Genomic DNA, 72089 nt, shown 5'->3' with positions numbered 1-72089 from the left:
AAAATCCCATGTTAATCCCCCCCGCCCCCACCACCATAATCCAGAGCTGAAGAGTGATCTGGTTGAAAAAATAATGATAATAAGTAAATAAATAAAGTTCTACATAATTGATTTTTATTATTTCTCATCTCCTATCTTACTCACTAATAAATAAATAAAATCTATAAAAAAAAAAAAAAGAGGAGGAGCTGGATGGTAGCTCAGCTGGTTAAGCACACGTGGCACAAAGCGCAAGGACCGGCATAAAGATCCCAGTTCTAGCCCCCGGTTCCGCATCTGCAGGACAGTCACTTCACAGGCGGTAAAGCAGGTCTGCTCCCTCCCCCTCTCTGTCTTTCCCTCCTCTTTCCATTTCTCTCTATCCTATCCAACACCAACAACATCAATAACTAACAATAATAACTACAACAATAAAATAAGAAGGGCAACAAAAGGAATAAAGAGATAAATATAACAAAGAGGAATAGGAGAAAGAAAGGAAGAAAAGAAAGAAGAAATGAAAAGTGAGGGAGAGAGACACCTGCAACACTGCTTCATCTCTTGCAAAGCAGGTAGGGACTGGGTGCTGGAGCCAGGTCCTTTCTCACAGTCCTTGCATATTGTAGCATGTGGCCCACCTCCCAGCCCCCGAGCATAATCTGCTTTCAGATCCTTTCTTAGAGAAATCTCCTGAATTACCTCATGTAGAATGACTCAAAGTTCAGCAGTCAAATTTATCCACTCTGCATCCTTTTTACTATACTTTCCCCTCCTCGCCCCTACACACATTTTAATAATTGCTTATTGTGGAACTAGAGATTCATGGGAGTTTGTTTGTTATGAAGGTACATTATTACATTTCCCTAATATGTGGTTTTATGTGTGGAAGTCAGTAGTCCTTCTGTGGTCTGAATGCCCATAGAGAGTGACAAGACAAAGGGAAAGTGTAGATTTCTTGGCCCCACAATATATTCAAAAGGAATGTGTGTTCTTTTTTCTTAATGGGGGTTAATTGAGAAACATAGACACCTGAAGACCTATTTTGCCACTTATGAAGTGTCTCCCCTGCAGGTGAGGAGAGAGGGTTGGCTTGAACCCTGGTCCTTGCATTTAGTATTAAGTGTGCTTAGCTGGGTGCACTACTACCCAGACCCCTGTTTTCTTGTCCTTCTTATTATATATAGTATCTTGAATTTCTTTTTTAGTATTCTATTTAATTATTAAGTTATTTATTTTTGAGAGGGTTGGGGGGGGGAGAGAAAGTACCAGACATCACTCTGGTACATGAGCTGCCCGGTATGGAACTCAAGGCCTCATGCTTGAGAGAACAACACTTTATCCACTGCACCACCTCCCAGATCACTGGAATTTCTTTAACTTGGTATTTATCCCTGAAGTTGTTTTGTCTGTGCTTTGTGTTCCTTTCCAAATAAATTGAGATTTATTTTTTATTTATAAAATAAAAATGTCAACAAGACCATAGGATAAGAGGGGTACAATTCCCACCACCAGCGTTCTGTAGCCCATCCCCCCACCTCCACTGAAAGTTTTCCTATTCTCTATCCCTCTGGTAGTATGGACCCAGGATCACCATGGAATGCACTGCTCCTGGGGCCATATTCTCTCTCTTTAACATTTTTAAAAGTATCTAATTTTTTTATATTTATTTATCCCTTCTGTTGTTCTTGTTGTTTTGTTGTTGTTTCATTGCTGTTGTTGTTATTGATGTCATCATTGTTGAATAGAAAAAAAAAAAAAAAATATATATATATATGCTGGGAGAGCCTGAGGGTGCTTCTTCCTGAGCAAGTGCTCTCTGTGTTGGAAAGAACTCAACTGGAGCCATCCTAGGCTGCTTTCTTGGGAGAGGGATCAGGAACTCATGCTGAGCAAGCATCAAGCTAGCATCTCAGGAGATAGACTCTGGAACTCTGGGAGCCGGAAGGCAATCCCAAGTGTCTTAAAACAGAAGAGCTCGCCAAATAGGGTGGAAACAGCATATGACGTATAGAGGGTGGAGCGAAAAGAGACTGGTGGAAATCAGGGTGACTAGCAGAGGGAGCAGAGCAAAAAGACATCAGGAACCAGTGGGGATTAAACCAGGGCGGTTCCTAGGTAACTGGTTATGTAAATAGACCTCAGGGATAAGAAGGAGGAAGCTGGTGTACTGCCCAACATATATATACAAATTATCTTTATCCTTTAGAATAACTCAACATCTATATACATTATAGAGATTCTGGGGGTTTTTAAGAAGTTCGTTGTATACAATAATTAATAGTCATGTGTGTGCAGCAAAAATAAAACATTTAACTTCAGAAGAAATGTTCAAGGAATGACTCTAACAACAAATTTGTACTAAATCAGAAATACTAAAGAAAAATAAATAAATAAATAAAAATACTTAGTTAAGACATTTTATCTTGCCCATGAAATGATTCATTTGGTCACTGCTCTGCTTTGCAGGACAACACAACACTATCTATGGGGTGGGATGAAACCCACAGATGCAGCAATGCAAACCCTGTGCTCTACTGTTGGGTCTGTCAGCCTCTGGCACTGGAAACTCAGGAACATATTAAAATCGTCAAAGTCACCTTGCCGGATATTTCATTGAAAAATGAAGAAGAGATCTGGTGTGCTTGGCAGGAGTCCCCTAGATTCCGCCTCCGCTGTAATAGAATATCTCCCAGGCCTCCTTCTTCAGATGGGCTACACTTGGAGTTTTCACACACAGAGCTACCCCTCTTGAGTTGTAACCCTCAGAGCGGTGACACTTAGAGCCACAGATATATTTTCTTCGTAGCAATAAGTATGTAGAATGTGGTGAATCCAAACTGCCCAGGAGATGGTACAGTGGATGGCTCACTGGACTCTTCAAGCATGAGGTCTAGAAGGACTGTTCCTGGCATTGCAGGCGCTGCAGGGTTGCTCTGGTTCTCCCTCTACATATCCCTCTCTTTCTGCCTTGAAAAAAATAAATATTGGGGGCCCAGTGGTGGTGCTCCATCCAGGTTGAGCGCACATGTTGCTGTGAACAAGGACAAGGATCCAAGACCCCGGTCCCCACCTACAGGAGAATGCTTTCCAAGTGGTGAAGCAGTGCTGCCAGGGTCTCTCTGTCTCTCTCTCTCTCTAGCACCCCTTTCCTCTAAATGTCTGACTGTCTCTATCCAACAAATAAATAAATATAATAAAAAATGAAAATAAATAAGTAAATAAATATTATTCCCTCAGATCATCCAAAATAAAAAAATTTAAAAAAATGGGAGTCGGGCTGTAGCGCAGCGGGTTAAGCGCAGGTGGCGCAAAGCACAAGGACTGGCATAAGGATCCCGGTTCGAACCCCGGCTCCCCACCTGCAGGGGAGTCGCTTCACAGGCGGTAAAGCAGGTCTGCAGGTGTCTATCTTTCTCTCCTCCTCTCTTTCTTCCCCTCCTCTCTCCATTTCTCTCTGTCCTATCCAACAACGACAACAACAATAATAACTACAACAATAAAACAACAAGGGCAACAAAAGGGAATAAATAAATAAAATAAATATTAAAAAAAAAATTTTTTTAAATGAGGAAGAACCGGAGTCTGAGCATTTAGAGGGAAGGCGTGCATACAATTTGATTGTGGTGCTATGCCGCCCTCTAGTGGGTTTATCACAGAAAGCACCTCACATGAATAGCCTTCAGGACATCTCTATATAACTTCCGAAGAATATTAAATATGCAAGCCAATTATTGACAAGAAACCAGGGTCATTGGGGTCATGTGGTGGCACATCTAGTTAAAACACACATAAGAGTACACAGGGACCTGTGTTCAAGACCCTGTTCTTCACCTGCAGTGGGAAAGCTTCAGGAGTGCTGAAGCAGTTCTGCAGGTGTCTCTCTGTCTTTCCCTCTGTACCCACCCCCTTAAGTTCTCTCAGTCTCTATCCAACAATAAATAAATCAAAGACTAAAGGAAAGAAACCAGCAGTGTTGAATTTAAAGAATGCTCTTCACCAGTCATGTCTATGTTGGGAGAGGGGGTCCTGGTGTTTGTACTTGGAACTCACAGCATCCCACATGAGAGTTGCTGGCATGCCCACCACGTAGTGCTCCTGACCCCGCAGGGCCTCACTTAAGGAGCAAAGTAGGTGTAGAAGACCGTGGTCCCCATTTGTAATGAGTGAGCAGCTTGAATTGAAGAGAGTTCATGGAACCTTAACAACTGGCCTGATCTGGTAGCTTAATTTGTCAAAGGCGCTTATGAACTGCTTGGATATGAGCACTCTGCCAATATTCTGTGTCATCTTCCTCTTCCTTGTTGGAACATGGACATAATTATCACATAACTTAGTTTCGCCTGAGGAGCAGAGGACAGACTTATGAAAAACCACAAGGAATTGTGGGTATAGAGGAAGGTATTTCAATAGAGGTCTGGAAGATGGCACAGTGGATAAAGCACTGGACACTCAAGCATGAGGTCCAGAGTTCAATGCCCAGCAGCACATGTACCTGAGTGATGTATTCTTTCTTTCTTTCTTTCTTTCTTTCTTTCTTTCTCTCTCTTTCTCTCCTGTTCTGTTTATCATTAATTAATAAATAAAACATTTAAAAGGAGCCTGTTTAAATTAGTGATTTAAATAGATCTCTTTTTATAAATACGGATTTTTTAATATATTTTATTTTTTTGGATTGAGACAGCAATAAGTTGAGAGGGCAGGGGGCAACAGAGAGAAAGAGAGACACCTGCAGCACTGTTTCACTACTTTCAAAGCTATCCCCCACACGTGGGGGACAGGGGTTGACCTAGTCTCTGACCATTGTCATATGTGCACTTAGCCAGATGCACCCTCACTGGCCCCTGAAATAGCTCTCTGCTCCTGCTGTTTCTCCTGTGCTACACCTTTTCCCGCCATGCTGCTCCCCCCTGAAACATGAACATGTACATGTATCTGAACACTGCTCACTGAGCTTAAAGGCTCCTGGCTCCACGCCACTAGGCTTGCTGTCATTTCCCTTTTCTTGTCTTGCTGCAATGTTTTTTTTTATATTTATTTATTTTCTTATTTATTCCTTTTTGTTGCCCTTTTTGTTTTCTTGTTGTAGTAATTATTACTGTTGTTATTGATGTAGTCGTTGTTGGATAGGACAGAAAGAAATGGAGAGAGGAGGGGAAGAGAAAGACAGACAACTGCAGACATGCTTCACCACTTGTGAAGAGACTCCCCTGCAGGTGGGGAGCTGGAGGCTCAAACCGGCATTCTTAGGCTGGTCCTTACTGTGAGGGCCACTGATACTCCATATTGTCTAAGGCAGCCATCTGGACCTTAACTCTGGGTTTCCAAGAAAAACCTCATAATCCAACAGCTGCAGTGCAGCTGCATTTTATCCTTGAAAAAACAGTCTCAATGTTTTACTTATCAGCAGTTGTTGTTTAGGCGGAGGTCATGATAGCCCCCAAACCCACAATTTTCTTAACCAAGAAAAACTGCAGGACTGGTCAGGGACTGTGGTCAAAAGTTCCCTGACAAACAGGTCTGAACCTTAAGTGACACCCCCCCCCAAGTTCCCCCTCCTGATGTGTATAAAAAGAATCTGTTCATGTCTCTTCGGGGTTCACAAGCCAGTATTGAGAAAGTGCTTGTAGCCCACACTAAAGCTTGTTTCAATAAAGGCTCTTGTTTTTCCATGTGACTCTGGCCTCCTCTCTGTGGGAACAGGACCAAAAATCCAGGCATAACAATAATCACAGTGAGGATTATAAAAGTATTGGGTAGACTCAGGAAGCACAAATGTGTGTTGTCTCACTTGATTACTGATAAATGGTTTACCTGAGGGGAAATAAAACTTGTCTCTAGGGCTTCCATTGTTTCAAAGCTTTTCAAGCAGAGAAATGGTTCCTGGCATCTCATCCCTTCGCTATAATTTAACTTGAGGCAGGAAATCGGGGGTGAGGGGCGGAGACCTTAACAGCAGGTTTGGTGGGCATAACCAGAGGGGCGAAGTATTGACCCGATTCCTCCCGTGGGGTGAGTGCAAAACCAATCTTCCCGCATCTTATAAGGCTCTCAGTGTCTTTTTGGGGAGGGGATGGAGAGCCACAGTATCCACGGAAACAATTTTTGTTGTTGACACCAACCTCCATGCAAATCAGGTTTGCTTCACGGGGCACTCAGAGGCGGACTATAAGGTCCTCCCCCTGCAGTGCTTTGCCTTGCACCCCTTACTGGTGTCCTTGCCCTGCCAAGGTTGGATGTCTTGATGCATAATTCTGAGTTTTATGCCATCCGAAAAGGAGGTCTGTCACCCTCAGGTTCAGCCAGGCCTCTGTCAGCCAAATCAACTCTGCGATAATGTATTTGCAAAGGTTTTGATGCCAAAAAGTCAATCTGCCACTTTATAAAATCAGTAATCTTATTAAAAATAAAGGGTCCTAAGGTAATCATTAACAAAAGACTGTTGTTTTCACCAGGCTATGTTGTTTTCGCCAGGCTGGCTTCACAGGCGGGTAACAGACGACCAGGGACTCATGGTTGAGCTGTAGGCAGTATCTCTTTATTCATGCAGGACGCAGCACAATCTAAGCTGAGCTAAGCTAAACTAACAACTACAAACAACAATCTTGTCCTTATAAATATACTAGCCCAGTAGGGTGGGAACAGGATGCGACACAGAGAGGGTGGAGAGAAAAGTGACTGGTGAGAATCAGTGTGAGACAAGGAGAGGGGGCGGAGCAAAAACATATCATGAACCAGTGGGGATTGAACCAATGCCCTGTAGTGGTTATGTAAATAGAATACAGTGGTTATGTAAATAGAATACAGTGTTAAGCAGGGGTTATTAAACCAATGAAACAGAAGGGGTCTCATGCATACCAACAAAAGACTAATAAGGGTCCCATAAGGGGCTCTGTAGTGACTCAAGACTATTTGTGTTGGAGTCTATAACCTGTTGTAATTTGTCAGAAAATTCATGGGAGGAATATATAGAGTGTCCTGACGTGCCACCACCAAGTCTAAGGGAAGCAGTCAGTGGATGTTATGTCCAGGGGAAGAAACACAGCACATCTGGTCCTCTGGTGGTGAAAATTTTCTTCTTCATAGAGGGTCAGCTGTGGAACAAGCAAAACTAGGAGGCAAGGACCAGGTAGAGAAGAATTGACATGAAAATATAGGATGGTGTTGTACCACAACACAGAGGAGGTGCATACACATTAGGTGAGGTTCCTTGAACATGAGGAATATTTTGAGAAAAGTGAGCAGTCAATAAACATGCAAAGATGAAGTCATCAGTGGTAGGTCAGCAAAAAGAGAAGACTTGGATAGGCTGGTGCAGTTAGCTGGAGTATATACTGCCATGGCGTCCTTTGTGGTAAGGACTTGCCAACAGGGACTCTGTGGATTTTGTAAGAGCAATAATGTCATCCACCATAATAAAAGGAAAACAAACATGGACATCCAGTGTTGAAAAAGAGAAAAAGAATATGTCTCTGTGACTGGAAAAGTGGGTGGCTTTGTCAATGAGATATAATAAATGGACAATTCGAATTTTTGTAAATATTAAGAAGGTTTAGTATAGTTACTTCATTGACACTTTAGCCAACTGAATACTGCGGGGGTGCATTCTCCTTTTTTTTTTTTTATTAATTGACCTTAAGAGTTTTAGTTTTTCTTGTTTGAGCTGTAGCCCACATAAATTTGGAAAAAATATCAACTGAGAAAAAAAATGTTTTTGTTTACTAAACATGGGCAGGTGAATTACATCAATCTGCCAGAGAGCATTGGCCTTTATCAATGGAGATTAATCTTAAAAGTCTGAATAGCAGGATCTTAATTAAACAATGTAGGAGCCAGTAAAGTGCTCTCACTATGGCAGGTCAAGCATTACAATTTTAAGAGACTTGTAAAAAAATGAGAGAAATTTTAGGATATGAGTGACTTTAGGAGTCATCACACACCCATAAATAAAAAAATTAAAAATGTTTAGTTTTAAATCTTACCATATGAGCAGTCAGTTCTTCATGTGCAGATGTACCTATAATTATTTACTTAGGGAGAGAACTTGTACCAACTTAACTGATGATCTAATGGTTAGAATTGGCTTGAGGTTTTTTATATGATTTTAGAAGGCTCTTTATTAGAATATACCAATATGTTATAGAAAGTCAATACCTAATGTGTTGACATGGTAAAATGTTTACCATTTTTTAGCATTATTTTAAACTGATTAGACAGTTTAAGCATACTATAATACCTTTAGTTTACTAAGATCTTTACTCATCACAAGGCTATCATGAGTAAGCATAGATATAAAACTCTTAATAGATTTTGCTCTTTAGAACTCTAATATGGCAACTTAAAAGGCTAAAATAAAACTTCATAGTTTAAATGTTCAAAATAATAATTTTGTTAAATCAGGATTTGCCAAAACAAATCTTCTATCAGACCAAAACACCATTTGCCAAGAATAAATCTCTGACAACATCTTAAAAAAAACAGATAATTTTTAAAAGCAGAAAGATATAAAGAGGAAAACCAGAGCAAAAGCCTCTGGCATGTAAATAATTAACATAACCATTGTGTTATCTTTTACTAACCCAAGTCAGTCTTAAACAATTTTAAGTAAAATGTTAAACTTTGTTTGTTAGGATCTTTGTTTATCACAAAGCTATCACACCCTTAGGGCAGCTATGAACAAGGGTGGGTACACAACTTAATTGATATTTCACTTTGATTTGGATAGGTAACTTAAAAAGCTAAAATAAACCTTATAGCTGAAATGTTTAAAATAAATTTTTACTGTTAATATTTCTTTTAGATGATCATTTTACACTAAATAATTTTGTTGAATCACATCTGTTGAGTAAAAACTTTTTATCAGGCCAGGAGTATCATGTTTAACCCTTTTTTTCTTGGCAAGGCCACTGCTCTACACTGACTGGGTTATTAGAAAGCCAGTTCAAACATGGAATTAACAAATTAACAAACAGTGGCAGTTGGTATTGGGGTGCTGGTAATATTTAGAATTTTTACAAGAGTGAAAGAGACTGGAGAGGCATTTTACCATGCCTAGATATCTCAGAAAATCTTTTAACTAATGAATTGATGCTGATATTAGCTATCAGAAGGACGAAACTGCCCTATAGTTTACTCTGGTAAAGGTGTGCCAACTCTATGAGTCGGGATCTTTAAAATCACATTTAGCTTAACTAAATCTTATTTAAAACTTAAAACAACCTTTAGTTACTTAGGGGTTAACACACATTAATGAAAACAAGGTTAGCATAGACTTAAAATATACATTCTTGGTGAAAAGAAAAATTTTCCCTTTGAAAAGCAGCTTTTAGATTTCTAACTCACAGCCTCCCAGGAGGGGCGTTTGTGGCTAAGAATGATTGACTGAAGTGTTTGCCAATCTGTGGAGCAGGGGCTCTGTGCCGTGATTGGCTGTGCGGGTGGGACAGGTGGGCTTAGTTTACCACCACGCACGGAGAAGAGCGGAGAAAAATCTTTGAAAGTTCTTTTTCTAGGCTAAGGTACATTTTACAGTTTTAAAGAAACAAATCATTAAATTTTTATCAAAAGTGTGTACTGGTTCTCTAATTAATAGCTTTTAAGTTAAAGACAATGTCTTGTTTGATTGATTTCATTCTTTCTCTAAATAGCTTGCTAGCCAGATAAGATCTCCCTCAGAACTCTCTTTCTGAGAGCTCTGGGGGAAGCCAGAGGGAAAAACCTGGATTTTTTTTTTTTTTTTTGGCTTGCTAGTTTTAAGATAATGCCAAATCAAGAGCCCACAGTTCTTTAATTAATTGTAAATGCTCTCGTTTTTTGTTTTTTTTATTATTAATTTTATAAGGGAAGCTGTTTTTTGTGCTAGTTGCAGGGGGTTTTCAGGGTTTTCTATTTCTATAGAAGCTTCATGTGCAGGGTCAGTTTGAGTCTGGACACCCTGCACTGGACACACACCAGCTGCAGGTCCTGCTCACAGAACAGGCTGAGCACCTGCTGGTGCTGCTCACATAGGGGCTGCTCGACTAAAAACTAAAAATAAAATAGTCAATAAATCTTATTATCTTTATTTTTATTAATTTATCCTGTGGAGTTATTGCTATGGCCTAGTGCCTGCACTATGAATGCACTGCACCTAGGGGTCATTTTTTCCATTTCGTTCCCCTTTTGTTGTTGGGAAGAACAGAGAAAAATTATCCAGAGAGGACAAGCAGAGAAAGAGAGACACCTGCAGACATGCTTCACAGCCTGTGAAGTCACCCCCTGCAGGTACAAAGCCAGATAATCCAATCAGGATCCTTCTGCTGGTCCTTTCCACTTCGCACCATTTATACTAAAGCTTGTGCAGTACCATCGGGCCCATGTGTCTTTTATTTGATTTCACAGGACAGGGAGAAATTGAGAGGTCAAGGGAGATAGAGAGGGTTGGAGAAAGACAGATACCTGCACAACTGTGTCACCTCTTAGGTTATCTACCCCCACCCAAGATTACTCTTAATTGTAGTTTGAATCACCATCATTTTCCCACACAGGAAATAAGAGATGAAACTTTGTTTCTTGTCTCCAAAGGAAACTCTCTGGCAGCTATGCTACATTCTAATAGGTATTCTCACATTTGGAGTTCTTCTTATCATCAGATGTTAACGTTCCCATGAAATTCTGTTGTAGATATTTTTGTTTGTTTGTTTGGCCAGAGCCTCTTGTCCTTATTACAGTGTGGAGTCTCTTCATGAACAAAACAGTCATTTACTGTGAAAAGTATCAGAAATCTCACCCATACCAAGAAAAGTCACTTTATTTTCTATCTATCTTCCTTTTTTCTTTCTCAATTTCTTTATTTCTCTCACTCTTCTATTTAGTTTTTTTAAAGATTGTCTAAAATTTATTTATTCATGATAAATATTTGGGGAGAGAGAGAAAGAACCAGACATTACTCTGGTGCATGCGCTGCCGGGGATTGAACTCAAAACCTCATGGTAAGAATCCAATGCTTCATCCACTGCACCACCTCCCAGACCACCCATTTCTCTCTTTTCCTTTTTTATTTATTTTTTATTTTTACAAAGACTTTCTGTGGCCCTCCGCTCAGCTATGGCTATTGGTGGTGCAGGTTATTGAACCTAGGACTTTCTTACCACTTTCTCCCTTCTCTTTCATTCTTTCTTTCTTTTTTTTTTTTTTTTTTTTTTTTGCTTAAAAAGATAAAAGAAATTGTAAAAGTGTCTGGAAAAAAAAGGTCATTAATATATATATGATCTATTTATTTTCCCATATTGTTTTCTTTAAGGAAGATCACATAGAAAGTTGCCTCTCCAGTCATTGGGATACACTGAGAAGGAAGAAGAACAACAGGAATTGTTGCTGCTGCAGAGACCAAAAAAGGAGCAGAACCAGCCTCTGAAGATCCCAAGAACTTCCTGGAGCTTCTCAGGCCAGAGTGAAGCCTGAGAGTCCCTGCTCCCTGTCCCTGCTCCTGAACACCAGCCTAGCTCAGGAATTTTCCTGGGATTGAGCCCCCCTGCACTATGGCCCAGGAAGACCTCCTGGAAGAGCTGAGGGCAGAGTTCAGCTGCCCTGTGTGCCTGGACTGGCTGACAGACCCGGTGACCCTGGACTGTGGGTGCCACTACTGTGCCTCCTGCTTCCAGCAGTGCTGGCAGGACCTGCTGGACACCCTCCCCTGTCCTGTCTGCCAGCACCACTGTGCCCACAGGGAGCTGCAGAAGAACAGCCAGCTGAGCGCCCTGGCTGACATGGTGAAGCAGCTGCCCAGCTCAGGGAGCAAGAGGAAGCAGCAGCAGGAGCAGGAGCAGCCCCTGTGTGAGCAGCACCAGCAGGTGCTCAGCCTGTTCTGTGAGCAGGACCTGCAGCTGGTGTGTGTCCAGTGCAGGGTGTCCTGTGAGCAGCAGGGTCACCCTGTCACTCCCACTGAGGAGGCTGCTGCTCAGCACAGGAAGAAACTCAGATTCCACCTGCAGACCCTGAAGAAGCAACAAGAATATATTCAGAAGGAGTTGCATATGGTAGACAAAGAAAAACGTGAATTGAGAGAGAGGGTCAAAAGTCAAAGAACTCTAATACAACGGGAGTTCAAGAATTATAAAAGATTCCTGAGAGAGAATAAGCAAGCCCTTGAGAGTTCACTACTAGGAGAAATAAGAAGTGTTACCCAAAAGATCACTGAGAACAGAGATCAGCTGTCAGCGGTAGGCTCCTCAGTGAAGACTCTGCTGAGGGATCTCAAAGACACGTCTGTGCAGACAGACCTGGACTTCCTGATGAGGCTCAGAGGACTCCAGCAACAACTGATAAAGTATAAAGAGCAGGAGGTCCCAGATATCTTATACTGCACGTGCAAGGAGGAGATCCCCAAGTTGCCCTCACATTACCTTGGTCTGCATGATGTCAGCAAGTTTCAGGTGGATTTGACACTAGACCCCGAGACTGCTAGCACAATCTCATCATCAGTGAAGATAGGAAGAAGATTCTGTTTGGTGGTGTTTTAATGGTCTCCACCCCTGCTCCCAGCCCCAGGGCATTTACTTCTCACCCAGTGTTGGTATGCATGAGACCCCTTCTGTTTCATTTGGTTTAAATCCCCCCTGCTTAACACTATTCTATTTACATAACCACTTCATTCTATTTACATAACCGCTGTTAACAAGCACCTCCCTCCAGGGCATTGGTTCAATCCCCACTGTTTCATGATATGTTTTTGCTCCACCCCCCCTCCTTGTCACACCCTGATCCCTTCTTTATCACACCCTGATTTTCACCAGTCACTTTTCTCTCCACCCTCTCTATGTCACATCCTGTTTCCACCCTACTTGGGACGTATATATAAAGACAACATTGTGAGTTTTAGAGTACTGTACCTTGAGTTTAGCTTAGCTCGTCTTAGATTGTGCTGCGTCCTGCATGAATAAAGAGATACTGCCTACAACCCAGCCATGAGTCACTGGTCGTCTGTTACCCGCCTGTGCCCGTGAAGCCAGCCCAGCGAAAACAACCTAACCCATCGAAAACAACAACCCAGCTGTCCTGAGCTCTGAGGGCTTTGAAGCTGGCAGGCATTTCTGGGTGGTAGAAATCACAGGCACAGGCAGGTTCTCCTTAGGTGTCTGCAACGAGACTTTCTCCAAGCAGGTGCTGATGCCACAGACCCCAACCAATGGCTGCTGGCAAATCCAGCAGCCCATTGGGACTCATGTCAACTCAGTCTCAAGGAGAGAGACCATTGGCATTTTCCTCGACTATGAACTTGGAGAGATTTGGTTTTATGATATCACTGAGATATCACCAATCTGGCTACTCACTGACACCTTTACAGAGAAACTGATTCCCTATTTTGCTGTGGACCTTTCTTCCTCAGCAGTGGAAATGACTATGAGATAAACCCAGAGCCTCTTCTAGACACTCACCAGCTGCTTGGTTCTCTGTCTAAGAGAAAGCCTAGTCATAAAGCCTTTGAGTTCACTTTTTTATTTTTGGAGAAGTGTGATTTCTTGATTCTCCCCTTCAGGTTTTTACCTTCTTATGCTCCATTCTGATTCACCTGTAGGGAAACTTGCTGGCCGAGGTGTCTTTGCACTTTTATCCTATAAACAATGAGTATATGGTTCTCCCCATCCAGGGCCTCTTCATTATTAAACATCTATAAATATCCATTTCCCCTTCTCATGAGTTTTCTACCTGAGGTGTCCCATTTGACATATACTGAGTCATCTTGGTCTCCAGGATTAGTCCCACCCTTTGTTCCATACATAATACTTTGATCTATACACGTAATATAATAGTATACTTTGGTATATTGCACCAAAGTAAATGACTCTGGGCTGGAGGGGAGGGTTCTGGTCCTTGAAGATAGAGGAGGAAAAACTGAGAAATCATACACATGTACAAACTATTGTATTTTTTGACTGTTAACTGTAACCACTAATTTCCCAATAAAGAAATTAAAAAAAGAAATCAAAACTGTAGAACTGTTTTTTTACTGAGAAAATTTGCACAAAGATTTTCCTATTGAAGCGTGATTAACTAAAGCTGAGGGACCAGTAGAAAGAGCCGACCCCTCCAGGTCTGATGGGGCCTTGATCTGACTGTGTTTGTGACTTTGAGCCTCAGTCAGATAAAGGTGATCACTGAGGAGATTAAGGAAATGAGGGGCAGGACTAGATAGGAGGGATGGGTATGCAGGGAAAGGCCCCACCCTGCAGCCCTGATTCACACACCACTCACAAAGCCTTCCTCCTAATGTGGGGACTAGAAGTTTGAACCTAGGTCCTTGCATATTGTAACTTAAAAAAATTATTATTATCTTTATTTATTAGGTAGATATAGCCAGAAATGGAGTTGGAAGGGGGCTGGGCACAGATAGGGAGAGGGTAAATAACACAATGGTTATCCAAAGAGACTCTCATGCCAGAGGCTCTGAAGTCCCAGATTCAATCCCCTGCACAACCATTAGGCTGAGGTAAGCAGTGTTCTGGGAAAAGAAGGAGGAGGAGGAAGACATGGGAATCTCAAGCATGAGGTCTTGAGTTCAATCACTGGCAGCACATGTTCCAGAGTGATGTCTGGTTCTTTCTCTCTCTCCTCCTATCTTTCTCACTAATAAATAAATAAAATCTTTAAAAGGAAAAAAAAAGAGGAATAGGAGAAAGAAATAAATAGAGAAAGAAAGAAAGAATAGAAAAGGGAGGGAGAGAGACACTTGCAACACTGCTTCATCATTGCAAAGTAGGTGGGGACTGGGTGCTGGAGCCTGGGTCCTTTCTCACAGTTCTTGCATATTTTAATGTGTGCAGTCCACCAGGTGCTCACCTCATGGCCCCCAACTCTAATCTACTTTCAGATCCCATCTTAGAGAAATTGCCTAAATTACCTTATGTAGATTGACTCAAAGTTCAGCAGTCAAATTTCTTCCATCTTGCATCCTTTTTACTATACTTCCCCATCCTCTCTGCCCCATATTCGTTAATACTTACTTATTGTGGAACTAGAGATTTATGGCATTTTGCTTGTTATGAGGGTACATTTTTACATTTCCGTAGTAAGTGGTTTTATGTGTGGCAGTCAGTAGACCTTCTGTGGTCTGAATTCCCATAGAGACAGAAAAGAAAAAGCAAAAGTGTAGATTTCTTGGTCCCATAATATATTCAAATGGAAATATATTTTTTTTCTTAATGGGGATTAACTGAGAAGCATAGACACCTGCAGAACTATTTTGTCACTTATGAGGCATCTCCCCTGCAGTTGAGGAGAGGGGGTGGGTTGAACCCTGGTCCTTGAAGTTAGTATTAAGTGTGCTGTTTCTCTTGTCCTTCTTTTTACATATATAATATATTAGATTTCTTTTTTAATATTTTATTTAATTATTAAGTTATTTATTTTTGAGAGTAATAGGAGGAGAGAGAGAAGGTACCAGACATCACTCTGGTCCATGTGCTGCCAGGTATGGAACTCAAGGCCTCATGCTTGAGAGAACAACACTTTATCCACTGCACCACCTCCCAGATCACTCCAATTTCTTTAACTTGCTATTTATCCCTGAAGTTGTTTTGTCTGTGCTTTGTGTTCCTTTCCAAATAAATTGAGATTTATTTTTTTATTTATACAATAAAAATGTCAACAAGACCATAGGATAAGAGGGGTACAATTCCCACCACCAGCATTCTGTTTCCCAACCCCTCACCTCCATTGAAGTTTTCCTATTCTTTATCCCTCTGGTATATGGACCCAGGATCACCATGGAATCCAATGCTCCTGGGGCCATTCTCTCTCTTACTCTTTCTCTTTCTCTCTCTCTGTGTGTGTCTCTTTCTGTCTCTCTCTCTCTTTAACATTTTTTAAACTATTTTATTTATTTTATTTTTAAAGAGATGCAGAGAGATAAAGAAACAGAGAGAAACACCAGAGCACTGCAGAGCTCTGGCTAATTGTGGTGCGGGGGATTGAACCTGGGAATTTGGAGCCTCAGACATGAAAGTCTCTTTGCATAACCATTATGCTGTCTACACACGCCCATTTTCCTCTCTTTTTCTATCTCCCTTTCCTCTATCAATTTGTCTATTTCCTATCCAATCTAATGGGGAGAGGGAGATGACCTCCATTGGATTTGTTGTATTGGCAATGAACCCCATCGATGACCCTGGAGGAAAAACGAAAAAAAAAAGAAGATTAAAGGATACTTTAATTTGTGGAATTTAAATGTGAAATTAGAGAACTGACCCAGATGCATATTCAAAAAACACACTAGCAGACAAAACAGTATTTTGTCTTCCTCCATGGGTTTTGAACGTGTGGAGCTCTGGCTTGTTAAGCCTAATCTCTCCATGTGGGCTATCACTGTGGCTGACTCGCTGGTTGGCCACAGGTTAGTTTTTGTTGTTTTTTTCCCCCACAAGTTTCTTCTTCTTCCTCTTCTTCTTCTTCTTCTTCTTCTTCTTCTTCTTCTTCTTCTTCTTCTTCTTCTTCTTCTTCTTTTTAATTTATTTATTTTCCTTTTGTGGCCCTTATTGTTTTTATTGTTGTTTTATTGTTATTGCTGTTGTTGTCCTTAGATAGGACAGAGAGAAATGGAGAGAGGAGGGGAAGGCAGGGGGGATAGACACCTGCAGACTTGCTTCACCTCCTGTGAAGCGACTCCCCTGCAGGTGAAGAGCTAGGGGTTTGAACCGGGATCCTTACACTGCCATGTGCGCTTAACCCTTTTCTTCTCCCTCCCCTTTCCATTCCTCTCCTTCTCCTTCTTCTCCTTCTTCTCCTCCTTCTCCTTCTCCTTCTCCTTCTCCTTCTCCTTCTCCTTCTCCTTCTCCTTCTCCTTCTCCTTCTCCTTCTCCTTCTTCTTCTTCTTCTTCTTCTTCTTCTTCTTCTGGCAGATGAAATAAATCAGTGAAGGTATCTTGTGCTGACCAGGGCCATGCTACCACTCAACTACATCCCTGGTGTAACTTGTGAGTGATTCTTCTATACTTGTAATGAAATTTACAAAATAGAGAAATCTGAGAATTTGTGTTTAAAAACAAAAAAAACTGGAGGAAATGACTGTTTCTAAAAGTTGTACCATTTTGTCTCACTTTATGTCCTGCCACCTTCCAGTTACCAAATTGCAGATGCTGCGATAATTCCATCCTGACTTCTCTGAGCAAATGGCCTCACCAATATGTCCTGGAGCCTCACCTCTCCAGAGCACTACCCCACTAGGGAAAGATAGAAACAGGCTGGGGGTATGGATGGTCCTGCCGATGCCCTTACCCAGTATGAAGCAATTACAGAAGTCAGAACTCCTACCTTCTGCACCCCAAAAACAATCTTGATCTATACTGCCAGTGGGGGAGAAGTGATAACAGGAAGAGGGTAAGAGGGCTCTGAACTCATGCTCCACCAGGATCCACAGAGAGAGGAAGAAAAGGGAGGAACATGTGGGTATAGTCATAGGGCCATCAGTGGCTTGGAGGCAAAGAGAGGACTGGACATGGAAAAAAATGGGGAAACTAGAAAATGTAAAAATCTAGACAGATAGTTGTAGAGATGATAGTTAATCCATGCTTGCAGTCTTGGGTGGACTGTGGTAGTTTGCAAAGGAGGGATTGGGATTCAGAACTCTGGTGTTGGGAACACCATGCAATTAACTGTTGGTAACTCTTGACATGTAATTTTGTAAGTAAATACTAAATAAATAATTTGAAAAAGAGTTTGGAAAGGATATATGTATATGAAGAATGGGGGAAAGAATAGAGGAAGTGTAAGGATAAACCTTTATATGCCGTTTTATTTATTGTTAAAGATTTATCTTTGCACCAAAGTAAAAAGACTCTGGGGTGGTCTTGGGAGGTGGAGAATACAAGTCCAAAAATGGTGACAGAGGACCTAGTGGGAATTGTACTCTTATATGGAAAACTGAGATGCTATGCATGTTCAAACTATTGTATTTACTGTAGAATGTAAAACGTTAATACTCCAAGAAAGAAATTTAAAAGAAAAAAGATTTCTCTATTTATTAATGTTAGACAGAAATAGAATATCAACTCTAACATATGCAGCACCAGGAGGCACACTCATAACCTCATAATTGCATGTCCCAGTACAACTTTGGAGCCAACAGCCAGGTTGAAGCAGATTTTTTTTTTCTAAAGATGCAAAGGGAAGGAAACCGACCAGTTCTATGCAGGCATAGACTGTGTTTATAGTATTTCACAATAGTGGCTCTTTATTGGGAGTGAGAGGAAACAGGATATTTTGGAGTTGAGTTTGGGTCAACCAAGAAGAATCAAGAGGCTGTTGAAACTCAAGAGGTGACCAACCTGTGTACACACAGCCACCTCTGGGAAGGACCTGAAATTAAACAGGCAGAACACAGACAACTCAAGACCGCAACTCCACCATTGCTGCTCAGCTCACCTTTCACTTGACTTGCATATCGTTGAGCCCACTGGGACTTAGCTGATTCCTAGCATAATCAGTGTAGTTTATCACCAAGTAACTTGGAAACTAAGATCCCGTGCAGAGGCACCAAGAGTTAATAGCCCACCTGTACACTCACATTTGGCTTTAACCCAGTCAATTCTTTTTTAAATATTTATTTATTTATTTATGCCCTTTTGTTGCCCTTGTCATTTTATTGTTGTAGTTATTATTGTTGTTATTATTGTTGTCATACTTGCTGGATCGGACAAAGAGGAGGGGAAGACAGAGGGGGGAGAGAAAGACAAACACCTGCACCCTGCTTCACTGCTTGTGAAGCAACACCCCTACACGTGGGGAGCCTGGGGCTTGAACCGGGATCCTTAGGCTGGTACTTGCACTTTGAGCCAGGTGCACATAATCTGCTGTGCTGACACCGGACTCCCAACCTGGTCACCTCTTTTCTAGGAAGACACATTCTAAAACAAGGGAGGGTATGTGCTGACATAGATAATAGTATTGGCAATTGTTGATAGATAGGTTTTACCCATTTAAAGACACACAAATGGGGGTCAAGTGGTGGGGCACCTGGTTAAACACTCACATTACAGTGCTCAAGAACCCAGGTTCAAGCTCCTGGTCCCCACCTGCAGAAGGAGAGCTTCATGAGTGGTGAAGCAGGGCTGCAGGTGTCTCTCTGTTTCTCTCAATTTCTCTCTCTCTATCCATTAATGAATAGGTAAATCTAATTTAAAAAGAGACATACAAAGGAAAGTTGTAGTTCCATCTCAAAAATTCTCATAAATATTTGCTTTTATGTGCATAGATTACTGAGGAAGTTACATCAAAAAGTCATTGAGCCCCAGTGGTCATCTTGGAGGCAAAAAAAAAAAAATACATTGAAGATAATTGTAAGCCATTGAGTGGGATTCTGCCAGAAAGATGAATCAGTGAAAGGAAGTCACTGCACAACCAATGCACTCTGGAGAGGAGTTTCTTTAATATTTTAGGAGAGCACATTCAGCCACCCCAGAATTATGACATTAAGACAACAGATGAGTGGCTGAGCAAGTTGTGGTATATATACACAATGGAATACTACTCAGCCAAAAAAATGATGACTTCACCATTTTCAGCCTATCTTGAATGGACCTTGAAAAAAATCATGTTGAGTGAAATAAGTCAGAAAGAGAAGGATGAGTTTGGGATGATCGCACTCTCAGGAAGAAGTTGAAAAACAAGATTAGAAAAGAAAGCACCAGTAGACTCTGAACTGGAATTGGAGTATTATACCAAAATAGAAGACTCTGAGGTGGGTGGATGGGGAGAATACAGATCCAAGAAGGATGACAGAGTACCTAATGGGGGTTGTATTGTTATATGGAAAACTGGGAAATGTTATACATGTACAAACAATTGTATTTACTGTCGAATGTAAAACATTAATTCCCCAAAAAAGAAATTTAAAAAAATGGTGACTTCACTATTTTCAGTTGGTCTTGAATGGACCTTGAAAAATTCATGTTAAGTGACATAAGTCAGAAACAGAAGGATGAATATGGAATGACCTCACTCTCAGGCACAAGTTGAAAAACAAGATCAGAAGAGAAAACACAAGTAGAACCTGAACTGGAATTGGCATATTGCACCAAAGTAAAAGACTCTGGGATGGGTTAGGGGAGAGAATACAGGTCCAAGAAGGATGAGAGGACCTAGTGGGGGTGTATTGTTGTATGGAAAACTGGGAAATGTTATGCATGTACAAACTACTGTATTTCCTGTTGAATGTAAAACATTAATGCCCCAGTAGAGAATAAATAAATAAATATAAAATAAAATAAAAATAAATGACTAATAGATACTAATGGCCAATTCAGGTATCCACTGGGGGATCTTACAATGTATCCTCCAAAGTTAATAGGTTAGGGAGCTACTGTAGGTGAAGGCCCTGCATGTTTTGAGGCTTCTAGTAAGTGCTGCCTACCTGTTCACTGTCCTTTTTAAAAGTATATTTTTGTTTTATTTTAAATGAGATATAAGATTATTCCTAGGTTTTAATTAATCTTTTTTCAATTGAAAAATACTTGTGAAAATGTTATCTATTAAAAAGTTCTGTAGTCTTAATTCATTTGTAATTTCTTTATTGGGAAATTAATGGTTACAGTTAACAAGTAAAAAATACAATAGTTTGTACATGTGTATCATTTTTTCAGTTTTCCGGATAACAATCCAAATTCCACTAGGTCCTCCTCTTTCTTCCAGGACTGGAAGCCCTCCCCTCCACCCATACATACATATAGACTCTTTTTTTGCATAATACAAAGATGTGTCTTCCCCACACTTATGGACATCTAATCTTTGACAAAGGGGCCCAGACTATTAAATGAGGAAAGCAGAGTCTCTTCAACAAATGGTGTTGGAAACAATGGGTTGAAACATGAAGAAGAATGAAACTGAACCACTGTATTTCACCAAATACAAAAGTAAATTTCAAGTGGATCAAGGACTTGGATGTTAGACCACAAACTATCAGATACTTAGAGGAAAATATTGGAAGAACTCTTTCCACATAAATTTTAAAGACATTTTCAATGAAACGAATCCAATTAGAAAGAAGACTAAGGCAAGTATAAACCTATGGGACTACATCAAATTAAAAAGCTTCTGCACAGCAAAAGAAACTACTACCCAAACCAAGAGACCCCTCACAGAATGGGAGAAGATCTTTACATGCCATACATCAGACAAGAGGCTAATAACCAAAATAGATAAAGAGCTTGCCAAACTCAACAACAAGAAAACAAATAACCCCACCCCAAAATGGGGGAGGACATGGACAGAATATTCACCACAGAAGAGATCCAAAAGGCCGAGAAACACATGAAAAAATGCTCCAAGTCTCTGATTGTCAGAGAAATGCAAATAAAGACAACAACAAGATACCACTTCACTCCTGTGAGAATGTCATACATCAGAAAAGGTAACAGCAGAAAATTCTGGAGAGGGAGTGGTGTCAAAGGAACCCTCCTACACTGCTGGTGGGAATGTCAATTGGTCCAACCTCTGTGGAGAATAGTCTCGAGAACTCTCAGAAGGCTAGACATGGACTTACCCTATGATCCTGCAATTCCTCTCCTGGGGATATATCCTAAGGAACCCAACATATCCATCCAAAAAGATCTGTGTACACATATGTTCTTGGCAGCACAATTTATAATAGCCAAAACCTGGAAGCAACAACCCAGGTGTTCAACAACAGATGAGTGGCTGAGCAAGTTGTGGTATATATACACATTGGAATACTACTCAGCTGTTAAAAATGGTGACTTCACCATTTTCACCCTATCTTGGATGGACCTTGAAAAATTCATGTTGAGTGAAATAAGTCAGAAATAGAAGGATGAATATGGGATGATATCACTCTCAGGCAGAATGGAATTGGCATATCACACCAAAGTAAAAGACTCTGGGGTGTTGGATGGGGAGAATACAGGTCCAAGAAGGATTCAGAGGACCTTGTGGGGGTTGTATTGTTATATGGGAAACTGGGGAATGTTATGCATGTACAAACTATTTAACTTACTGTTGAATGTAAAACATTAATTCCCCAATTGAAAAAAAAATAAGTAAAAGTGTAACAAACAACCAAAAACCAAAGATGTGTCTGTATGCACATTGCTTTGGAACCAATCATATTTGAACAGTCCCAAAGTAGGGATGATGAAGTGCCATCCTCCTTTCATAAGGAGCGCTGTGAGTCACAGAAATTCAAAATGCAGATGAAGGAACTTATGGCAAAAAGAAAGCTACTCATCTCAGTCAGTAGTGCAAGTAGTGGATCTCAACAATAAACCTGGATGCAAAGAAAACAAAAACCTCAAAACAAAGACAAAAAGTATAAACAGGAAAGTCACATGATGTAACTTCTGGACTATGTCTTCACTTTAAACACTCCAATCATCCCAGAATTACTGATATCTAAAATTAAAGCCAATATTCAACGATCTATTAAAATCGAAGAGCTACAGATAAACACTCCGTTCACACAGATTTTACTGAGGGTTTGTGGAAAGCCAGTAAAAAAACTAAAAAATGACAAGGTTCATTTTGGCAGGCACAGTGAAGGAAATGCAAAGGCCCTTCGCTCATATGTCTGTGGGGATCCAAGGATTCTCTGCCTAGTGCCCTAGACAACAGGGTGACTTCATTCTCTGAGATGTCTGCTTGACTTGAAATGAACCAGCATGTTTGGCTATACTGATCTTTCATCACTGAGACAGATTCTGGGAATAGTTATCACACTGTAGGGATTTCATAAGTATTATTGGATAACAGTATATGTTGAGGCAATACTCCTGATGTTTTAGATATACAGTGGTTAAAAGAAAATAAGATTGGATTTTTATGTAGTCTTGACTACATAAAAATATAATTGTATCAAAAATATAATTGTCCAGCTCCAATACTCTGGTGAGCTCTTTCCTAGCTTACAGGACTCCTTAGGTCTATGCAGACTGGTGCACTTCCTAACAAAGTTACGGAACCTAGATATAGACCAGGGCCCATGAGATAGGACACATAAGTACACGTATCCATAAGTTAGACGAAAATATATACATTAAAGTAAAAGTGTGCAATAGTCTACAGTGACTCAGTAAGTGCAGCAAGCAAGTAGAAAGAATTAAAAAAGAAAAAGGGAAAAAAGCCATAAAATATTGAATCAAATAGTTTCTACTTAGACCTACATACCCTTCTCAGCTACTTCCTACTTTATTTCCCACAATCACTCTAAGTCCAACTGTGTAGATAAAGTAAGGACTACAAAAGCTGGATAAGAGCAAGAGATTGACACACTTATATGACGGATCTTTTGGCCACTCCATTATCTAGGGCTCTAGTTAGGGAATCCTGGGATTCCCATGTAGACATGATGGGCCTAGACCTCTAGCAGATCCCTCTCTCCACTGTCACTGTCCATCTCTATCAGGAACAGCATAGTGGATCCCTTGTGGGCCTCTACAGGACCTTGTCCTCAATTTAGAACAACAAAAGGGACTGCCTCACTATCTGAAGGGAGGCTGGATCAACATACTCTGCTACTGGAGGAAGACTAGTCCTACAATGAGTGCAGCCTAGAACATTTCTAGCTATGACCATGGGATATGAGCCCAGACCAACAGGGATGCAGAGGTTACACAGGCTCCTGTGCTAAATATGGATAGACATGGGCCCTAGGTCAGATTGATGGTGTTTATAGTTAATGATATTTATATATCATATAAATTTATATTTATAAATCTCATATATGGGAGCTTCTGTCTGCCCTGAGCCAGCGTTCTAGTCCTATGTTCAAATCTGACACCATCTTCCCAGATAATACTTTTAGCCCACCTGCATGTTAGGTGTTGGGGATTCAGGCAAAAATCAGTAAAGTCATGGGCCTCTTAGAATATATCTAAAATAGCCTTCCAAGTTTCTTTTAACATGAAGACCCCAAAATCTCATCTGCTATATTTTGCCTTTAGGTTCTTAATTATTAAATAATTTGTTCTGCTTTATATCTTAATGCCTTTTTGGCCATTAAGTTGCAGATGTTACCATGATGCCAACCTCACTTCCCTGGGCAGATGACCTCACCAACGTGTCCTAGAACCCAACCTCCACAGAGCCCTACCCCACTAGGGAAATATAGAGACAGGCTAGGAGTATTTTCTGAATCTTGTTTTTTAAAATTTCTTTACTGGGGAATTAATGTTTTACCTTTGACAGTAAATATAATATTTTGTACATGCATAACATTTCCCAGTTTTCCATATAACAATACAACCCCCCACTAGGTCCTCTGTCATCCTTCTTGCACCTGTATTCTCTCCCCACCCCCACCCCAGAGTCTTTTACTTTGGTGCAATACACCAATTCCAGTTCAAGTTCTCATTGTGTTTTCTTATTCTGATCTTGTTTTTCACCTTCTAAGGCTAGGGGTATTGATCGACCTGTCAATGCCCAGGTCCAGTGGAGAAGAAATTACAGAAGTCAGACCTCTCAACTTCTGCACCCCATAAAGATCTTTGGTCCATACTCCCAGAGGGATAAAGAATAGGGAAGCTTCCAGTGGAGGGTATGGAATACACAGCTCTAGTGGTGGGAATTGTATGGAATTGCACTCCTCTTAACCCACAATCTTGTCTATCATTATTAAAGCACTAATTTAAAAAATGAAGAAAAAAAGAAAGATATTCCTCCAAGATCTTAAAAATATATAAGGGATAAGTCCTTTATCTATTTATTTAAAGAGAATTTTACTTGCTTCTTCATATTTCACTGGGCTATATATTTATTTATTTATATTTATTTTTCCCTTTTTGTTGCCCTTGTTTTTTATTTATTTTTTATTTAAGAAAGGAGACATTAACAAAACCATAGGATAGGAGGGGTACAACTCCACACAATTCCCACCACCCAATCTCCATACCCTATCCCCTCCCCCATAGCTTTCCCATTCTCTATCCCTCTGGGAGTATGGACCCAGGGTCATTGTGGGTTGCAGAGGGTGGAAGGTCTGGCTTCTGTAATTGCTTCCCCGCTGAACATGGGCATTGACTGGTCGATCCATACTCCCAGTCTGCCTCCCTCTTTCCCTAGTAGGGTGGGTCTCTGGGGAAGCAGTGCTCCAGGACACATTGGTGGGGTCTTCAGTCCAGGGGAGCCTGGCCGGCAGCCTGATGGCATCTGGAACCTGGTGGCTGGAAAGAGAGTTAACATCCAAAGCCAAACAAATTGTTGAAGAATCATGGACCCAAAGGTTGGAATAGTGGAGAGGAAGTGTTGGGGGGTACTCACTGCAAACTCTAGTGTACTTCTGCTTTCAGGTATATATTTGCCCTAGTTTATGGACACATGTGAACATATGCTCTATCTCATGGAACCTGGTCTACATCTAAGTTTTGGGACTGTTAGGAAGTGAACCACCTGGGATGGAATTAGGGAATACTATGAAAGGAAAGGTCTCACCAGAGTAATGAAGCTGAAGGGTTGTCTTTCCACACCAGAAGTCTCTGGCACAGTCTGAGCTGAAGCAAGCTGGGGTGGCACTCGTTGTGTTGATTAGGTTGCGATTGGCAGATGCAATATTATTTGATATGAACTGGGAGAGGCATGTGGAAAAGTGGGCCCTACCCTAAGGTTCCAGGACTGGGGGAAATATAGGCTCTATAGTGGAAATGTGAGGTTCTTGCTGTCTTAGGGTTCAAGAAACCCTTGTTTTTTTATTGCTCTTGTAGTTATTGTTGTTGTTGATGATGTTGTCATTGTGAGACAGGACAGAGAGAAATGGAGAGAGGAGGGGAAGACAGAGAGGGGGAGAGAAAGACACCTGCAGAACTGCTACACAGCCTGTGAAACGACTCCCCTGCAGGTGGGGAGCCGGGGGTTCAAACTGGGATCCTTATGCCAGTGCTTGAGCTTTGTGCCACGTGTGCGCTTAACCTGCTGCGCTACCACCAGACTCCCTGGACTATTTATTTTTAATGAAATAGAGATACAAAGAGAGACATGCATCAGCACTGCTCATCTCTGGCTTTTGATGGTGGTAGGATTAAGCTTGGACTTGGAACCTCAGGTACAAAGTCTTTGGCATAACCATTTTGCAGTCTTCTCAGCCCACAAGGCAGATGAAATGCTGTTTAACCAAATGCTTGTCAAGCAAAGATGGAAAAGGTGGCTCAGGAAGTGGAGCAATGGATAAAACATTGGGTTCACAAGCATGGCATGGCATGATGACAAGGCTGCCTTTCTCTCTTTCTATATAATAAAAAAATATATATCTATAAGTAAATACAACAGACCAACACCTATAGGACATAAGCAAACCGAAATTCTTCATTAAACTGAAGTCATTTACATTTAAAAATGCTGGGAAAGTGTGTTACCCACATCCTTATACTGAAGTTGGGGCTACTAAATGGTCAGGCCTGGAGCATTGGAAGGAGCTTGCAAGAGGTGGGAGAGGCCAAAAGTGGTGGCATCTGAGCTCCTTCAGGATGGGAGCTTTGTAAAGGGAGGAGGAGAGCAGGGCTGAGACTTAGCAGGGTAGGAACAGCAGAGGACAGTCACCTGGGTGACTTATTTTACATTAGGACACCTGGAGATGGAATTTAAATAATACGCCTCTTGCTCCTGATATCTGCGAGTTTCTGGGTAATTCTGATCCTCCACCACAGACTTGATTTCTCACATCTACATATTAATATATAAAACTCACACCTTGTTTCCAACCTGAAATCCCAAGTAGACACCACTGGGCATTCTGTACTGCTTTCTGGAAGTCTTTTATTTACGAGGTGTTTACTTCATCAGAAGACAGGAAAAAGGGCAGGATTCCAGCACAATAACGCAAAGTACTGTGCTCTACCAGTTAAGTTACCTGGCCTGCCAAACCCTGGCACTTGAAGTTAAGGAAACTTTTTAAAAATGTGAGTTAAAAAAATGTTACATCTGCTTGACTGGATACTTTATAGAGAAAGGAACTAGTGGGGCCAGGCAGTGGAGCATCTGGTAGAGTGTAGATAACACAGTGTGCAAGGACCCTTCAAGTCCCTGGCTTCTTCCTGCAGAGGTGAAACAGTGTGCCAGGCTCTCTCTTCTTTCTCTACCTCTTCCTTCCCTCTCAATTTCATTCGCCATCTATCCTAAAAATAAATATAAAAAATAAAATGTGAAAAAATAACTTTAAAAGTTAGGGAAAATGAACTAGACAGCAAGAATGTGAGCTGGGTATTTGGAGGGAATGATTGCCAACAGGCTGCATGATGGTGTTTTGTCACCCTCTGTTGGATGCACAGGAGAGAACAACTCAGGAGACATTCCTCCATATCTAAATGTCATCTTCAGAGAGTTTCTAATAACAAGTCAATTTCCTGACAACAAATTGGGTAGCCAGGCAGCTGGGTCTGTAGCAAGTGCAGACTTGCTTGTGTGAGGTTCCAGGTTTCACCCACGGACTTCTGTGCCTCACTGCTGCTGTGGCCTCTCTCAATGTCCTTTGCTCAATAGAAAAATGCATTTTAGAGAATAAGCACGGGGGGCCGGGTGGTGGTGCACCTGGTTGAGCACACGTTACAAACACGTTACAATGCTCTAGGACCCAGGTTCAAGCCCCCAGTCCCCACCTGCAGAGGGTAAGCTTCACAAGTGGTGAAGCAGTGCTGCAGGTGTCTCTCTGTCTCTCACCCTCTCTATCCCTCCCTTCCCTTTAATTTCTGACTGTCTCTATCCAATAAATAAACACACATAATTAAAAAAATTAAAAAGCAAGCAAGAAAAAATGAGCACAGGCAGGACCGGGTGGTGGCATACCTGGCTGAGTCACATGTTATAAAGCACAAGGACCTGGGTTTGAGCCCCAGCCCCCATCTACAGGCAGAAAGCTTCACGAGTGGTGAGGCAGGGCTGCAGGTGTCTCTCTGTCTCTCCCCCCTCTATTACTACCTTCCTCTCAATTTCTGGCTGTCTCTATCCAATAAAGAAATAATTTTTTTTATTTTTTAAAGAATGAGAACAGGCTTAATATGGAAAATGTAGTCTCCTAAGGAATGGAGTATGTGAAACCAAGCAACTTCACTTTTCCAAGAGTTTTAGATTCAGAGTTGCTGGGCAGTGTGATGCTGAGTCCAGAAACCTGAAGCACTTATGTTTCCGAGAGACTTCCTGCCATTCATGGAGGAACTTGGTCTGCCCTGCAAAGGCCACCTCTGAGCCCTATGTAGCATTATAAAGGCAGGTTTTTAGCAATATCAGACTTTCCTTTTTAATTAACATTTGTAAAATATTTTATTTTATTTTATTATATTATTGGATAGAGACAGAGAGAAATTGAGGGGAAAGGAGATAGAGAGGGAAAGACACAGAGAGACACCTGCAGCCTGTTTCACCACTCATGAAGCTTTTCCCCTGCAGGTGGGAACCAGGGGCTCAAGCCTGGGCCCTTGCACACACTGTCGTGTGTATGCTTAGGAAGGTGTGCCACCCCCTGGCCCTCAGACTTTTTTTAATGGAAGCAGTTCTCAGTTCTGAATTCAGGTGTTTGTGGTGGTAGAGTTGGATGGTTGAGGAATAAACCTGGGAGCTCAGAGCCTCAGGCATGAAAGTTATTTGCATACTCATTTTACCATCTCTCTGAACTTGCTGTGTCATGCTTAAATGAGCATCTGGGTTTTTTTTCCTTAATTTTAAATAACACCTGTTTTTTAAAATTCATTTTATTTTATTTCATTCTAATGTTATACAAACATATAGCTAGATAGATGAGAGAATTCAGAGCACTGCTAAACTCTGGTTGACGGCAGAGCTCTAGATGGAAGCTGGGAACTTGGACACTGGCAGCAAAGTCTTTTGCACACCATGATTATGTCCTAAAGACTGTTGGAAAGATTCTGAGACTAACCTACTTTTTCTTTTTTATCTCAAATAAGCAACTTTTACTTCTCAGGGCTCCTGAGCCTGAAAAGTCAAAATCAAATAAAGGCCAGGCAGTGATGCACCTGGTTAATTAAGTGCACACACTACAGTGTTCAAGGGTCCAAGTTCAAATCCCTGATCCCCACCTGCAGGGGAAAGCTTCATGAATGGTGAATCAGGGCTGCAGGTGTCTCTCTGTCTCTATTCTGTAATGAGGCAGACTCCTCTCTCAATTTCTCTGCCTCTATCCAATAATAAAGAAAGAAAATATTTTTAAACCTCTAAATCAAATACTCCATGATTTGATGTCTAAGAAGACTTTGCCTCTTCCCCAAAGGGCTGTCTCCCTGTCTGCCTTAACCTGGACAAAAGGGTCAGGTATTTGTTTCTTTGGAAACTATGCATGAAACGGTTATTCTAGAGCATTATGGATCTGTGGAAATCTCCTTGAAATTTATATCTTTTTATTTTTTTTAACCAGAGTACTACTCAGCTCTGATGGTGGTGTGGGGGATTGAACTTGGGACCTCAGAGCCTCAGTTATAAGAGTCTCTTTGCATAACCATTATGCTATCTACCCACCGCCCAAATTTATATCTGTTTATTTTTATTTTTTTTATTTAGATTTTGTTTATGAGAAAATCAGGGAGGAGAGAGAGAAAGAACCAGACATCATTCTGGCACATGTGTTGCTGGGGATTGAACTTGTAACCTCATGCTTGAGAGTCCTGCGCTTTATCCACTGCACCACCTCCTATACCACTATGCGTTTATTTATTTTCTAGGTTATGGTGTTGCAGAAAAACAAGGAGGAACTAACTACAACCCTTTGTTTGAAAAATCCAACTGCCACTCAGAGCTTGTAGGAGAGAAAGTTAGGTTTATTCAGGCCTAGGCAGAACTTGTGCTCCAGAGTTCTGCACACCCTACTCCCTAAGGCATGGTGCAGCTTTTTATAGGGGGCTACAGGCTGAGAGCAAAAGCACCATCACAGAAGCTGAACAGCAAAGATGGGGGGCTAGGGGGAAGAGTCTTCTTTTCCAGCATAGTTCAAAGACAGAGCTGGTTACTTGGTTAGAAGGCTTATAGTTTAATCCTGAAGGTTAGCTTCATGATTGAAAGGGACAGGACTTTAAGGAGGCTGCGGTTCTAGAAGCAATCAGTGGCTTTTTTTTAAATTGATAATGTTCTTTCTCAACAGCACAAAATGTTTTTCTTAATAGTAATGTGAACTTGCTCTCAAGAATTCTTTAAAAGTCACTGCTTTAGAATGAACACAGAGATAAAGATTTAAAGTCCTAGGTGCTGCAGGAAGCAGGTAGAGAGCGCCCCCCTCCCCCCGCAGAAAAAAAAAAACAACGAACTTAGATCAGCTCGGGCACTGAGCACTTTATCTGGGTCTTCAGAACTGCAGTCTGAGAAACAGAAAGGAGAAGCACCTGAGCTGTGTGATGGAGCTCCCTACATGAGCAGCACTTGCATGCACTCAGATACCCTTATGTAGGTGATGTGAGCCAGTGCACTGCTGATGGGGAATTTAAGGCAGGGACTAAAGTGAACTGAAATATAAGCAACACATCTCACCTGGAGAGGGCCCCTGCTTTGCTATGCATAAGGACCAAGTTCAAGCCCAGATGCCACCAGACTGGAGGAAACTTCAATTTTCTGGTGTTAGTATCTTTGCCCCTTTTCCTCTGTCTTTAATTCTCTCTTTCAATATGGGGAAAAAATCAGGGCTGGGTGGTGGCACACCTGGTTGAACACACTTGTTACAATGCGCGAGGACCCAGGTTCAAGCCCCTGGTCCCCACCTGCAGGGGGAAAGCTTTGCAAGTAGTGAAGCAAGGCTGCAGTTATCTCTTTGTCTTTCTCCCTCTCTATCTCCCCCTTCCCACTTGATTTCTGGCTTTCTCTATCCAATAAATAAATAAATATAATAAAAAATAAATAAAATCAGTTTAGAGAGGTGAGTGCTGAGCTAGCCTGAAGGTGTTTCTTCCCGGGCACATGCTCTCTGGGTTGGAGAGAACTCTGCTGGAGCCAACCTAGGTTGCTGCTTACTCAGGAACTCTTGTGGCTGAGCGGGAATGCAATGGAATGCTTTTTGGATCAGAAAAGAATCTGCCTTTATACCTCCTGAGATGGAAGTGGCAGGTCAGAAAAAAGGAAATGACTAGGAGAGGGGGTGGAGCAGAAAAAGAGCAAATCTTTCATCTAACCAGTGGGGATTAAACGAGTGCCCTGCAGGGCGGGTCTCCTGCTGTTGTAAAGGTTCTAACCAGTGGGGATTAATCCAATGCCCTGCAGGCAGGGCAGGTTTCAGACAAAACAATGATTATGTAAATAGACCACAGCTAAGCAATGCAGGGGGCCTGGCATAATAACCAACAGGTGAGGTTCCAGTGATGACAACCACAACAGAAAAGTAAAAGGTGGTCACTGGGTTGGAACTTAATCCATTATGTCTATCCTTATGCAAAGAGTTTAGGATCATGAGGTAGTACAGTGGCTAGAGGATTAGACTCTCAGTTATAAAGTCCTCAGTTGCCATTTCTAATATCACATGTACCAGACTACTAATATCTTTCTTTCTCTTCCTATCTCCTTAATATATACATAAATGAATTTTTTAAAGAAAGAAGTTATATATGAATATACATGGACCCTGGGTCAGACTGATGTGGTAAACAATTATCTGTATATATATATATTTTTTTTTTCATCAAGTTTGGGAGCTACTCTCTGCCCTAATCCAGTTTTTTTTTTTAATTCTCAATTCTGACGACATATTCACAAACAATATTTTCAGTCCACCTCCATGTTAACTATCAAGCTCAAACGAAAATTACTAAAGTCATAGGCTCTTAGGAACATACCTACAACAGACTTCTTAGCTTCTTATGACCCTAAAAGTCTCTATTCTTACCTGCTCTATTTTTTTTTAATTTTTATTTTTATTTAAGAAAGGATTAATTAACAAAACCATAGGGTAGGAGGGGTACAACTCCACACAATTCCCACCGCCCAATCTCCATATCCCACCCCCTCCCCCGATAGCTTTCCCATTCTCTATCCCTCTGGGAGCATGGACCTGCTCTATTTTTATTTTGTTTCCTGTTTATTAAAAATGTTGTCCTGCCTCATCTCTTACTGCCTTTCAGAAACCAAGTTGGATCTTAAAGAAAATTTTGGTCCATACTCCCAGAGGGAAAGAAATGTTAGGGGAAGATGACTAGAGGGCTTTGAAACCCAATTCCATCAGGACTCAGACAGAAGAAGTAAAAAGGAAAGGCATTAGGGAGTTGGGCAGTAGCACAGCAGGTTAAACTCAGGTGGCGCAAAGCTCGAGGACCTACAGAAGGATCCCAGTTTGAGTCCCCCAACTCCCCACCTGCAGGGGAGTCACTTCACAATCAGTGTAGCAGGTCTGCAGGTGTCTATCTTTCTCTCCTCCTCTCTGTCTTCCTCTCATCTCTCCATTTCTCTCTGTCCTATCCAACAACGACTACAACAATAATAACTGCAACAATAAAGCAACAAGGGCAACAAAAGGGAATAAATAAATATTTTTAAAAAGGAAAGGCATTCAGATGTAATAGTAAAATTGTTTACCCCATCCACCTGACTAAGGGCCCATACATATTTTATTTAGCACAGCAGCCTGTGTAACCTCTGAGTCCCTGTTGGTCTGAGCACAAAGTTCATGACCACTGCTGGGAATGTTGCAGACTGCACTCATTTCAGGACCAGTCTTCCTTGAGTGGCAGGGTAGGATGACCCAGCCTCCCTTTAGATGCTGTTTTATGGTAAGGGCAAAGTCCTGAAAAGACCCTCAAGATTCCTGTTTTAAGTGACCAGTGGTGGTGGAGAGAGGGATCTATTAGACGTCTAGACCCATCATATCTTTGTGGGAATCCAAGGATTCTCTTTTTAAAGCCCCAGTTGATGGGGTGGTCTGGTATTGACCAAAAAGGCCAGCATCAAGTGATAGCTCAAATCTTTATTATAAAAATGTTTCATTACAATAGCAGTAAATGAGAGAATATTTACAAGAACATCAGCATTCATCTTTTATCATTCTCATGACAGATGATGAGGAAGAAGGCTCAACAGAGAAATAGGGCATCAGCCTGTCTGTGAAGGTATCAGTGATTGTATGTAAGTGGCACTTCTGATTCATATTGTAAAATGAAAGTTCTCCCAACTCATAGTCCAGAAAAATGCCAACACGAATTTTTATTCTCTGTGAGCCAGGCTGTATGCATGTGGGCTGCTGATATTGCCAACAGCCATTGCTTGGAGACAGTGGAAGCTGGGCATCTCTGGGGAAAGACTCTTTGCACACGCCTAGGGACCACACACTTACACCTTTGAGTTTGATTTGCCAAAAATGCCTGCCTGCATCAAAGCCCTCACAACTCAGGACAGCTATGAGAGAAATAAATGCTCTGGGTTTGGGATTTCTTCTTTCATGAGAAAATGTGGCTTTTTTCCCTCCTTTACGTACAGTGAGAAAGGGGTGGGCAGTCTCCGGGTCGAATGTCAAATCCTCTTGAAACTTGATCATGTTATGCAGACCAAAATAATGTGGCAGGAGACTGGGAACAACCTCATCAGATTGGTATGAGAAGGTGGCCGGGACCTGTAGCTGTTTAAACTTAAAAATCTGGAGGTTCAATTTTCTAGTATTCATCAGTAGATCCAGGTCTGTCTGCAAACAGAACATGATGAATTCTCTCAGCAGACTCTTCAGTGCAGAGCCATAAAGTGACACCTGGGATTTGATTTCGGTGATTTTCTTGAAAGCCTGTCTTTCCTTACTTTGCAGCTTTTTATCAATTTTCTTTTGACTGATTCTCAAAGATTGCTTAAATTGTTGAAATTCCCGGTGCAATTCATACTCTTGCTTTGCCACCTCCTTGAGGAAGTCCGTTATTTCTTTGCTTTGCATTTCTTGTCCCCTTTTAGCATCTTTTAGCTGCTTCTTCAGGGTCTGCAGGTGGGATTTGAACTTCCTCCTGTGCTGAGCAGCAGCTTCTTTAACAGGGGTGAGGGGGTGACCCTGCTGCTCACAGGACACCCTGCACTGGACACACACCAGCTGCAGGTCCTGCTCACAGAACAGGCTGAGCACCTGCTGGTGCTGCTCACACAGGAGCTGCTCCTGCTCCTGCTGCTGCTCCCTGCTCCTTGTACTGGGCAGCTGCTTCAACATGTCAACCAGGGCACTCAGCTGCCTGTTTTTGTGCAGTTTTCTGTGGGCACAGTGGTGCTGGCAGACTGGACAGGGAAAGATGTCCAGCAGGTCCTGCCAGCGCTGCTGGAGGCAGGAGGCACAGCAGTGGTGCCCACATTCCAGGGTCACTGGGTCTGTCATCAAGTCCAGGCACACAGGGCAGCTGAGCTCTGCTGTCTGCTCTTCCAGAAGGCATTCCTGAGCCATGGTGCAGGGGGCTCTGTCCCAGGACACCTCTTGAGCAATGCTGGTGTCCAGGAGCAGGGGGACTCTCAGCCTTCTCTATACTCCTGAGAAGCTCTAGGATGCTCCTTGGATCTGCAAGAGTTGTAGACACTGAGACTGACCCAGCTCCTTCCTTTCCCTCTGCAGTAACAGCTGTTGAATCAGACCCCAATCTCTGTTCTTGTCTCTTTGCCAGCCTTTTCACAATAATCACAAGAGAAAGGCTCTAGAGCTTCCTGCAAGTGGGCATACAAGAAAGTCAGACAATGGGCATATGGAACAACATCAGCTTCTTTCATGAAAGTAGACATGAGTTATAAAGTATATGCATGCTAATGAATTAAGAACACAGAAATCTTTGCCACTGCCAGGTTTCTCTTCCAGAATCAAGTGCACAAATACCCAAACAGAAAGGATTATTGTATTTCAGTTGCTATGACTATACATCTGATGACTCTTTTAAAGGTTAATGCTTGATTTTATGAGTGAAAAGAGCAAGTTTAATTGAAAGAGAGACACAACATTGGGTATGTTCACAAACCACATGATAGGAAGGAGCTTTTGTGTCACAAAGAGGGTAGGGATAATGAGGCCTTACTCTCAGGATGTGCTGATGGCATGTCAGTAGCCTGACTTCTATTCAATAATACATGATAAAAATATACAATAATAATTAGCAATTCACTTTGACAGATATCCAATAAGAGTAAAATATTGTCAATTATTATAAATGACACCAGTACAAGACATTTTCATTTATATGAAAAATGTCACATTCTCCAACTTTTTTTTCTTTAAATCAGAGCAGTGCACAGCTTTGGTTTATGGTGGTATGAGTTATTGAACCTGGAACTTCAGAGCCCAGGGATGAAAGTTTCTTTGCATAATCATAATGCTATCTACCCACACCTCCCCCAACATTTTCTACTACATTTGTAAATGCCCAGTGAAATCTTCAAATCAGCAACAAAATTACCACACAATGTAATGTTCTGACTGATGGGGATCATTCTACTCCTCCCTTCAACTGTCTATAAGTCAATTCATCTGCCTCACAGTCGGCCTAATTCTGTCTACAATCTCTTTTTCCCTCCCTCCCCCTACCCTTTACCCACAGACATTCCCAGGCAGAAAGGAAGAAAGAAGAGGAGCAGGAAGGTTGCATCTGCTTGGTATGTAGAGTTGGATTCCAGGATGATCGCGGATCCTGGCCTCTTGAGTATATGTATCCTTGATACCCTTCCACCCCTTGCTACCTATTCCCACCTGTTCAGAAATTCCTGGAACAGAGCTTATGTCCTTCATTTTCCCTGATAAAACTCTACATTTTCCTCCTTTGAGGTTGCTTCAATGTAGATTTGCTGGTTCTTTAGAACACTGGTCACCAAACTACAATACATGCAAATTTTGCTCCAAGAACCCTTGAAACCTTGTTTGCAACACTAAAAAACCAACCAACCAAACCAGCAAAAAAACCCAAAAAAAACAAAACTACACTGTGGATGAGATAAAAGGGGAAGTGAATGGATTTACGCATACCTGAAAGGGTTAGCATATCTTTAAGCTGCCATTAGAAGTCAGTATCTACAATGTCTTCAATTTTTAAAAAATATTTATTTATTCCCTTTAGTTGCCCTTGTTGTTTTATTGTTGTAGTTATTATTGTCATTGGTGTTGGATAGGACAGAGAGAAATGGAGAGAAGAAGGGAATACAGAGAGGGGAAGAGAAAGACAGACACCTGCAGACCTGCTTCACTGCCTGTGAAGTGACTCCCCTGCAGATGGGGAGCCGGGGGCTCGAACCAGGATCCTTGTACTGGTCCTTGCACTTTGTGTCACCTGCGCTTAACCTACTGTGTTACCACCTGACTCCCTTCAAGTTTTGTTTTTTTGTTTTTTAAACCAGAGCACTGCTTAGTTCTGGCTTATGATAGTGGTTTGGGGGATTATACCTGGGGTTTTTGAGACTCAACCAAGAGAATCTTTTTTCATAACCACTATGCTATCTTCCCCCATCATGTCTTTAAAATCTTGACCAGGGAGTTCATAGTTAGAGAGGAAAAAAGATCAGTTGATGAACTGGGTCTGCATCACATTAGCGACTCAAGCAAGACCCAGTTCTCCACTTCCTCAGGTGGAATCCCCTCACATATAGTTATCTCACACCCCTCACTGCATGATCCTGTGAAGCTACTCCTTCATCCTCTCTGCCGACCAGAAAGTCTCTTCCATTGTATCCATGACACCTCTTCTCCTTCTAACGCATCCCAGACTTTCATCCATCCACAGCACAATTACTGTCTTCCCCATTCCCTCATGGACCTTTCCAGAGTCCTCAACATCTGTTCCAAGATGTCCTGTGGTGCTGGAATCATGTCTGGGCTCTGTGTTGAAGGTTCTGGGGACTCCTCTGGGAAAGCAGTTCAGTCTCCTGAGAGATCCTGGGCAGAGGATGGGAGACAACCCTGGCCCCTTCCTGATTGTTCTGGCCTACTGAACCTGTTCAGATTTTATACCCCTGTAGGGTGTGATCTCACCTTTTTCCCATTGGTGAAATTCCATAAACCAATGAATCCTAGTAGTTTGCTATCTGGGTAAATGATTAACTCCTGATGAAATTCCGATCATCTTCTCTGACTCCACCTTTTATTCAAGGTGGAATCTTTTCTCCTTATGTCCCACTCATTTTAATCCTGCACTTAACCCCATCTCTAACCTCACTTGTCATATGACTTGTGAGTCCACTGAAAATTATGAGACTCTCCACGCTTTCTTTCTCAGTAAGACAGTGGAATACTCGTTCCTGCTCTTTATTTAAGTGCTGTATGAGTTGGGTTCAGTACAAATTTGCATTATCAGTCTTGTGTCAGTTTCTGGACTCACATCCAGCCTGCATTTCCCAACCTCCACACGTGCCCGGGCAGCAGGCTGGCACTGAGGAGATACATCTGTCCTTGTGATCAGCCAGAAGGGACACTTTGTAGTGGGTACAGTGAGGGCTGAGAGACCTGGCAGGGCAGGACCAACAGAGGACAGTTCACTTGGGAGACAGCTTTTCCCTTTGAAGGGAAGGGGCATGGAATTTAGTTTCAGTAAACCTATCTCATGCTTCTGCTTGTGTAACTTTTAGGATACACTGGAATCCCCACCTCCACTACTTTCCTCAGCATACAACCCCCACATGGCACCTCATTACTCACATCCACCTGTGGAGCCTCATCATGGACCTTCCAGCAGCCTGGACACCAAGATCCCAGTTGCTTCACCACCTGATGGCACAGGACAGAAAGACAGAAAGATGGGCCACCACAGGAGAAGGGATGGGGCTCTCCTGATCACAGCCATGCACACTGAGGCCAGAATAAGAGCCTTAACTAACTAGGAACACACACATTTGTACCTCAGGATTCTCTGAATATTTTAGATTTCTATATTTTGAACCCTGCTCAGCTTTGGACATTTTTTTGGCTAAAATCTCTCTGAATATGTTCTCTACTCCTCTCTCTCCTCTTCCTCATGGATCCCAGTGATTCTGATGTTTTTCCTTCTGATGGAGTCTGCTATTTCAGAGAAAAGAGCTTCATTTTTCCTAAATCTTTCCTCTCCAAGAGTTTTAAATTCACAGTGTGGTGGTTGTGTCCTCTCCCCTCCACCTGATTAAGTGTCCTTCCAAGGTCTCTTACCTCATCTTGAACTGCATTCAAAGTGTCCTTTAGTCCCTGCATTTTTGTCTGGAGTTCATTTTTTCCCCCTGCACTTTGTAATTCTCTTGTAAAATGACTACTAAATTCTTGAATCTTTAATTTCTTGAAGTGATTTCATAATGAGTTTTCTGAACTCTCATTTTTTTCTACATCTGTGTATGTCTGGTTGGTTGGGTTTTCTGTCATAGCTGCCTGTGTATTTCTCAGTTTCCTCACTGTGTTCTTTTTGTTGTTGTACCAGCTAATGTGTTCGATTTTCTTGTTTAAATATCTTGATGAGGGAGGGGAGATTTTATCCTGAGTCATCAGGTCAGACCAGTGTCCCTGATGGCAATATAGGGTCTCCATGCTGTTGTTTCAGCCTTTGTGGGGCAACAGGATGGGAAATTCAAGAAGTAACAGTTGTAAATTGGTGAGTTTTTAGGTAGTGTTTTCTTTTTAACACTTCTTTGATGCTTAAACTTGGACCCAGAAGTGGTGTGGCTCAGTTACCAATCTCCCTATTTGGTCCCAGCTGTTCCTGAGCATAGCTATTTAGCCCTGGTAATTGCTCCCTCACCCCCTTTCCATCCACAAGCCACACATGTCTATATTCACCTGTGGCTTAGGTGCTCTCTCTCTCTCTCTCTCTCTCTCTCTTTTCTGTTTACAACTGTTTCATTGGCCCAGACCCAGAAGTGACACGCTTCAGCTGTCACTCCCCCAGTTAGGTGCCAGCAGTCCCCGAGTATAACCTTTTAGTCCTAGGAATCTCTCCCTCACCCCTTTTCTGTCCATGAGCCACACGTGTCTGTACTCACCTGTGGCTTGGTGAGTTTCTGAAGAAAACCTGGTTGTATTTTGTTGAGTTGTCAGGTAATTTTCATTGCTTTCCCTAGCTGACCTGGTAGTTGATCTGGGAGAGTGAAACACAACTGCAGCTACTCAATAGCCACACCTCTGGAAGTCCCCCACTTAGTATTGGCTTCTGTTTCTGAAAATCTGTGGATAAATGAATTAGTCAATAAACATGAAATGCCCCTTTCCTAATTTTCAGACATAATGTCCTTTACCACTAGTGGGTTTTTGAACTTTATATAATTTAGTGTCATCTTTTCATCATCTGTAACATTTAAAATTTCAGCTAAACACATCATATTCACAACAGGAATTCCTTTTATGGTTTCCTTTTTTCAAATATAGTCACGTATTCATTATGAAAGTTGTTGAATTAAGACAGGAGAGAGAGGTTGAGAGAGAGAGAGAGAACAAGACACTGATCAGCTCTAGTATAAGGTTGTATCAGGGAATGAATCTGTGACATCTGAGGTTCCAGGTATGCAAGCCATGCTCTGACAGGCTGAGCTATCTCCCTGGCCTTTATTCTCTATAGGATGTCATATTTTTGCTCCCTGCTCAATAAAATTTCCTTCTGGGGCTTAGGCCTTTCCACTAAGATGCCTAGCCCTTCTCTAGGGCATTCCTGCTAAGCCTCTGTGAAGCCTGACCCAGGATCAGAGAGATGTCTGATTTTCTCTGACTTCTCTGGATAGTTCCCCCAACCCCAAAATTTGCATGAGCCACATTTGAGCATGCAGAAACTGAATGCTGAAGTATGTAGGGGTTGCACCCACCTGCTTACAGTTCTTAGAAGGTGACCAAGGAGCCCAGAGCCTAGCAAAGTGTGTGACCCTGAGTGCATGCTCTGTGAACTTTGTCCAGGAATGTAAAGGCATAACATGATGGACATTTTTTGGACATTATTTGTCTTCGTCTGTCTTGAGCCTAGACTGTTTGTTTATTATTTGTTTGTTTGTTTGTTTATTGTTGTTTATAACCTCCTCAAGAGTTTCTCTCTGCTTCATTCTATTCAGCAACTAGAAACGATTTCAAAATGTAACACAGACTTGATTCTTGCTGCCCCCTTGTGGCTCCTATGTTTTTCAGCATCAGCTCACCTAGGTGTCCTTAATTATCCACTATTTTTAAATGTCTTGTCAGTGAATACAATAATATAACAATAGCAATAACTTACATTTAGTCCACATGTATAGTTATTTTGCTTAACTTTTATAAATTTATTAAAACTCATTGTCTAAGTCACAGTTATGTGCATTAGGTACTAGAATCTCAGTTATTTTCATTTATAGGCAAAAATGTAGAGATTTAGAGGGGTTGAACTTCTCAATTGCTATGTATCCAAGATAGGCTCCAAACTTCTTCTTTTTCTTCTTCTCCTCCTCTTCCTTCTTCTTCCTCCTTCTTCTTCTTTTTTCTTTTCCCCAGAGCACTGCTTATCTCTGGCTTACATTGATGCTAAGGATTGAACCTTTGGTACCTCAAGTACAAGTCTTTTTTTTTTTTTTTTTTTTTGCATAAGTGTTATGCTATTATCCCAGCCCAAATTCCTCTGTCTTTTTTATTTCTCCCCGGTCCCATCAAGCCTTAAGGAATGTGAAATAAGCTTGCTTTTATACAAAGGCAAACTCCTCCATGGTGGAGGAAAGTTCTGAGAACATCTTTCAGGCTGCGTGAAAGCTTTACTTCCACTCAGGACACTGCAGGAGTATCCAGCAGCATTTCAGGGATACACCTTTGTCCTGGAGTCAGAAGGGATCAAATTTAAGGCACAAAAGTGACACATCCTATTCAGAGAAGGCAGTTGCATGCAGAGCCTCCTGCCCCAGAATGCTTTCCTTCTCCCTTTTCTGGGGAAACATGAACCTTTCTCCAGTCAGCAACAGGTGCTGACCTGCCGGGCTAGCTTCGCAGGCGGGAGAGAGAGACGACCAGGGACTCATGGCTGAGTGGTACGCAGTTCAGTCTTTATTCATGTGGAACACAGCACAATCTAAGCTATCTCTAATCACAGTCCTGTCCTTATATATCCTGAGGTGGAAGTGTCAGGAAGAGGAAGTACGTAGGATAGTGGGTGGGGAGAAGGAAAATAGAGAGCAAACCAGTGAGGGTTAAACCAATGCCCTGGAGGCAGGGCGGTGCTTAGTTAACAGTGTTATGTAAATAGAATACAGTGTTAAGCCAGCAGGGTGGTACTTAATTAAACAGGATTAGAGACAGAGGCTTTAAGCAGGGGGGAGCTGGCTTACTGCCCAACACTGACCATCAACCTCAGCACCATTTGCAGTCTTGGTATCCTGCACATCACAGCTCTGGGACTGTCCTCTCAGAGCTCCTGCAGTCTGTATTGAGTTGTGATCCTCTGTGAGGGAAGATCATGCCCTGTTAAGTGCTATTTGGGGTGAGGGGCTGGCTCTTTGTGTGTACATTGTACATGGATGCCTTGCTTTCTGCAAGGCTATTTCTGTTCCAGAGGGTCAAAGGTTAGCACCTCAGCAAAACAAAAATTGACTTGAAAATTGTTCATGAAAGGGGCATGAGGCAGTAAAAATACCTAATTCTGAGATCCTTGGTTAGCACAGAAACCAGATACAGCTGAGTCCCCCCATGGGTAAAGCTTCCCCCACTGCTGTTAAGCTTGGAAGAAGCTAGAAGGGAGTGTTTAGCAACCACACAGGCTGAGGGAGAAATTCCACAGAACAACATTCCAAAAATGCCACGTCAGAGTCCGGCAGAAGTTACACAGTAAACACATATGGGAGCCTTAGTCAAAGAGGTTATACCAGCCATGAAGTCCATGGTGGAACCTCTGGAAAAGTGCCACCCTTAAGAGACCTTTCATGACTGTAATGCTGATGACTCTTAGGTGTTTAATGAAAGAGTTCCATCTTTGAGGGCACAAACCCTCTGGTTTATGAGATACTCAAGTAAGAAAACAAAAGGTATGACATTGCTCCAATGGGAAAATTTCCCAGGAAGCTTCTGTGTACAGGAGTAAAGAAACCAAGATTCTGAAAGAGAGCCTTTTTCCCAGTATCCTGGTGGTGGGGAAGGGCTGTGTGCTCACTCCTAACCTTCTGCTGTGCAAGTGTGAACCTATAAGCTGTGGGTGGTGGTGGCTGAGGTGACAACTGCCTTTATAAAGAAGCAAAGACTGAAAGAAAACACAGCTTTGAGGGTGCTGCTAGAGGGATGTTTGGAAAAACACACCTTGTTCACTCCATTCCCTTCCTTCATGCAGTGGCAATCCTCCTTCCCTCCCCTTTTCATCTAAGCATCTGTAAAAGTCTTTGCCAGAAGCAATTGGTTTTTCTTTGCTGTTGTGTCATAAAACAGAGTTGCAGAAACAAACTGCCTCATTTTAAACTGCTGGGAAGGCTGGAACTCAGAGAATTATGGACTCTGTAGAGTTGGTCAGGACCTATGAGGCCTCCAGATACAGCTTGGTCATTCTCTGTGACTGATGTCATTCTCTAAGACATGTATTTGGAATTCTTGGTATTTGTCTCCAACCAGGGCTAAGAAGACACAGGACTGTCCTTCTCACGAGGTCCTTGTTCTTCAATCTGAACTTCAGTCATCTCAGTCTCTTGAGACTACAATAGCCTGATAGGCTGCTCCTGAACATGAGTAAATTCAAGGTCAGGCACTATCCCTTTCCTTCCAGAACACTAACCAAGCTGGCGTTGTATTCTTTTGACCTTAGACATGCTTTTTATCATCCAGCAACGACACATAGACAACTGATCCATGATGCCTGAGTTACCAGAGCAAAGTGTGAGTGGTATAAAGAGACAAAATATTGAATGGCCTTGCTTGGTTGCCTCAACAAGTAGGAAGGAATCTTGTTGTCTGACTCTACATTGTAAAATTCCTAAAAATATTTGCATATATCCCAGGTGGATAGTGCAGTGGAAAAGCATTAAACTCTAAAACATGACATCCTCAGTTTGATCCCTAACAGTGCATATGCCAGTGTGATGCTCTGGTTCTCTCTTTCTCTTTAATAAATAAATTAAAAAATACATTTTCTCTGTATTCCCCTCACATATGCAGTGTGTAAAATCTGGGCACTAGGTTTGGGGACTTTATTGGGGAGTGGACCACCTGGAATGGAGTTAAAGAATACTATGAAAGGAAAGGGCTCACCAAAGTAATGAAGCTGAAGGGTTGTCATTCCACACCTGAAGTCTCTGGACACAGTCTGAAGTGAAGCATGCTGGGGTGGCACTCGTTTCATTGATTAGGATGTGATCGGCGGATGCAATATTATTTGATATGAATTGAGAGAAGCATGCAGGAAAGTGGACCCCACCCTAATGTTCCAGGACTGGGGGAAATATAGACTCTATAGTGAAAATGTGAGGTTCCTGCTGTCTTAGGGTTTAAGAAGACAATGGATAGTTATTGTTATCATCACAGTATTTGGTAACTGGGTTAACTTTGAAAAGTCCCTTTGTTAGGGTTTATTGTATATTACCCAGCATCTTGTATATAGCCATGCCACCGGTTGCTTCTTTTCTCCCTGGTCTAGACTTTTGAGAGTCAACATATCAAAGACTCAGCCTATGTATTAAAAAGACTCAGTTTGTGTTTTAAAAAGTTCTAGATATATGATCAATTTTCCCCCTCTCATATTAATTAAATAGTGGTTTATATGACTACACTTTAATAGGAGTGTACATAAACACCATTCCCACCACCAAAAGACTGTGTCCCATCCCACCCTCCACCCCACCCCCTCCAGGAAGCCAAATGTCCACCCTCCACCTCACCACAGAGTTTTTACTTTGGTGCCCTACACTCTATTTAATCATATCCTGCTTTTAGTTTCCCTTTCTGTTCTTCTTTCTCAACTTCTGTTGATGAGTGGGATCATCCCATACTCATCTTTATCTTTCTGACTTAGCTCACTTAACATAATTCCTTCTAGCTCCATTCAAGATAGGTCAGATAAGGTGGGTTCATTTTTCTTAATAGCTGCATAGTATTTCATTGTGTATATATACCACAGCTTTCTCAGCCACTCATCTGTTGTTGGGCACCTGGGTTCCTTCCACGTTTTAGCTATTATGAATTGTGCTGCTATGAACATAGGTGTACACATATCTTTTTGATTGGGTATTATGGAATCCTTGGGGTATATTCCCAGGAGAGAAATTACTGGGTCATATGGAAGGTCCATGTCTAGCCTTCTGAGAGTTTTCCAGACTGCTCTCCACAGAGGCTGGACCAATTTACATTCCCACCAGCAGTGTAACAGGGTTCCTCCCCACAGCCTCTCCAACATTTGTTGCTGCTGTCCTTTTTGATGTATGCCATTCTTACAGGAGTGAGGTGGTATCTTAGTGTTGTCTTAATTTGCATTTCTCTGACAATCAGTGACCTCGAGTAGTTTTTCATATGTTTGTTAGCCTTTTGGATCTCCTCTGAAGTGAATGTCTTGTTCATATCCTCTGCCCATTTTTGGATGGGGTCATTTCCTTTTTTGGTGCTAAGTTTGCTGAGCTCTTTGTATATTTTGGTTATTAGTCTCTTGTCTGGATATAGACCAGGTCCCCTGAGATAGAGCATATGTTCACACATGTCCATAAACCAGGGAAAAACATATACCTGAAAGCAGAAGCACACAAGAGTCTACAGTGAGTACCCCCCAATAGTGCAGAGTACCATTTGCACTATTCCAGCCTTTAGGTCCATGATTATTAAACAAGTTGTTTGGCTTTGTATGTTAAGTCTCTTTTCAGCCACCAGGTTCTGGATGCCAGCATGATGCCAACCAGACTTCCCTGGACAGAGGACCCCACCAATGTGTCCTGGAACTCTGCTTCCCCAGAGCCCCACCCTACTAGGGAAAGAGAGAGGTAGACTGGGAGTATGGATCAACGCCCATGTACAGCGGGGAAGCAATTACAGAAGCCAGACCTTCCATTTTTCTGCAACCCACAATGACCCAGTGTCCATATTCCCAGAGGGATAGAGAATGGGAAAGCTATCAGGGGAGGGGATGGGATGTGGAGATCGGGTAGTGGGAATTTGTGGAGTTGTACCCCTCCTATCCTATGGTTTTGTTAATGTCTCCTTTCTTAATTAAAAAAAAAAATCTGGGCACGAGGAAAGAATGTTTGGAGCAATTCTCTCAGCACAGTCTGAAGACTGTGCTGGGCTCAAGTCCCCTCCTAGGCTCCAGACCCCAGATTCATTATTTCACTTTTTTTTTTTTTTTTGTCTCTGGGAGCTTAAACCTTGTGCAGGTCCTTACATTTCTGTACTATGAGCACTTAGCTTGGTGCACCACTGCCCAGCCTCCCATTATTTCACAATATCACCAAAAACCAAGTTGGATCTATTGTTTCAGTTAACAGACACACTTAGATAAACTAGTGTAATCTCCTCAGATGTATAGTGAGAAAATATAGAATAAAGAAATGCTATAATAATGTTTTCAAGTTCAAAATTATTTACATACACTCCCAATGTTCATAGAAGTACTGTTTGTAATATCCCAAACTTGGAAGCAACCCAGATGTCCAGTGACAGGTTAATGGTTAAGGAAACTATGGAACACCGTTCATAAACACACTGGAGTACTATGCAGTTGTTAAAAATGTTGAAGGATGACAGAGGACCTAGTGGGGGTTGTATTGTTATATGGAAAACTGGAAAATGTTATGCGTGTACAAACTATTGTATTTACTATTGAATGTAAAACATTAATTCCCCAATAAAGACATTTTTTAAAAAATGTTAAAGTCATCCTTTGCAATATCATTGTCAGAACCTGAAGGCATCACGCTGAGTGAGATAAGCCACAAACAAAAGGATTAATACCAAATTATCTCACTTATAGGTAGAATTTAAGAACAAAGAACATTCTGTTTTATATCTTAACTCCTTTTCAGCCACCAGGTTCCAGATGCTATCATGATGCCAGTCTGACTTTGCTGGGCAGACAACCTCACCAATGTGTACTGAAGCCCTGCCTCCCCAGATCCCTACCCCACTAGGGAAAGAAAGAGACAGGCTGGAAGTATGGATATACCTGTCAACACCCATGTTCAGTGGGGAAGCAATTACAGAAGCTAGATCTCCCACCTTCTGATGACCCTGGATCCACGCTCCCAGAGGGATAAAGAATAGGAAAGCTATCAAGAAGGGGGAATTGGATATGGAACTCTGGTGGTGGGAATTGTAGCCCTCTCCTATGGTCTTGTCAAAACTTCCATTTTATAAGTAAATAATTAAAAAGTAGAAAGAACAAAGAACAGTAAGGGAAAACAAAAGGTGAAACTTGAACTGGGTGTGGCTCATTGCACCAAAGCAAAAAAGTCTGGGGCTTGAGGGTAAGGGACAGGATGAAAAAACACTGGGATTCTGTTTTGTCTCCTAGACACCAGTCAAGGGAAGATGAGAGGTTGTGTCTATGCATTGATTTCTATATAGTAAACCATTAACCACCCCCCCCAAATAAAATAAAGTAAAATAAAATAAATGGTAGGCATTTGCTAAATTTTTTTTCAATTTATTTATTGGGGAATTAATGTTTTACATTTGACAATAAATACAATAGTTTGTAAATGCATAACATTTCCCAGTTTTCCATATAATAATATAACCCCCACTAAGTCCTCTGTCATCCTTCTTGGTCCTGTATTCTCCCCACCCCCACCTACCCCAGAGTCTTTTAGTTTGATGCAATATGCCAATTCCAGTTCAGGTTCTACTTGTGTTTGCTATTTGATCTTGTTTTGCAACTTCTGCCTGAGAGTGAGATCATCCCATATTTATCCTTCTGTTTCTGACTTATTTCACTTAACATGATTTTTCAAGGTCCATCCAAGTTCGGCTGAAAATGGTAAAGTCACCATTTTTATGGCTGAGTAGTATTCCATTGTGTATATATACCACAACTTGCTCAGCCACTCATCTGTTGTTGGACACCTGGGTTGCTTCCAGGTTTTGGCTATTACAAATTGTGCTGCCAAGAACATATGTGTACACAAATCATTTTGGATGGGTGTGTTGGGTTCCTTAGGATATATCCCCAGGAGAGGAATTGCAGGATCATAAGGTAGGTCCATTTCTAGCCTTCTGAGAGTTCTCCAGACTGTTCTCCAAGGGGGTTGGACCAACTTACATTCCCACCAGCAGTGTAGGAGGGTCCCTTTGACCCCACAACCTCTCCAGCATTTGCTGCTGCTACCTTTTCTGATGTATGACATTCTCACAGGAGTGAAGTGGTATCTCATTTTATTTGTATTTCTCTAACAATCAAAGTCTCTGACAATCAAAGACTTGAGTTTCTTGGCCTTTTGGATCTCTTCTGTGGTGAATATTTTGTTCATGTCCTCTCCTCATTTTTGGACGGGGTTATTTGTTGTCGTCTTGTTGAGTTTGGCAAGCTCTTTATATATGTCAGTTATTAAACTCTTGTCTGATGTAAAGCATGTAAAGATCTCCCATTCTGTGAGGGGTCTCTTGGTTTGGGTAGTGGTTTCTTTTGCTGTGAAGAAGCTTTTTAATTTGATGTAGTCCTATAGGTTTATGCTTGCCTTAGTCTTCTTTGTAATTGGATTCGTTTCACTGAAGTTTTTTTTTTTTTGATGCAGTCTTCCTTACAGACTTCAGCCTGTAAAAATAATAAACTTTGGTCACTAGAGGGAGACAAGTCTTTGCAGATTGGAGTTCTTTTCTCTGGGTAGAAAAAGATGAATTCACTGTTTATGTTTAAGGAAAGGATGGACCAACAGATGGACGGTGAAGGAAGCAGTTCTGCATTTGTCTCAGGTTAGATCTCAGGAAACCCCTTTCACCATTCATCCTCCAGCCCCTTTTCCATGGCCCAGACCATTCAAAGCAAAAGATTCTTTTGCCACATCTCTAAAACCTTAACCCTTTTTTTCTTTTCTTTCTTTCTTTTTTTTTTTTTTTTAAACCAGAGCACTGCTCAGCTCTGGCTTATGGTGGTATAGGGGATTGAACCTAGGAGGGAGCTTAACCTTTTAACAATAATCGTCTCTGCTCTTTTTCTATAATGGGAACTATTGTCTGATAGTATAGAAAACTGAGAATCCCAACAATTTCAAGTGCATGGATGCTTTCCTCTAAGGTCTCAAACAATGGTTATTTTCCCTGACAGACTGTTCTGGCTGTGTGTCCTCTGACAATATTCTTCTGAAATGGGGACTGAGGTACATGCTCAATTAGGGAGTTCCCATATGTAAGATTTGCTCCTGACACCTCATAGTTGCATATATATATATATATATATATATATATATATATATATATATGAACAAAAATGCAGCTTTCTTACAGAGATGCCTCTCTATCTATCTCTTCATATGAATAAAAAAAGAGTGGATTGGGCTTCTGAAGGTATGGCTATGGAATAGCAGCTGCTGAGTTTTGCTCTATCCACAAACTAGGAAGACCAATGAAAATCACCTGAAAATTCAACAAAATATGAGCAGGATCTCTTCCAAAACTGAGAGAGAGAGAGAGAGAGAGAGAGAGAGAGAGAGGACCTCACCAAGTTACAGGTGATTGTAATCACTTGTGGCTCATAGACAGAAAGGGGAGAAGGATAGATTTCCAAGGATAGCATTCCAGGTCCTCATTGGAGTTATCTCTTCCACACTAGTGTCTATTAATCTAATGCTTGACAGAATCTAGATTTAGTGACTATATAACAGGGGAGCATTTTGGGGTTCAATCTCAATTTGTGTAACCAAAATATTTCCCTTTCTGAGTATCTGTTTTGTTATCTATGTTATCTCTCTTACCTTATTATTCTTATCTTCTCTCTCTTTTTTCATTTTTTTTCCTCCAGGGTAATTGCTGGGGCTCAATGCCTGCACTATGAATCCACTGCTCCTTGAGGCTATTTTTTCTATTTTGTTGCCATTGTTGATTATCATTATTGTTGCTATTATTATTATTATTGGTGTCATTGTTGTTGGATAGGACAGAGAAATTGACAGAGGAGAGAAAGACAGAGAGGGGGAGAGAAAGATAGACACCTGCAGACCTGCTTCACCACTTGTAAAGCAACCCCCTGCAGGTGGGAAGCCCAGGGCTGGAACCGGGATCCTTAACGCTGGTCCTTGTGCTTCACACCACGTGCACTTAATCCACTGCACTACCACCCACCCCCTTTTTTCCTCTTTTTTCAAAAATTAATTTAATAATGATTGGCAAGACCGTAGGACAAGAGGGGTACAATTCCACACAATTTTCACAACCAGAGTTCTGCATCCCATTCTCTCCGCTAGAAGCTTCCCTTTTTTTTTTTCTTTATTGGAGAATTAATGTCTTATGGTCGACAGTAAATACAATAGTTTGTGCATGAAAACTGTTATACCACTGAACCAAGAAGAACTACAAAATCTAAATGCACCAATCACAGACAAAGAAATTGAAACCGTTATTAAGAATCTCCCCAACAACAAAAGTCCTGGACCAGATGGCTTCACAAACGAATTCTACAAAACTTTCAGGAAACAGTTAATACCCATATTTCTTAAGCTATTCCATAAGATTGAAGAAACAGGAATACTCCCTTCCACCTTTTATGAAGCCAACATCACCCTGATACCAAAAGCTGATAGGGACAGAACAAAAAAGGAAAACTACAGACCAATATCTCTGATGAACATAGATGCCAAAATATTAAACAAGATCTTGGCCAACCGGATACAGCAACACATCAAAAAGATTGTTCATCATGACCAAGTGGGATTCATCCCAGGAATGCAAGGCTGGTTCAACATCCGTAAATCAATCAATGTCATTCATCACATCAATAAAAGCAAAGCCAAAAACCACATGATTATCTCAATAGATGCAGAGAAAGCCTTTGACAAAATCCAACACCCATTCATGCTCAAAACTCTACAAAAAATGGGAATAGATGGGAAATTCCTCAAGATAGTGGAGTCTATATATAGCAAACCTACAGCCAATATCATACTCAATGGAGAGAAGCTGAAAGCATTCCCCCTCAGATCAGGGACTAGACAGGGCTGCCCACTGTCACCGTTACTCTTCAACATAGTATTGGAAGTTCTTGCCATAGCAATCAGGCAAGAGAAAGAAATCAAAGGGATACAGATTGGAAGGGAAGAAGTCAAGCTCTCACTATTTGCAGATGATATGATAGTATACATAGAAAGACCTAAAGAATCCAGTAGAAAATTACTGGAAGTTGTTAGGCAATATAGCAAGGTATCAGGCTACAAAATCAATGTACAAAAATCAGTGGCATTTCTTTATGCAAACACTAAATCTGAAGAAGAAGACATCCAGAAATCACTCCCATTTACTGTTTCAGCAAAATCAATCAAATACCTAGGAATAAAGTTGACCAAAGAAGTGAAAGACTTGTATGCTGAAAACTATGAGTCGCTACTCAAGGAGATAGAAACTGATACCAAGAAATGGAAAGATATCCCATGCTCATGGATTGGAAGAATAAATATCATCAAAATGAACATTCTCCCCAGAGCCATATACAAATTTAATGCAATACCCATCAAAGTTCCACCAAGCTTCTTTAAGAGAATAGAACAAACACTACAATCATTTATCTGGAACCTGAAAACACCTAGAATTGCCAAAACCATCCTAAGGAAAAGAAACAGAAATGGAGGCATCACACTCCCAGACCTTAAACTATATTATAAAGCCATCATCATCAAAACAGCATGGTACTGGAACAAAAATAGGCACACAGACCAGTGGAACAGAATTGAAAGCCCAGAAGTAAATCCCAACACCTATGGGCATCTAATCTTTGATAAGGGGGCCCAAAGGATTAAATGGAAGAAGGAGGCTCTCTTCAATAAATGGTGCTGGGAAAACTGGGTTGAAACATGCAGAAGAATGAAATTGAACCACTTTATCTCACCAGAAACAAAAATCAACTCCAAATGGATCAAAGACCTAGATGTCAGACCAGAAACAATCAAATACTTAGAGGAAAACATTGGTAAAACACTTTCCCATCTACACCTCAAGGATATCTTTGATGAATCAAACCCAATTGCAAGGAAGACCAAAGCAGAAACAAACCAATGGGACTACATCAAATTGAAAAGCTTCTGCACATCCAAAGAAACTATTAAACAAACAGAGAGACCCCTCACAGAATGGGAGAAGATCTTCACATGCCAGACATCAGACAAGAAACTAATCACCAAAATATATACAGAGCTCAGCAAACTCAGCCGCAAAAAAGCAAATGACCCCATCCAAAAATGGGCAGAGGAAATGAACAAAACATTCACCACAGAGGAGATCCAAAAGGCTAACAAACATATGAAAAACTGCTCTAGGTCACTGATTGTCAGAGAAATGCAAATTAAGACAACACTAAGATACCACCTCACTCCTGTAAGAATGGCATACATCAAAAAGGACAGCAGCAACAAATGCTGGAGAGGATGTGGGGACAGAGGAACTCTTTTACATTGCTGGTGGGAATGTAAATTGGTACAGCCTCTGTGGAGAGCAGTCTGGAAAACTCTCAGAAGGCTAGACATGGACCTTCCATATGACCCAATAATTCCTCTCCTAGGGTTATACCCCAAGGACTCCATAACACCCAACCAAAAAGAGGTGTGTACTCCTATGTTCATAGCAGCACAATTCATAATAGCTAAAACCTGGAAGCAACCCAGGTGCCCAACAACAGATGAGTGGCTGAGAAAGCTGTGGTATATATACACAATGGAATACTATGCAGCTATCAAGAACAATGAACTCACCTTCTCTGACCCAGCTTGGACAGAGCTAGAAGGAATTATGTTAAGTGGACTAAGTCAGAAAGTTAAAGATGAGTATGGGATGATCCCACTCATCAACAGAAGCTGACTTAGAAGATCTGAAAGGGAAACTAAAAGCAGGACCTGATCAAATTGTAAGTAGGGCACCAAAGTAAAAACCCAGTGGTGAGGGGTAGACATGTAGCTTCCTGGGCCAGTGGGGGGTGGGAATGGGCGGGAGGGATGGGTCACGGTCCTTTGGTGATGGGAATGGTGTTTATGTACACTCCTAGCAAAATGTAGACATATAAATCAGTAGTTAATTAATATGAGAGGGGGAAATCAATTGTATGTCTCAAAGGTTCTCAAAAGACAAACTGAATCTTTTTAATAGATAGGCTACGTGTTTGATATGCGGACTCTCTCAAAAGCCTAGACCAAGTAGATTAGAAGCTTCCAATAGCACAGCTATATACAAGATACTGGGTACTGTACAGCAAACCATAACAAAGGGACTTTTCAAAGTTAACCCAATTAACAAATAATGTGATGATAATATTAACTATTGATTGTCTTTTTGAACCCTAAGACAGCAGGAACCTCACATCTTCACTATAGAGCCCCTACTTCCCCCAGTCCTGGCACCCTTGGATAGGGCTCACTTTCCCGTATGCTTCTCCCAATCCATACCAAATAATATTGCATCCGCCGATCACAACCTAACCAAAGCAACGATTGCCATCTCAACATGCTTCACCTCAGTGTGTATCCAGAGACTTCACGTGTGGAATGACAACCCTTCAGCTTCATTACTCGGGTGAGACCTTTCCTTTTATAGTACACTCTAATTTCATCTCAGGTAGTTCACTTTCTAACAAAGTCCCATAACCTAGACATACACCAGTTTCTGTGAGAGAGAGCGTATGTGCACACGTATCCATAAACTACTGCAAAATATATACCTGAAAGCAGGATTACACTAGAGTTTGCAGTGAGTACCTCCCTAACACTTCCTCTCCACTATTCCAATCTTGGGATCCATGATTGCTCAACAAATTGTTTGGCTTTGTATGTTAACTCTCTTTTCAATCACCAGGTTCCAGATGCCACCAGGATGCTGGCTAGGCTTCCCTGGATTGAAGACCCCACCAATGTGTCCTGGAGCTCAGCTTCCCCAGAGACACACCTTACTAGGGAAAGAGAGAGGCAGACTGGGAGTATGGACCGACCAGTCAACGCCCATGTTCAGCGGGGAAGCAATTACAGAAGCCAGACCCTCTACCTTCTGCAACCCTCAACGACCCTGGGTCCATGCTCCCAGAGGGCTAGAGAATGGGAAGGCTATCATGGGAGAGGGTGGGTTATGGGGATTGGGTGGTGGGAATTGTGTGGAGTTGTACCCCTCCTACCTTATGCTTTTGTTCACTAATCCTTTCTTAAATTAAAAATTAAAAAAAAAAAAAAAAGAAAACTGTTATACCATTTCTCAGTTTTACACATAACAATACAACCCCCCCACTAGGTCCTCTGCCATCCTTTTTCAGGACCTGTACTCTTCCCCCTCCAACCCCCACCCCAGAGTCTTTTACTTTGGTGCAATACACCAACTCCAGTCAAAGTTCTGCTTTCTGTTTTCTCTTCTGATCTTGTTTTTCAACTTCTACCTGTGAGTGAGATCATCCCATATTCATCCTTCAGTTTCTGACTCATTTCACTTAACATGATTTCTTCAAGCTCCATCCAAAATGGGCTGAAAATGGTGAAATGACCATTTTAATAGCTGAGTAGTATTCCGTTGTGTATATATACCACAACTTGCTCAGCCACTCATTTGTTGTTGGACACCTGGGTTGGGAAGCTTTCCTATTCTTTATCCCTCTAGGAGTAAGGACCTAGGATCATTATGGGGTGCAGAAAGTGGAAAGTCTGACTTCTGTAATTGCTTCCCGGCTGGACATGGGTATTGGCAGGTTGATCCATACTCCCAGCCTGTTTCTATGTTTCCCTAGTGGTGCAGGACTCTGTAGAGGTGAGTTCCAAGGTACACTGGTGAGGTCATCTGTCCAGTGAAGTCAGGTTGGTGTCATGGTAGCATCTGCAACTTGGTGGTTGAAAGAGCTTTAAGATATAAAGCATAACAGTGTGGTCTGGGAGGTGGCTCAGTGGATAAAGCACTTGACTCTCAAGAGTGAGGTCCTGAGTTCAAGCCCCAGCAGCACATGTACCAGAGTGATATCTGGTTCTTTCTCTATCTCTTCCTATCTTTCTCATCAATCAATAAATAAAATCTTTTTTTAAAAAGATATAAAGCAGAACAAATTGTTTAATAACCAGGAACCTAAAGGTAAGAATATAGCAGATGAGATTTGGGGTCTCCACTTTGGAAAAGACTAGTAGATCTATTTAAGGTATATCCCTGGGGGCCCATGATTTTACTAATTTTTGCCTGAGCCCAATAGCTAACATACAGGTGGGCTAAAGGTATTGTCTGGGGAGATGGTGTCAGAGTTGGACATAGGTCTAGAAAACTGGATCTGGGCAAAAAGTAGCTCCTAAATATGGGAAAAGGATATAAATAATGTTAACTGTAAATCCCATCAATTTGATCTGGGGCCCATATTCAATGCAGGAACCTGTGTAACCTCTGCAGGCCTGTAAGTCTAAACTCACATTCTGTGGTCATAGCTTCCTAGGCTGCACTCATTGCAGGACCAGTCTTCTTTGAGTGCCAAAGTATGTTGACCAAACCTCCCTTTGGACAATAGAGCAGTTCCTACCAATGTTGACTTACATTAAGGGCAAGGTTCTGTAGAGGCCCATAAGGGGTCCACTATGTTTTTCCTGATGAAGATTACCTGTGACAGTGGAGAGAGGAGACACGTGTAGCACTGCTTCATGACTTATGAAACTTCCCCTCCTCCCTGAAGTGAGGACCAGAAGCTTAAACCTAGGTCCTTGAACATAGTAATGTGTGTGCTCTACCTTTTAATATTTCCAGTATTGGATTATTTAGTTTATGTTTTGTCTTTTTTGTTTGTTTGTTTTTAAATTTTTATTTATAAAATGGAAATATTGACAAGACTTTAGGACAAGAGGGGTACATTTCCACACAATGCCCACTCCCAGAGCTCCATATCCAATCCCCTCCCTTGATAGCTTTCTTATTCTTTTTTTATTTATATTTATAAAAAGGAAACACTGACAAAAACCATAGGATAAGAGAGGTACAACTCCAAACAATTCCTGCCACCAGAACTCTGTATCCCGTCCCCTCCCCTGATAGCTTCCTATTTTTTATCCCTTTGGAAGTATGGATCCAGGGTCATCATGAGATGTAGAAGCTGGCTTCTGTAATTGCTTCTCTGCTGAACATGGGCATTGACAGGTCGATCCATACTCCCAGCCTGCCTCTCTCTTTCCCTAGCGGGGCAGGGCTCTGGGTGCTCAGCTCTGGTTTATGGTGGTACAGGGGATTGAACCTGGGACTTCAGAGCCTCAGGCATGAGAAGTCTCTTTGCATAATCGTTATGCTATCTACCCCCTGCCCTAGTTTGTGCTTTTAACATCTTTGGCTCTAGTCATTGGGAGCTGTTTTGGGTTAGCTCCTATGTCCCATTGACACGGTCATTTGATTTTTTGAACATTTACTTGCTTTTTGGTTCTCTCACTAATTTGAGTACTCATTGGTGGATGTTGCTTATAACAGTTATTTCTGTATAGTTCTAATGATGGTTTTCTACTTCCCTGGCATCATGGAAGCTATGTGGGGCCTCTCAAAGTAACTAATTGGAGGTTCTGGGCTTATGAGAACCTACTGGGGGACACTTTGGACCATAGGCATTGTCCAGGCACTAGTGGAGATTAACTTTGGGAAGCTGACACCCAAGTCAAGACATCTCCATCATTATAGAAGCTTTTCCATTTCTAGTCACTAACTCTTTCCCTACAAAAATTTCATTGTGATTATATCACTGCTCTTTTTTTTTTTTTGTAGAGATAAAGAGAAACTGAGAGGGGAGAGGAAGATAGCAAGGGAGAGAGACCAAAAGATACCCACAGAGCTGCTTCACTAGTTGTAGAATTTTCCTCCTGCAGGTAGGGTCCAGGGACTTGAATCCAGGTCCTTACACACTATAACATGTTCACTTAACCATGTACACCATGGTCTGGCCCCCCACACTAACACTTCTCACTACATATGCTGATTCTCTGTGGGAGACAACCCAGTGGAAATAGAGATATAGTTTCCAGCCCCCCTCCATTTTATTTAGATAGATAGATAGATAGATAGATAGAAACAGAGGGAAGGGGGAAATAGACAGGGAGAGAGAAAAAGAGAGTTGCTTGAAGCATTGCTTCACCACTTGTGAAGCTTTTTCCTTGCAGGTGGGGACTGGAGACGAGCCCAGGTCCTTGTGCATGGTAGCATATATGTTCAACCCGGTGCCCCTCATTGATTTGTTTTGTTTTCTGTATTTATAAAAAAGTTGGTTTACTGCCTAAATATGCATATTTCCCTAAATACTAAAGAATAATACTTGTTTGATCTTTCTATAAATGGAATCACATACTTGTGTTAAAATGGAAAGAGGAGAGAAAAGGATATTCAGTGGTAACTAATAGTCTTACCACAATAGCAGAAACCAGTTAAGATGCTTCCAACTACACCAATCACAGACAAAGAAATTGAAACCGTTATTAAGAATCTCCCCAAAAACAAAAGTCCTGGACCAGATGGCTTCACAAAAAAATTCTACAAAACTTTCAGGAAACAGTTAATACCCATACTTCTTAAGCTTTTCCATAAGATTGAAGAAACAGGAATACTCCCTTCCACCTTCTATGAAGCCAACATCACCCTGATACCAAAAGCTGATAGGGACAGAACAAAAAAGGAAAACTACAGACCGATATCTCTGATGTCAAAATATTAAACAAGATCTTGGCCAACCGGATACAGCAGCATATCAAAAAGATTGTTCATCATAACCAAGTGGGATTCATCCCAGGAATGCAAGGCTTGTTCAACATCCATAAGTCAATCAATGTCATTCACCACATCAATAAAAGCAAAGCCAAAAACCACATGATTATCTCAATAGATGCAGAGAAAGCCTTTGACAAAATCCAACACCCATTCATGCTGAAAACTCTACAAAAAAAGGGAATAGATGGGAAATTCCTCAAGATAGTAGAGTCTATATATAGCAAACCTACAGCCAACATCATACTCAATGGACAGAAGCTGAAAGCATTCCCCCTCAGATCAGGGACTAGACAGGGATGTCCATCCACTGTCACCATCTCCAAATAGATCAAAGACCTGGATGTCAGACCAGAAACAATCAAATACTTAGAGGAAAACATTGGTAAAACAGTTTCACCTACACCTCAAGGACATCTTTGATGAATCAAACCCAATTGAAAGGAAGACTAAAGCAGAAACAAACCAATGGGACTACATCAAATTGAAAAGCTTCTGCACATCCAAAGAAACTATCACTCAAACTAAGAGACCCCTCACAGAATGGCAGAAGATCTTCACATGCCATACATCAGACAAGAAACTAATCACCAAAATATATAAAGAGCTCAGCAAACTTAGCACCAAAAAAGCAAATGACCCCATCCAAAAATGGGCAGAGGATATGAACAAAACATTCACTACAGAGGAGATCCAAAAGGCTAACAAACATATGAAAAACTGCTCTAGGTCACTGATTGTCAGAGAAATGCAAATTAAGACAACACTAAGATACCACCTCACTCCTGTAAGAATGGCAGACATCAAAAAGGACAGCAGCAACAAATGCTGGAGAGGTTGTGGGGACAGAGGAACCCTTTTGCATTGCTGGTGGGAATGTAAATTGGTCCAGCCTCTGTGGAGACGAGTCTGGAAAACTCTCAGAAGGCTAGACATGGACCTTCCATATGATCCAGTAATTCCTCTCCTGGGGTTATACCCCAAGGACTCCATAACACCCAACCAAAAAGACGTGTGTACTCCTATGTTCATAGTAGCACAATTCATAATAGCTAAAACCTGGAAGCAACCCAGGTGCCCAACAACAGATGAGTGGCTGAGAAAGCTGTGGTATATATACACAATGGAATACTATGCAGCTATCAAGAACAATGAACCCACCTTCTCTGACCCATCTTGGACAGAGCTAGAAGGAATTATGTTAAGTGAGCTAAGTCAGAAAGATAAAGATGAGTATGGGATGATCCCACTCATCAACAGAAGTTGAGGAAGAAGATCTGAAAGGGAAACTAAAAGCAGGACCTGACCAAATTGTAAGTTAGGGCACCAAAGTAAAAACCCTGTGGTGAAGGGTAGACATGCAGCTTCCTGGGCCAGTGGGGGGGTGGGAGTGGGTGGGAGGGATGGGTGACAGTCTTTTGGTGGTGGGAATGGTGTTTATGTACACTCCTAATAAAATGTAGTCATATAAATCACTAGTTAATTAATATGAGAGGGGATAATTAATTGCATGTCTCGAAGTTTTTTTTTTTTTTTTTTTTTTTGTGCTGCCAGGGATTGAACTCAGGACCTTGTTTATTTTATTTTATTTATTTTTTTTTTAAAGAAAGGATTAATTAACAAAACCATAGGGTAGGAGGGGTACAACTCCACACAATTCCCACCACCCAATCTCCATAACCCACCCTCTCCCCTGATAGCTTTCCCATTCTCTATCTCTCTGGGAGCATGGACCCCGGGTCATTGAGGGTTGCAGAAGGTAGAAGGTCTGGCTTCTGTAATTGCTTCCTCGCTGAACATGGGCGTTGACTGGTCGGTCCATACTCCCAGTCTGCCTCTCTCTTTCCCTAGTAGGATGGGTCTCTGGAGAAGCTGAGCTCCAGGACACATTGGTGGTGTCTTCAATCCAGGGAAGTCTGGCCGGCATCCTGATGACACCTGGAACCTGGTGACTGAAAAGAGAGTTAACATACAAAGCCAAACAAATTGTTGAGCAATCATGGACCCAAAGCTTGGAAAAGTGGAGAGGAAGTATTAGGGAGGTACTCACTGCAAACTCTAGTATACTTCTGCTTTCTTACTTTGGTGCCATACTCCAAACTCAGTCAATTTTCGAAGTTTTTAAAACACAGACTGAGTCTTTTTAATATATAGGCTGTGTATTTGATATGTGGATTCTCTCAAAAGCCTAGACCAAGTAGATCAGAAGCATCCAATAGCACAGCTATATACAATATACTGGGTACTGTACAGCAAACCCTAACAAATGGACTTTTCAGAGTTAACCCAATTACCAAATAATGTGATGATAACACTAACTATCCATTGTCTTTTTGAACCCTAAGACAGCAGGAACCTCACATCTCCACTATAGAGCCTCTACTTCCCCCAGTCCTGGAACCTTTGGATAGGGTCCACTTTCCCGTATGCCTCTCCCAATCCATATCAAATAATATTGCATCTGCCGATCGCAACCTAATCAACACAACGATTGCCACCTCAATATGCTTCAGCTCAGACTATGTCCAGAGACTTCAAGTGTGGAATGACAACCCTTCAGCTTCATTACTCGGGTGAGACCTTTCCTTTCATAGTATACTCTAATTCCATCCCAGGTGGTTCACTTTCTAACAAAGTCCCAAAACCTAGATATACACCAGGTTCTATGAGAGAGAGCATATGTTCACATGTATCCATAAACTACTGCAAAATGTATACCTAAAAGCAGAAGCACACTAGAGTTTGCAGTGAGTACCCTCCCCAACACTTCCTCTCCACTCTTCCAAGCTTTGGGTCCATGATTGCTCAACAATTTGTTTGGCTTTGTATGTTAACTCTCTTTTCAGTCACCAGGTTCCGGATGCCATCAGGATGCCAGCCAGGCTTCCCTGGACTGAAGACCCCACCAATATGTCCTGGAGCTCAGCTTCCCCAGAGACACACCCTACTAGAGAAATAGAGAGGCAGACTGGGAGTATGGACTGACCTGTCAATGCCCATGTTCTGCAGGGAAGCAATTACAGAAGCCAGACCTTCCACCTTCTGCAACCCACAGCGACCCTGGGTCCATGCTCCCAGAGAGATAGAGAATGGGAAAGCTATCAGAGGAGGAGGTGGAATATGGAGATTGGGTGGTGGGAATTGTGTGGAGTTGTACCCCTCCTATCCTATGGTTTTGTTAATTTATCCTTTCTTAAATAAAATAAAATAAAATAAAAAGATGCTTCCAACTTCTGGTTTCATTCATGTATCTTCCTGATTTGACTGGTGAACCAGGGTAGAAGGTTAATTGGATTGACTACAACATTGTGGTTTTGTTTGTTTAATTTTACATATTTATTTTATTTGATACAACAGAGAGAAATTGAGATAGAGAGGGAGAGAGAGACATCTGCAGCACTACTTTACCACTTGTGATGTTTCCCCCTCCTTCCCTCCCACCCCGCAGGTGGGAACCAAGGACTTGAACCTGGTTCCCTGCGAATAGTAATATGTGCACTTAACCAGGCATGCCACCACCTGGTCCCCAGTATAACATTATGCTCATTCCACTGAATCCAAAATCTCTGCTCGATGGGCCTATGTCAATAAATTTGCCCTGAGTTAATACTATATTTCTTCCACTGCTTTTTCCTTAGGACCAGGACCTTACATATGTGCAATATCACCATTCCAGCTCATTTTTTCATTCACATAGTGAGATAAAGGCAGGGAAAAGGAAGACATCAAGTACTAAAATCTCTTCCACTGCCATAATACTGTTCATGTGGTGCTGGGACCCAAACCTGTGCTCTGCACATGGCAATACAGGCACCTACCTTGGTGAGTTCTCACTCTGGCCCATGTTTCACCACTGTCCCATACATTTTATACACATTTCCACACATTACTGATTTACGTCCATATTCTGGAATTAGCAGGTAGATTTTATTCCAAAGCACTACTCAGCTCTGGCAAATGGTGGTGCTAGGGATTGAACCTGTGATCTTTGGGGCCTCAGGCATGCAAAGTCTTTTTGCATAACCATTATGCTACTTTTTCAGCTCTGTTCTTTTTTTTTTTTTTTTTTTGCCTCCAGGGTTATTGCGGGGGCTGGGTGCCGGCACTATGAATCCACTGCTCCAGTGGCCTTTTTTTTTTTTTATAAGAGAGAGAGAAATTGGGGGTGGGGGTGGGGGTGGAGGTAGGGAGAGAGATAGAGAGACACTTGTAGACCTGCTTCATTCTTGTGAAGAGACTACCCTGCTGGCAGGTAGCTGGAGGCTCAAGCTGAGATCGTTGAGTGGCTCCTTGTACTTTGTACTATGTGCGCTTAACGTGGTGCGCCACTGCCCTCCCCCTTCCCACCCTCAGTTGTCTTTTCCTGACATACTTTGCTTAATTTAATCAATTCAAGTGCCATCTATGCTGTCTCTAAGGCAAAATTTTTATCTTTTCTAGCATCTTAGTAGTTTTCTGTTGAGTACGCAATACAACTGCATTTATCCATTTTGTCAGTGAGCATTCTGGGTTGTTCTCATGTCTTGGCTACTTTGAATACTTTTGTTGTGAACAAAAGTAGCTTTTAAATTTGTGTTTTCACATTCTTTGGATAAAGAATATCTCGTAGTGCTTCTGTTTGTATGATATTTCTACTTGCAGATCTTGAAGGAATCTCCAGGCCTTGCAAAATAGCTCACTTGGATAGTGTGCTGTTTTGCCTCATATGCAGCCTCACCAATTGAAGGAAGCTTTGATGCTCTACCTCTGTCTCCACCTCCCTGCCTTCTCTGTCTCTGTCAGAAAAGAAAAATAAAAGAAATTTCCATACCTTTTTCCACTAATCTGTCAATTTACATTCCCTCCAACTGTGTGGGGATCCTACTCCTACACAGATTGACCCACATTAATTACCTCAGTCTTTTTGCTGTAGACCTCCCTCCCCACACACCCACAGATGAGGTTACCAATGGGAAAAGGGAAGTGAGTGAAAGAAACAAACAGAAGGGGTCATTTTGATAGCGTGAATGGCACTAGAACTATGGTGGTAAGTGTATTAAAGTTGGTATAAATATTGAGATGTTAAGTTGTACTTATTACTAAAGCCTACTCAGCATGGTAAATTAATAAAGATTTATATATACATATTTAAATAATATAATCTAACAACCATATGCTACCATGTTATAGCTACCATATTCTACCTATAATTGTCTACATATTGTAAGAAAGAAAATGCATTACCAAGTTTCATTTACCATTCGTTGTTCACAAACTCTATATAAGGAAGAAAATGTAGACAGCTGTTAGGCATACTGTTCTACAAACATCAATTCGTCTGCAATTGTTGATAGTCTTGTTTACTCTTTATATAACTTGATTGTTTCTGTCCAGTTGTTTTATCAGTAGCTGAAAGATCACACATGGTAAAGTGTGGGTTCTACCAGGTGAGCTTTCTATGATTTTTTATATGATTTTCTTTATTTCATTTTTTCTTTTATTTTTTTATTACTTTATTGGGGGATTAATGTTTTACAGTAGTGAATGAAAGAAATGAACAGAAGGGGTCATTTTGATAAAATAAAATAAATAAATATTAATAAATAAACTATTGTAAAATACAATAGTTAGTACATATGTAAGACTTCCCAGTTTTCCACATAACAATTCAACCCCCACTAGGTCCTCCTCTGCCATACTGTTCCAGGACTTGAATCCTCCCCCATACCCCAGAGTCCTTCATTTTGGTGCAATACACCAACTCCAGTTCAAGTTCTGCTTAGTGTTTTCCTTTCTGATCTTGTTTTCAACTTCAATGTATGAGTGAGATCATCCCATATTCATCCTTCTGTTTCTGACTTATCTCACTTAATATGATTCCTTCAAGCTCCATCTAAGATGAGGTAAAGAAGGTGAATTCATAATTTTTAATAGCTGAGTAGTCTTCCATTATGTATAAATACTACAACTTACTCAACCACTCATCTGTTGTTGGACACCTGGGTTGCTTCCAGGTTACCCTATTTATTTTATCTTTTAGAAGTTTGTTTTTTAACTGAAGTAACATTGAGTTACAACTTTATATATGTTTCAGATGTGTTTCATTAAAAATCAACATATGTAATGTATATACTTCATTAAGTTGTCTAATCTATTTTTATTCTTTTTCTCATTTTTTAAAAATTGTTTTAAACATTTAAATCTTTCTTTACTGGTTTCATTTTTATTGTTATTTTAAAAGAGTATAAAATTTGCCCTCTTTACCACTTTTTTAATATTTATTTATTTTTTCCCTTTTGTTGCCCTTGTTTTATTGTTTTTGTTATTGATGCCATCATCGTTGTTGGATAAGACAGAGAGAAATCGAGTAAGGAGTGGAAGACAGAGAGAGGAGAGAAAGAGAGACACCTGCAGACCTGCTTCACCACCTGTGAAGTGACTTCCCTGCAGGTGAGGAGTCGGGGGCTCAAACCGGGATCCTTAAGCCAGCCCTTGAGCTTTGCACGTGTGCTTAACCTACTGCGCTATCCCCTGACACCCCCTCTTTACCACTTCTAGATGAAAGTTTAGCAATGTTAAGTATATCCTCACCACTGTTAAATACAGTAGCAGCACATTTTCACCTAGCAGATCTTAAGCTCTTTACCGACTCAAATAACCACCCTCCTCAACCCCTGAGCCTCCATCTACTGATAGCCACTATTCTACTTTCTGTGAATTCAAGTGCTCCATACCCGTCATAGAAGTAGAATCCTACGGTGTTTTCTTCTTGTGACTGAGTGGTTTCACTTAATAGAACATCCTCAAGGTTCATCCATGTTGTAACAGGTGACAGAATTTCCTTCCTCAGGGAGGTGGGGCCCAAATGAGCGCTTAAGCAGCACATTCCTGGAAGCCCATGCGTGTCCCTAGCTGGACCCAGAGCAAACCTCATGGCAAACTAGATCCAAATTCTGAAGGAAATATTTTATTTTTCTGCATAATCTGCATTTTACACACTCCCTACCCCCACCTTACAGGCACTCCATGACCTCCAGCTCACACACACCCCACTGGCCACATCTTTCTTGGCAGGAGCTCTGCTTGGATATTCCTTGCTCTGTTTTTGCAGTTCAGACTTTCCTCACCCAGATCCCTACCTCATTTCTGCCCTTTTGGGGCAATGCTGACTTTAACCAAATGGCCAGTCATGGTCCTTGGTTGTCCCACTCTAGGAAATTTTCCCTGACTAGACAACTCTGCTGAGAACCACCTCTTCCAACACCTGGTTTGGGCCCCTGTAACTTCTATGTCACTTGAGAAATAAAGAAATGCATGCAGCATGTAGATGCATATGAAAAAATAAGTGGCTGAGGAATAGTCCATATTATCTATCCATCCTACATCTATCTATCTATCATGTCTATTATCTACCTCTTTATTGTATTCAGATCTGAGGAATGAACCCAGAACCTCACTCATCTGACCTACCTTTTAACTGCTGAAAGTGATTTGACTTCCCTGATCCAATTATTTAATTTATTTATTTATCTTAATTTTTATTCTATTTATTTATTTATTGGATATAGACAGCCATAAATTGAGAGGGTGCCACCACCCAGTCCCTTCATTTTTTATCTAGAGAAAATATGCAAAAGAGACAGGCCGAGAGGAGAGACACCATACCACTTTTTCACCATCAGTGGAGCTCCCTCAGTGCCATGCATGCTGCTTCCAGGTGTTGCTCAAGCTCACACTCAGAAGGTTGAGCCCTCTACCATGTGACCTATCCTTTGGCCTCAATACTTTCTTTTCTAAGTGCTATAATGTCAGCTGTTTAAACTTGCACAAGCTTCATATATTGTCTCTATTGTTTATGCAACTGAGCTTAGAGGTGCTCTCTCCTATACTGCAAGTGAAGAAAAAAAAGTTTGCAGGCAAGTTTAAATTGGGCACTGGATGTGGGATAGCAGCAAATTAAAAGATGGCCCTTTTCCTTGTCTCCTCCCTTTGGTTAGTTCAGGGGCAAGGTTAGTGTTGCCTTCTGTCATGTTCTATAATCCCATCTCTCTGTGGGTGCCTGTATTTCTGAAACTGTTGCCCTAAATAATAAGGCTGTTTTTTCTCTCCCCTGGTGTTTATTCTGGCTTATTTGGGAACCTGGCTTCTCCAAGGCAGCCAGTGGGTATCTGGCCTTTCCAGTAAAGGGTAAATACAGATGTTTTAGTTAAGAGAGTGCTGTACCTTTAAATCCTGAAAGTGAACTTGGCTCAGGAAGGCCAGCAGTCAGGATCCAGCCCCTGAAGAGAGAATAGCTGCAGACTCCCCACCCTCAGTCTGTGAGGGGACAGCTGTGCCAGCAAGGCTCTGGCAAGCTCCTGAGAGAGTATGGCCATGAAACTCAGGGCACTCCTCCTGCTCCTGGGACTCTGTCCTGTGCTGCCAGCCTCCCCTCGCCGGAAGCTCCTGGTGTTTCTGCTGGATGGTTTTCGTTCAGACTATATCAGTGATGAGGCTCTGGAGTCATTGCCTGGTTTCAAAGAGATTGTGAACAAGGGAGTTAAAGTGGACTATCTGACCCCAGACTTCCCAAGTCTCTCCTATCCCAACTACTACACCCTCATGACTGGTAAGTACCAAACCTTTTAGGGAAGACTGGGGAGGGCTAGGCTTATCTAAATGACCAGGTTCCTTGACCCTTTGGGACATCAAGGATCAGCAAGAAATGTGTGTTCTGGGGCAACTCTATTTTTCCTTTTTTATCACTATGTTATCTTCCAAAAGTTGTTTCTGGACCTTTTTTAGATTCTTCATACAGAGAACAGGAAACTTGAACAGGTTATGTAAAAGGTGTTTATTCATTTTATAAACAGAAAATTCAGCTCACTCATATTTGTTAGTTTCAAGTTTAATTAATTCAACAGGTCCTTATGTGCCTGTACCAAGTACCCTGGGTCACCTTTTTTCTCCTGTTGTCATCTGTCATCCCAGAGGTGTTTTTACTTGTTTCTAACTAGTGAACCAGACTACAAGAGTCACACACAGGATTCCTGAGTCACTTAGGGGTGAGGGAGGTGGGAATTTTCAGGTCATATTCTGAAGTGTTATTTAGCAATGCCATCTGCCCCTTCTTTTTGCTTCTTGGGGGTCAGGAAAAATGCCATGGAGGAGAAACAATTACTGTGTAGCTCAGAGTCCCACTTTTAACATCTAGTGTCTGTGAAAAGACAAATCAAAACAAACAAACAAAAACCTCAAAACAAATATAGCTAATCTGGTTTGAGAAAGCTAGCTTTTGCTTCAAGGTGACCTTCTTCTGGTATTGCTCAAGCGGCCAGTGTAAACCCATGAACTTGAACACATCTGTGCCAAAGAAGGCCCACTCAGCTCCCACAGTTGGAATCTCAGCATCCAGTTTGTTTTCCAGTTAACCTGGGTGCAAGTCAGCACCAGAATGAATTTAACTACTAGGCAGGCTGTGAAGAATGCACTGTTATTGCTGTCTATGCCAGTCTTAGCTCTGTTCTTCAAGAACAGAGAATTATCATAAATTATCCTAGTGTGACAGGGATGTGACCTCTTGTATCTCATTATGGATCTTTGCAGAATATCAGAACCAAGGAATCTGTAAAACCAAAGCCCATGCCTCTGACTTCATGCACAAATATTGCATTCATGTGCACATAAAAATCCCATCCAAATAAAGGGGAGAGATACTTTGGAGAAGTAGAAATTAAGACATGGAAGGAGAAAAAAGAAAAAAATCCAGACCACACACAATCACAGAATTTGTTTCTCTGTGTGTGTGTGTGTGTGTGTGTGTGTGTTTTAAATTTCCCCAACAGACAAATGACCATCATTGTCTTAGCTTTAAAAAGGATGAACAAAAGTCCTCTGCCCTCACTTGGCACGCTTCTTGCTGAGCAGGGAAGCAGTTTTCAGGCTTCTGGGTGGCACATAGATGTCATTGTGTGTTGCAGGCTAACTGCAGCTCTATCTGGGGACTTTTGAATTGGCAGACCACCCCATGCCTATTGCTTTTCAGAGCTTTGCTGGGTGCCCCATTCACTTGTGTCCACGTGCAGCTTTTGCCATCCCAGTGGGAAAATGAACACAATATACTTTAGAACATCAGATTCCAGGGAGTCAAAAGGAACCATCACAACTGCCCCAGAGAAACCAAGCCAGTGACACGATCTTTTGTGGATCATCCTCTCGTTCCTGACACCATGGCACAGGGGTCATATACACACAGCCTCAGTCAGAGAGGTCCCTTATTTTCAGCCTGTGGGTGTCTTCAAGATCCTGTTCAAGAGCAGGGCAGCAGTCCCAAGGAGTGTTTGACACAGATCTCATGTTCAGTTTCAAACAGAGTCTAGCCGAGGTAGCCACAGAGCTCCATACACGAGGTGCCTGTGTGCTTGTATATGAGAAGTGCATTATCTGAACTGAGAAGCTACTTGATATTTATTGGGTGGGTGTGAGTTTTATTCATTCTCTGGAGTGAACATAAAGACTTGGGGCAAAAGACTAGTGAAATAATTAATTTGGATAATGTGCTGCTTAGTCTGAGCCTGGCCCCCACAGCTCTGTAGGCAGCTTTGGTGCTGTGGTCTCTTTCACTGTCTCTCTGCCTCTCTATATCTAAGAATAAAAATTAAATCTTGGGGAAGGATTTGGGGTTGGGAGCTGACAGACTATGAAGCCAGCCTCATCTTCACTGCCTTCAACCTGACCTGACTTGACTTTCTCTCCCTCTACTAGCCTACCTAGATTTTCACCTAAAGTTGAAAAATTCCTCCTTTTAATGTTTAAGGAAAGAGTGGGGCTTGAACTTATGTAGTTTGAATATTTGATAAACCAACGAAAGAATCATACTAGGTACTTCCAGTTATGCTGTTTCATTCAGAGTTCAGTGGATGGGGGAGGTTCCCCAAATTTATAACTGAAACCATGATCTCATTGCATTACATGAATTCTTACCCACCAGACAGAAAGTGCTAGGAGTCCTTTTTTTTTTGTTTTCCATGATGAGGAGAGAACTCTGATTGTGGAGGCTGAATAATTTTGAGGTTTTTGTTTTTAATTTTGAGTTCTTAAATGGGTCAGTATGAGAGTGCACAACTTTGAGTGAGTTCTAGCACTGCCATGGGCCTCGGTTTCCTCAGCTGTCGGGTCCTAAGCAGTTCAGCATGCCAGATGCTGTTACACAGACATGAAGGGAAATGGAGCTTTAGAGAATTAGAAAAAGTCCAGACAGTCCCCTCTTGGGAGGACTTCATATAGCAATGAAACAAATGACTGAAATTCTCGAGAGAGGAGAATTTTGTTGGAAGTCCCATGGAAATGAAATGAACAGTCATGGAATTTATAAAGGGCTATGGAAAACATCTATCCAAGTCACTGGCATGAAGCCTCTAGGAATAGTTTTTTTTATTTCCATCAAACTATATCCACATCAGGACAAATTAAAACAGATTTCAGTAGCAGTCCAGAAGAAGCATCAAATAATTGATTGGTGGGGACCTGTAGAGTATAACATGTGAGCTTAGCCAGGTGTGCCACCACCCAGCCCCGGTGGGGACGTGTTGAATCTTAAACCAGGGCCTTGTATCCAGGGAGCTGAAGAGAGATGCATCAAATACCTATTAATACTCAGAAATGTGACAAGAGATGAATTGTCCCTTAAAAATCCCCAACCCCAAGGACCTCAGCAAATATTTTAATAGAATGTCTTTAAGGAATGGTTAAATCAAAATGAAACCCTGAGAGTAGGACCCTCATCCAATGGGATTGAAAGAGACAGGGGGAATGATCCTGTGCAGAAAAAAAAAAAAAAACACTTGAGGACCCCAAGAGAAGGCTGCCATTTTTTAGTCAAGGAGCAAGGTTTCACCAGAACCAGACCTACCAACACCTTTATTATTTATTTATTTATTTATTTATTTATTTATTTATTTATTTATTTATTTATTTATTTTTGCCTCCAGGGTTATTGCTGGGGCTCAGTGCCTGCACCATGAATCCACTACACCTGGAGACCATTTTTTTCCCCTTTTGTTGCCCCTGCTGTTGTAGCCCTGTTTTGATTGTCATTGTCATTGCTGATGTCATTCGTTGTTGGATAGGATAGAGAGAAACCGAGAGAGGAGGGGAAGACAGAGAGGGGGAGAGAAAGACAGACACCTGCAGACCTGCTTCACCACCTGCGAAGCGACTCCCCTACAGATGGGGACCCGGGGGCTCAAACCCATATCCTTACCCCCATCCTTGCGCCCGTACCACATTTGCTCAACCCACTGCGCTACCGTCCGACCCCCTTCAACACCTTTATCTTGAACAGCCAGCTTCCAGAGCTGTAAGAAACAAATCCCTGCTCTCTAGTCACCCATCTTTAATACTTTGTTATGGTGATTCTGTCCAATGTACACACACAAAACCGGATTTCTCAATACAATGGAGAAAACCAGAGAGAAGAATTTACTTCTGGTTGGAGCACCATGTGAAGGAGAGATGGGTTCTGAACTCACTAAACATTCTCAAGTCTGCTGAATAACATTATATATTATTTTATAGTATAAAATTATACTATAAATATAATTTCTGAAGGGCTGTGTAAGAATCCACTTAATTTGTTCAGAATATAATCAGGGGAGTCAGGAAATGATCTCATGTGTATAGTACATCTATTATCATGTGTGAGGTCCTGGATTTCATCCTTGGCACCATCTGGGAGCACTGTGGATAGGAAGGAACTCCATGGAAGATAGACAGTACATTGAAGCTTCTCCTTGTTTCTTCTGTGGCCCATTTGGGTAGTGCACCTGCTTTGTCATGTGTGCAGCCCAGGTTCAAGTCCTATCCTCATCTCGTTGGAGGAAGTTTTGGTGCTGCTCTCTCTCTCTCTCTCTGTCTCTCTCTGTCTCTTTCTGTCTCTCTCTCTCTCTCTTTCTCTCTCTCTACCTCCCTTTCCCTCTCTTTCTCTCTCTCTCTCTCTATATATATATATGTATATATGTATACACACACACACACACACACACACACACATGAAAAAGTAGGCCCAGAGTGGTGAAGCGATAATAAGTGTATAGAATAAAAATTGAGTTTGGGAAGTGATTTGGTGTTGTCACACATGAGTTAGGCCCTGTTCATTCCCTAGCAAATCACAAAAAACAAAAAGCATAATCCGAGTGCTGATGCTCTGAGGATTCTTGTTGTTTTAAGTTTATTTCACTGTATATAATTTTGTAAAGTTATTCTCTCTTTGGGGATAAATTGACATTTGATTTAAAAGTAAACTTTTAAATTCATGGAAAAGCAGCAGTGAATTATTCAGCTTGGATCATGGGTAGGAGAAAGTGCCTTCAATGTTTCAAGCCAGCATAATTTAGCCTCCTTTTACTAAGGCTAATTAATGGCAATGCTTGATTGTAACTCTTGAATGCTTCTGGTGAAGAACTTGGGGACAGTGGCCCAGAAATGTCCTAAGCAGCAAGGAAGTCAGTCTAGAATTTAATCTTCATTGAAAAGAACCTGCTCTGAGATATGTACATGCTTAGGTGAACACGCAGTATGTTCGCACTCTGGTAATGTTTCAAGACTAGTGACTATGGTGCAGGAGGGTGAAAGAATGTCAGTAGTAGACTGTGGTTGGACAGCTCAGTAGTCATTCAGCAGTTAACAGATTGCAGCTCCAGTCCTTGAGTGCTGGGGGCGGGGGTCTGTTCATGGTACTTGGGACCTGGAGACAGAGTGATGCTCTGATTCTCTTTTGCTCCCCATCTCTCACAAATAAATATGAGAATAAATAAGTATTTCTAAAAATAAAATAAAGCAAAACAATAGCATACTACTGATCCTGTCCCTCCTTCATGCTAACCTTCCAGTATAATCTGCATTCACTCCCTTCTACTAAAATCCAACATTTTTATAGAATCAGTCCCATGCAGTCACCAAGCCCTCATCTGACCTCCCTTCTTACCACACCCCACTCCCAGTTTCTTCACCTCTCTGGGTATCTGGCCATCTCAGGATGCTCAAACTTGCTGTTCCTTCTGGCAGAACTGCTTTTCCCTCATATAGGCCTTAGGTTTGTTGTTTCATCCTCTTTCTTTCTTTCTTTCTTTCTTTCTTTCTTTCTTTCTTTCTTCCTTCCTTCCTTCCTTCCTTCCTTTTTTCCTCCTTCTTTCAGATCTAGTTTCTCCAGTCACTGTAGGAGATACACTTCTAACTGACCAAGCTGAAAAAGCCCCCTCATTCCATCCTTCTCCACTCTCTTCCACACTTTAGTTCTCATCCTTGCACCAAATGCTTGTTTCTCATCTTATCCAAATAAAAATTTTACAGTAAGGAAATACTTTAATACTGATGAAAGCATTCAGAGTTTCAGAAAACTTGGTGATTGTGCTTTTAAAATTTTTACTTCTTTTTATTTTGTTGGCTAGAAACAGAAAGGAATTGAGATGGAAAGGGAGGATAGAAAGAAGAGAGCAAGATAGACACCTACAGCACTGCTTCACTGCCTATGAAGTTTTCCCCCAGCAAGGGAGGACTGACTGGGGGCTTGAACCCAGGTCCATACACACGGTAACATGTGTGCTCAACTAGGTGCACACACACCTAGCCCCTGTGATTGTGATTTTGTTTTAGATGCTTCTGAGTTAACAGGGAACATGAAAACTGAAATTCTGCTTTGATATGATTGGTGTCCTTTTAAGAGTAGGAGCAGACCCACCCTACTAGGGAAAAAGAGAGAGAGGCAGGCTGGGAATATGGATCGACCAGTCAACGCCCATGTTCAGCGGGGCAATTACAGAAGCCAGACCTTCCACCCTCTGCATCCCACAATGACCTTGGGTCCATACTCCCAGAGGGATAAAGAATAGGAAAGCTATCAGGGGAGGATATGGGATACAGAGTTCTGGTAGTGGGAATTGTGTGGAGTTGTACCCCTCTTATCCTATGGTTTTGTTAATGTCGACTTTTTTAAATAAATTAAAAAATTTTAAAAAGAGTAGAAGCAGAGTCAGAGGAATATTAATTGGATTGGGGAAAGGGTGCTAAATCCTTCAGGTGTGTATTGGACAGTTAGAGAAACAATTTCCTTAAAAACAGACAAACAAAGGTAGGTGGGGATTCCACCCATAGAATGCAGTATGAGAGCGTTAAGACTTGTATTCCTGAGACCTAGTTTCTTCTACTTTTTCTTCTTCCTCTTCTTCTTCCTCCTCCTCCTCCTGCTTCTCCTTCTCCCTCTTCTTCCTCTTCTTCTCCTTTAGTATTTTATTTATTTATTGTTGGATAGTAGTAGGGAAAAATTGAGAGGGGAGGGGAGATAGAGAGGGAAAGAGACAGAGAGACACCTGCAGCCCTGCTTCACCACTTGTGAAACTTCCCCCCTACAGGTGGGGACCAGGGGCTTGAACCCAGGTCCTTGCACACTGTAGTATGTGCTTTTAACCAAGTGTGCCACCAGCTGGTCCCCAAGGCCCCAGTTTCAATCTCTGGTACCATGATATGCTAGAGCTGAGAGTAGCTCTGATCCCCA

At 41.6% G+C, this 72089-nt stretch overlaps 3 protein-coding genes and 1 pseudogene across 6 annotated transcripts in view; 2 read left to right on the top strand and 2 right to left on the bottom strand.

Annotated features, from left to right (window-relative positions):
* The window catches only part of LOC103123413 (cleavage stimulation factor subunit 1-like), a 2083-nt pseudogene extending 1475 nt beyond the window's left edge, over positions 1-608 (bottom strand).
* Positions 609-11495: 10887 nt separating this feature from the next.
* On the top strand, positions 11496-12476 carry LOC132532790 (putative tripartite motif-containing protein 61). The gene has a single exon (XM_060171733.1). It carries the CDS (start codon positions 11496-11498, stop codon positions 12474-12476), a length of 981 nt encoding a protein of 326 aa, XP_060027716.1.
* Positions 12477-32887: 20411 nt separating this feature from the next.
* Positions 32888-34273, bottom strand: LOC103123414 (tripartite motif-containing protein 75-like). Its single transcript, XM_016192924.2, has one exon. It carries the CDS (start codon positions 34271-34273, stop codon positions 32888-32890), a length of 1386 nt encoding a protein of 461 aa, XP_016048410.2.
* A 30578-nt stretch (positions 34274-64851) lies between these two features.
* ENPP6 (ectonucleotide pyrophosphatase/phosphodiesterase 6) overlaps positions 64852-72089 on the top strand; it is a 112689-nt gene continuing 105451 nt past the window's right edge. For 2 of the 4 annotated variants that reach the window (XM_060184799.1, XM_060184802.1), the window contains exon 1: positions 64852-65168. In XM_060184799.1, the coding sequence (XP_060040782.1) occupies positions 64928-65168 (241 nt within the window). In that variant the 5' untranslated portion in view covers positions 64852-64927. The remainder of the gene's footprint in view (positions 65169-72089) is intronic. The other 2 variants (XM_060184788.1, XM_007534057.3) reach the window with 2 other exon arrangements.

This window comes from Erinaceus europaeus, chromosome 2, assembly GCF_950295315.1.
Source record: "Erinaceus europaeus chromosome 2, mEriEur2.1, whole genome shotgun sequence".
NCBI lineage: Eukaryota > Metazoa > Chordata > Mammalia > Eulipotyphla > Erinaceidae > Erinaceus > Erinaceus europaeus.
The sequence above is the reverse complement of the archived record's forward strand: the minus strand, read 5'-3'. Positions and strand labels throughout refer to the sequence as shown.

Coding starts and splice junctions, on each gene's coding strand:
- LOC132532790 (XM_060171733.1), top strand. CDS start 11,496: ATGGCCCAGGAAGACCTCCTGGAAGAGCTGAGGGCAGAGTTCAGCTGC.
- LOC103123414 (XM_016192924.2), bottom strand. CDS start 34,273: ATGGCTCAGGAATGCCTTCTGGAAGAGCAGACAGCAGAGCTCAGCTGC.